This window comes from Miscanthus floridulus, chromosome 3 (assembly GCF_019320115.1).
Source record: "Miscanthus floridulus cultivar M001 chromosome 3, ASM1932011v1, whole genome shotgun sequence".
Lineage (NCBI taxonomy): Eukaryota > Viridiplantae > Streptophyta > Magnoliopsida > Poales > Poaceae > Miscanthus > Miscanthus floridulus.
Genome location: NC_089582.1, coordinates 18,878,677 through 18,950,765, shown reverse-complemented (window position 1 = coordinate 18,950,765; position 72,089 = coordinate 18,878,677). Strand labels below are relative to the sequence as shown.

The 72,089-nt window shown below is 46.8% G+C and overlaps 1 pseudogene; it reads left to right on the top strand.

Moving 5' to 3' along the window:
* The first annotated feature begins 29,611 nt into the window (after nucleotides 1-29,611).
* Nucleotides 29,612-58,620, top strand: LOC136543290 (inosine-5'-monophosphate dehydrogenase-like; annotated as a pseudogene).
* The last annotated feature ends 13,469 nt before the right edge of the window (nucleotides 58,621-72,089 follow it).

The following is a 72,089-nucleotide window of genomic DNA, read 5'->3' as shown; positions in this document are numbered from 1 at the left end:
ACTTTTTTCTACGCTATTGTCGGACCCTTGCCCTACAGCCGTACTTGTCATTAATGGCCTCAGACATTGCTCGCCTTGAACGCGTGAAAAAAATTCAATCGATTCATTTGTAGTGGTCCACGCTGGAACGAAGGGTGGACTACACTAGGACCACTGACTACTCTGCCATTATAAGCTGGGCCTAGCCTAGCCATTGGTACCACCACCTGGTGCACTCCAGCTCGCCTAGCTTTTCCTTTTGAGCAAGCTTTTTGCTCAATCCTTCCTTGCAACCACCCACTAGGGATGGCAGGAGCCTGGGTTAGCAGTTACTACCTGAACACTGAGGGTTTTCCCAAAATCCTTTATGCCACCTTGCAAAAGCTCAGAGTCAAACATCGTCCCGAGTATGAGGGACGTGAGTATGAAAAGCATGGCACTGAGCAGTGTGAAGTTACCATCTATATTGGAAAGAGTAAGGAGTTTTCCGACATCACTGAAGCCTAGAATGTGACCGCAACCAGGTTTCGCTTCGTTGACACCTACCAAGTTGTGGCCTATAAAGCCTTGTGGCATCTTTGCCAGATCTATGAAGAGCCCATTGCTCGTACCCCCATGAGGTTCCTTCCACCTTTGGAAAAGAATCGACGGGTATGGAGGGTTCACATGGAGGCTTTGCAAGGGTGGGATGCGCAAGAAGATAGTCCAACCATGATGCTCTTGACCACGTACCTGCTTGCTCTAGATGAGCAGTATGATTGGCAAGCCTTGGAGCTAAGGAAGTGCCTCCGATGAGCCGAGGAAGCCGAGATCTTCTCCAGGATGCTCCAAGTGTAGCTTGCTGAAGTGCATGCTAGTGTGGTAGCCGTAGAGAGTCGTGAGACTGCCATGTCAAAAGCCCTAAAGGAGGCCGAATATCGACATGCCCATCAGCTGGGAGAGGCCTACCTTATCACCAGGGCTAAGCATAGGATGCTGGCCGCTAAAAGGCAAGATCCCTTGCCCTTGGAAGGAATCCCTGTCCACCCACCGGAAAGAAGGAGAATTGGTGTTGCAGTACCGCCAGCACCCCCACCTTCAAAAGTGTCAGAAGTAGAGCCCTTGCTTCCCCTCACTCAGCCACTACCTAAAGAGGAGGCAAACCCATAGTCAGGGCGGTAAAAGAATCCACCGAGCTCGGGAATGAAGATATGTGGTCCGACCAAGTAGATTAGTTACCTTGGTAAGATATACCCATAGTTAGTGGTGCCTTTCATCGCTGTCCCCCAGTATTGTAATCTTTCCGTTGTATTTCGTCCATAGTTGTTGAGATCATCTAGTCGTAAGGAAGGTGAACGATGTGTCAACAATTGGAGAGTGAATGCTTGTATGTTGTACCAGTATAAGGATGTTGGGAATGTGCATTTTATTTATGTCACTATGTTTATTGCGTCCATCTACCCTTAGGTCTCGTTAGACATGCTTAGGGTTTTCAAGGGCAATCTTAAGTAGGTTACAAGAAAGCCACCATTCAGATGCTAGTAGACTTGCCGTGATTGGGATAACATAGGACATTGTATCAACTAATTATGGATGTCCTAGCGAAACACTCGAATCTCTTTAAATCAAATCTGTTGTGGGATTTGAATTCCTTGTCCCTTGTTGCACATGGAACCCTTGTTGTCTGAATCTTCCCTTGCAATACTCTTCTGATTCTGTGGTCTATGACCCTGCCGCCTTCATTGTGTGTAAGTTGGTAATAGTTGCCTAGTTAATAGCTTATGGTGCCACGACGAGACCGAGGGCCCCTGTGGAACAGCTACCACATGGTGATGCTGCTCGGCACATGCTGGTATTGAGGTTGTTGACCAAGCACCTTTACCAAGTTACACCGCCGTACAGTTTTTGATACAAAATATTCTTCTTGGAAATATTCGGGTGTTCGAATGAGAAATCCACGACGGGTTGATGAAAGAGTGTTCCCCCCAAAGTAAACAATAGAAGATGGTTTTGGAGGAAGCATGTATGTCATGATCCCAATTCATACAAAAGGTTGGCGCATATTCTGAACACAGAAGGGAAGGAAAAGAAGAACAAGGAAAAGTTAGCCCTCGAGTAGTAGTGAGTGATTGGAAAAGCCTAAGTGGATGTCATGTCCCAAGCACTGTGTCCATCTCGCCTGCACTATGCATGCCAAGTCACTATTGTTGCGTGCCCTGTAAACGCCATCAGTGTCATGGTCCACTAGCACCTTGTCCTCACGTAACAACGACATTATGTCGCATCCACCATACTCATGCACTGTGCGTTTCTCCTTTTCCCGGTATTTGGTCAACTCTTGATCCTCACACTCATCCCTTATGTTTCCTCTTTTGGGGACACGTCCACTGCATGCCTCCCTCGTCGAGTGAACCCCCTCTCCTCTCCTTTTTCCTCCCTCCACTCAAACTCGCGTAGGGAGCGCACCATGGCTGACGCTTTCCCCACCTTGTGACTGCTAGTGTTTCTCTTCCACTCCGCTTGCACTTCCCGGTGCACTGCACCACCACCTCTATTCGCCACTATAAGATGTCCTTGGCCTTTGCTCTCATTCTTCATCCCCATCCCCTCGAATCCGAAGTAGAGCTATGAGATCCAGTCGTCATTCAAGGAACTAGGATCGTCAGCTGAGGTGATTGTGTAATCCGAGAAGAAGGGATCTGGTTTTTGTCGAAGAAGTTCAAGACCACCTTTGGTTAGTTGGACTTAGGATTCATGATGTTTGAGTTCTCGGTCTCCTATTTCTAGATCTGTTGGACATACGCGATGTTTTGGATAATCAATTTCTTGTTGTTTCTCCATTGTCCTCATCTATCTCAACTTCTAGATTAAGTCTTGGTTGTACTAGGTTGATCTTAACCATGTATTTCTAAATCCCTATATGGTTTAGTGTTCAACGTAGTGTGATCTTTCGTGTAATTTAGATCTGTGGAGTGTAATCATATTTTCCCCTTCTGATTCTTGTTTCAAATCTCGGCATGAGATTTTGTTTAAGGGGGGTAGAGTTGTAACACCCTCGGTGTTACACCCTGAATCAATTATTAAAACATGTCATGAGCATCATGATTATGTGTTAATGCATGTGATGAAGTTTGTAGATCAATTTCTGTAACTCAAAATGATCAATAAAAATGCTAAACGAAAGTTGATTCGATAGCTCATGTATATCAAGTAGGGTTGAAAACCAATTTTTATCGAGCAAAAACACTATAGAACATGCATGTGACACTTAAATGAAGTTTGAAATATGAATTTTGTTGATGACAATGAAATGCTTGCTGTTGAAAAATAATATTGCTTAGTAATATTTTCAATAGCTTAGAAATGCAATTTGAAATAGAGTTCAACTCAAAAACTTAGAGAAATTTCAAGCTTGTGTATAGGTGGACATTGCTAAGTTTAGCAAATTATTTGAGAGATTGGGTTAGAGGGTGATGTGGTGTTTTAGCTTGGCTGAGCAGCCTCACGTATCAGTTTGATCGTGGTGAAGTCGGTTTCGGTTTAGAGGCAATGATTTAGTGGTAGTCGCTGCTTTAAAAGCCATGCACAACACGTTCTCAGGCTAGTCCTCTGGGCTGGGTGTGGTCACCAGGCCATGGGGGGTGCCATCATGGTGTTGGCGCGCTCTGAGTGTGCATGCACGCTGCCACGCTTGGCTGGCTTGGTCGCCCTAACCTAACCATGAGGAGATGCCGTTGTTGTGACTTGCCGGTGGAGCAGTGCTGTCCCTACCCCATGCGTTGCCATGCCGTCGGCCCACCTCATGTCTTGATGTTGCCGCTGCTGCCGCATCACGTCATGCTCATGCCTACCCGCTACATAGCACTGCGTCACCTACCACTGCACCGCGTTGCGTCGCTGGCCTGCTTTGATGCTGCGCGCACGAGGCCGTGTCACCATCGCCTTACCATTTACGGCACTGCAACGCATGGGTCACGTTAGTAGCAAGCGCATGGCTATCGGCTAGCACTTGGCCATGGGCCGCCCTGGTTGTTTCAATCGTTTCCTACCAAGCACGCACATGTCGAGCCTCTAACCGAGTTCCCCCGCCTCTCGTTCGTTCGCTTCTCCCCTGTCCGCCTCTCTACTGCCGCAACCGCTGCACTGTGCCAGAGCGCCTAGACGCGAGAGGACACCTTCCATTAAATTGATGCACCCACCGCTCTGCCCTCATGTCCCTCTGTCGCCCCCATCCTGCTTTGATTGCGGCTCAGCCAAGCCTCAATTTTGGAGCTTCGCCTCGCCACCACGCCGTTAAGACCCATCACCGCTCGCGCCGTGGCCAGTCCTCCCACTTCATCCTGTGTCAAATTGGCTACACCAATAGCTCCACCTTGAGCCCCTCTATGCCGTGCGCATGCTAGTCGTAGCTCTAGTGCCACTGCTTCGCCGCTGACGTGGTTGTAACAATCATGTTTCGCCATTCACCTTGTAGCACGCACGTGGCCAGCCTCGCTCGGGTCATCTCCGGCTAATTTGGCACCTCAGTTAGGTCACAGATCGCTCACCGTCGAGGAGAGCCTGCTCTGCTTCACCTCCTTCATGCAACCACCGCCCATCGTCGCGCGTCGGCCCATAGGTGAGCATCGGTCCCTGTTTACACAAGAATTTGGAAGAAGGATCTCAGAAGCTCGAGCACTCCCAAGATCATGTCAGCAAGGTATCAATTGCGTATAGATCAAAACCAGCTGATTCGGATGGAGCGCTAGAATCGGCTTTCTTCAGATAGCGTCAGCAGATAACGATAGAGGCTATGATCGGTGCTAGGATGAGGCATGCTGGACTCTACAAAAAAGGAAAGATTAGAGTCCAAGTTATCTTAAATTAGGAATGTTTTCATTATGCCAAAGATTGTATTGAGTCATACTCGAGAATGATTCGTTTTTAGGCTCCGGGTATAAATACCAAACCCCGGCTATTGTAAAAGAGAACAATCAATCAAATACAAAGTTAATTACTTTTTTTTCTCTGGCCACCCCTTAGGAATAGGAGTAGAGTAGATCTTGGGGAGTTCTTCAGTGAGTATGGCTGCATCGATCCGGTCAACCTCCACTGCTTATCTGTAAGTACCGTCATGTTTTATACCTCTGTTCGTATGGCTGCACCGATCCGGTCGACCCCCACTGCAACTTTGGTATATGCTAGTTATTGATTCTTGTCTAATTCAAGTATGGCCTGTGTGATTCTGCCTCACACCACACTGCTTGAATTAGATCAAGGTCAAGTTATTGGCTCTACAATAGTATGGTAGTCTTTGGTAGATTCATTAAGTTACCGATATTGCTTATTGCTTTCATTGTTTATCTAATTACAGCAATATCACTTTGCCCGATTGAGATTGATATGGATCGGCCTTATATCTTGTTTAACTCATCGTTTTCTAATCTAAAAATGATCTAATCTACATCTTAAGCGATGAGTTATGTTTTTTATCGGCTGTTTCACGTCAATCTTAATTATGCATAGTGTGCGGTTAAGGCATGTTCGACCTTAAGTAGATCTATTAGTTAATGAAAATCGTTCCATGACCCGTCATCACGGCCTGTGGGATTCTACCTCTCACCCCACTATTGGCACCGTGGAGTGGGGATCGTTAGTTAGTAGACCTATTCTTGAGAAGGCATGACCTTAACTGTGCGCTATGCCTGAATCGGCTGTTTAGCCGATATCGAATGCTTTCACGAACAGTTCACATTACGAGATCATTGAAATAGAGATAAGTTGAAAGATGTGTTAGCCCCATGATCTTGTTATGGTATTACGACCTGCATGATTCTGCCTCATGCCCCACTGATATTAGTAATGAGTTAGGGTCATCGAGTCTATTGTTGTTTCTACGACCTACATGATTCTGCCTCATGCCCCACTGGTCATGGCGATAGATGAGATCTAACATGTTCATTAGATTTACCTTTATTAAATGGTTAAGAAGTGTTGAGTTGTTTCTTTAAATAAAAGGATTTCGGTTACTTGTAATCATTGGCTCAGTATAAACCAATCATCATTGATATCTTATTGCCATTGATCAATATTTGCTTAAACAACATTTATCCTGAATGATAACCGATCCTTCTTATACAACCCCACGAGTTGTAATCGATTCATTCTTGTGAACATGCTAGGATCAGCTATTTAGTCGATTTCCTCTCATATCAGCTCTCAGAGCCGCACATTCGAGACTGTCTGGCAACACTGGCATATTCCGCCCTTAATTACTGATAAGCTTTCTCTCCTTGTCAATTGTAGGGTCAAATTGACTAGCATGTCTCAGGAGGATTGTGTAGGATCGACCACCCTTGCGCTGAAGCCAGGTGGATCTGCTCCATTGAGCGGACCCTTCTGGCTTGCTGCGTGTGTCCTTGGCACGGAGGCAAAAATTCTGTGTCGACACACGTTTTTGGCATGCTCGGTGGGACACCACAATCGTCATGGTGGCTCACAACAGCGACAACATCCTTATGGTACACTATGAAGACCTACCTGATGAAGATAAGGATACCATCAACAAAGCTACAAAAGAATTTCAAAAGAAGTATTTGTTGTCCTACATCAAAACACGTGATAGCACAATTATTCAGAAACTTCCACTACCAAGAGTTTTACTACACGGGCAGACAGATACAGTCGAAGCTAAAGACAAGCATTTCTTTATGGAAGCCATAGACAAATCTGTTCGTGATGCCATATCAAGCCGCAATAAAGCTTTCATTGACACATTTCACAACGCCATGAAAGAGGCGATTCATGGGATTCTAGTTGGTCAGGTTAGATCGACTTGTTACAACATTCCAGATCCGTCGACTCAAGGGACTAATAAGTTGGTACCAGCTGGTAATGGTGATGTCCAGACACTTCAAGGTTCATCTGAACAAACTCTAGGTAATGCTATGAATCAGGTACAGTACAATCCTGGACCGTCAATACAGCATGTACAATAGCCGATGGGGCAAAGTTAGAACCAGATGATCAATTTTGGCACATCAGGCCACATACCATCGTCGGCTCAAAAAATAGCACCATCAATTCAAAAGATCCGTAGAGATATAGATCCTTATGTCTATAATCAGAGACTTCAAGCAGCAAACCAGCAAAGGACCCAACAGATTGAGATTCCACAAGGCTATCACTATAGCACGGATTATAACACCCTCCACATGATGTCAAATCCAGGATATCAAGGCACGTGAGATTTCAATCCACAGATGGGTCAGCAAGTACCGAGAAATCCAAATCCGCAAGCTGATGAGTTGCTGCTAAAGGTGATTGAGATGATGAAGAATCAGTTCGGTCTGAAGCCGAAAGGGCTAACCTTTTTATACAAATGTCCATATCTAGAATGGTATGATTTGGTCGCTCTTCCTACAAATTATAGGCTCCCAAAGTTTGCCAAGTTCACTGGTCATGATAGTACAAGCACAATAGAATATGTCAGTCGGTATCTTACACAATTGGGTGAAGCATCAGTTGAGGATGCCCATCGGGTTCGTTTCTTCTCCTTATCCCTATCAGGACAGCCTTCACTTGGTTCTCGTCACTACCAGTCAACTCCATTGCCAATTGGGCTGACCTAGAGAAGAAGTGTCATACATATTTTTACACTGGGACTGAAGAAAAGATCACCGATCTGACGACCATGAGACAGAGGACTGATAAATCGGGCACTAAGTTTCTTCATAGATTCCGAGAAACTAGGAATTTGTGCTTCTCATTGAGTTTGGCCGATGATCAGCTAGCTGCTTTAGCTGTCCAAGGAATGCTGTCAATGTGGAAGGAAAAACTGCTAGGACAAGAATTTGACAACTTGGGTCAATTGGCTCAACGAGTAGCAGCGCTCAACAGCCAATTCCAGAGTATGCGTAGAGACACTCGATTCTAGAAGAATATAACCGTAGCCAAAGCTTATGATCCATACTCAGCAGATGATGGCTATGAAGATGAAGAGAAGGAGGTTGCTGTAGCTAAATAGAATTGGAGCAAGAAGACAGTAATGGTGCCAAATCCTTAGGGAAGAAGAGTCGAGGAGAGCTATGACTTTGATGTCACGAAATCAGACAAGCTCTTTGACTTTTTACTTGAGAAGGGCTAGATCAAATTGCCAGACAATCATGTTATGTTGCCCCCTGAACAATTGAAGAATAAGAAGTTCTGCAAGTTCCATAATGCTACTTCTCATTCCACTAATGAGTGTAGAATTTTCCGACAGCATATACAGAGGGCTATTCAGCAAAGGAGGTTCAAGTTTGATACGCCTTGGAAGATGAAAGTTGATGATAATCCTTTCCCAGGAGATCAAAATATGGTTGATGTTGGGATATTCAAAGGAAAAACTAAGGTCCTAACATCGACCAAATCAAGAAAAGATGGAACAGTCGATCCCAAGATGCAGATATTGGCTGATGAATACAGAAAGGTTAAAAAACATCGTGATCAGTAGAAGAGCCGATACAAGCAGAGGGAAACATCAAAGGGTGGAGCGATGAAGCCACGAGTCACATCTCAGATCCTGTTGAATAAGTGGTGGCGGTAGAAGGAAAAAGATTATCAGCAATGGTTAGAGGATCAAGAATACCAGCATCAATTAGAAGAAGAGAGGTATGAAAGGAAGCAAGCCAAATCGCACTAGAATTGTCCTTTCTTCAGATACTACTGGAACGAAGGTTTGAAATTGCCTACCAGACATGAATGTTCGGAATGTAGTAATCAATATTGGAAGTTTAGGCAATCTCAAATCAACCGCCGGTCTATCCATGCTCAGAATGTGTATCATCATAATAACATGGATCGGCGTTTAAAAAATAAAAGTATTCATGATCGGTTGGGAAAGAGAGTTGTTGACCAAGACTGGGTTGATCATGAAGAAGGAAACAACCAGAGGGAACATGTTTGGCAGGAAGGCCAATTATGCCCCGGAGGTTTAACAAGAAGCCAGAAGAGAAGAGTGCAACGCCTAAGGAATATGGAGATGGAACAGGCTTAGCCATCCGATGAAACTCAAGTGTGGCGTACCAAGCAAATAGCTGATAAGAAACAACCATCGGCTAATATCCAAATGGCTTTTCTGTTGCCATCAGAATTCAGAGCTCCAGTGGATCAGGAAGTTTACTCAGACTTCGATGAATCAGAGTATGAATAGATGGTTGCCAAGTTGACGGTTACACACCAAGCGATATTTGATAAGCCAGTCAAACATCAGCACTTGAAGACTTTATACATGAAAGGTTTTGTTGATGGGAAGCTGATGAACAAAATGTTAGTGGACGGAGGTGCTTCTGTCAATCTTATGCCTTACACTACTTTTCGTAAGCTTGGCAAGGGACCAGGTGATTTGCTTGAGACCAACATGATGCTTAGAGACTTTGGAGAGAATACATCTAAGGCCTGAGGGGCAATAAACGTCGAGTTAACAGTCGGGAGTAAAACTCTGCTCACCACGTTCTTTATCATCGATGGAAAAGGCTCATAAAGTTTACTCCTCAGTCGTTACTGGATTCACGCAAACTGTTGTGTGTCATCAACCATGCATCAATGTTTGATTCAATGGCATGGGGATGATGTCGAGGCGGTTCACGTTGATGAGTCTGTGAGCATCGCAACAGCCGATCCAGTGTTTTGGGAATTAGGAGACTTCGAATGCCTTTCTGGCAAAACATGGGAAGGAGGCTTCATCAGGATAACAATGAAGGCCAACAGCCAGTTCAAGCAATCGGCTCTGAAAGTTTGTTTTAATCAGTAATCATGGCGTCGCGTCGGCCATTGAGTTAAGGGAAAATAAACATTGAGTCTTGGAAATGGGTTTAGGCAGACGTATGTGAATGCTGAATTAAAGTGTAAGTGCCATTTAGAGTTAATGGATTTCTTAAGAGAAGTTCTGTTTTGCTTAATAGGATGCTTGACTCAGATTGATCGATCGTTTGATCTTTGGAATGAAAAATGCATGAAGAGATGTTATTCTGACATCTGAATTTGATAGCCGATTCGTTCTTGGCTCCAATAGCCGGTACCAGGAGGGTATCGCCTCTAGTTCAAAGAGTAAAAATCTTCAAAGATAGTAAAAGCCGATACGATATGTATCGCCTATAGAGCAAAAACCAAAAAGAGCAAGAAACATTCGCAATCATATACAAAGGCATTGCATTGAAGCATATCCAAAGAAGAACAGGGGTCTTTGTTCAATGGATTACCCTAAGAACAAACTAATCAAAGACCTTGTTCACTACATCTTGAGCGGATGTGATGTCTACTATGGCCTCCGTGGCCATGGTGAATTCTTCGAGCAGGTCTTCATGCTCCTCAGGGCCATCACCCATTGGGAAACTGTTCTCCATGGTGTAGAGCTTGTACCCAATTTGGACTTGTGCCGCAGTCAGCGCCACCGCCGCACCATGACGAACACCATGGAGGGCGATCTCCCGAACGTGGGCCGGGATGTCTTGGAGACGAGCGTCAATATGGGAACCCCGCACATTGATGACCTCTACGGCTGTATTCGCTGCCAGTTGGAGGGACTCTAACTGCACCATCAGGGCTGATAGTCACAGGAACAAAGGACTATCAAGATAGAGATAATGGAAATCGGAATGAGGTGTTCCTAGAATTTATCTTACCCACAACCGTGGTGTTAGACTCAGCTAGCCACACTTGGATGGCACTGGCCTCCTCCTCAGCTACGTGAAGGGCGGCCTAAGAAACCCCAAGGCGAATTTCTAGTTGGCCATTCTCTCAAGTCGCCTTAGAATAGCGATTCTGAGCCACCCTCCACTCATGAAGGTAGCATCGGGCATCGTCTCCATTGTAGGAGTTAGAAGAATTCGACGATGAGGCCGGAATAGAAGATGCGGCGTCGGAAGGCCCATCGGCCCTAGGAAGAGGACGGAGACCGTCGTTCACAACAAACCTGTAGGCGAGTCAGAACTATTCATCATCACAAACAAGAAATGTCAATCTCACCTCATGCGTCGGAGACGCTAGTTCATCGACATATTCCCCTCCATGATTTCCTCCACTGCGCGCTTGCCTCGGTTGTCTTCATCGGCCATGAGGGACGATTGGATCTATGAAAGAGAAAAGGAAAAACTGCTACAGGACTTCGATAGGCGGAGAAGAACGAGGGAATAGTTGTGAGTGGGGATGTATTCGAGGCCGAAACCACTAGCCGGTATTTGAAGACCTGAAGCGAAGAGGCGGACGCCTCGGGACGTGTAAAAGGCCATGACAATTAATGGAAGGCGAAGCGCCACTTCACTAATGACGATGGGAACATGGCGCCAAGCAACCAAAAGGTAGAAAATCGAAGGGTTCTCTTAATGAAAGCCGTGTTTTCAGACTTGATTGAACTAGAGGCCTGGATCGGCTATGTTAAATTGGCTCTTCAGCCGAAGGAGGAGGCATGAGTAAACAATGGAGAATATGATCGGTTCTACACAAGGTACGCGATGACATACGGATTTCAAGTCTAGAACATCATGGGTCGCTCTCGGTATTTATAGTCAAATGGCATCAGCTCCCGCGAGCTATTGACTTCTTCGGCTGATCTAGAGATGCTCTCGAAGACATACTTATGATGACCAAAAGGCGAAATAGCTGGTATGGTCACCTAATCAGGAGAAACCTTATCGGCTCAGGCGTTGCGCGCTTGGTATGTTTTGAAGACACTAGGAGGAGAAGAAGAATTCGGTAGAGCAATCTAATGGGGAATGTTTGAAGGAATATTACCCTAATGTTTGGATTAGTATTTGATAACCAATTTGCTCAGTTGACAGCTTTAACAACCGATAGTAGAAAGGTATTGTTTCTAATGCGAAGAAAACCCCAGAAGGGTAAAAGCCGGTACAGAGTGTATCGCCCGTAGGAACAAAGCAAACACAGACAAAGTGATACATATATTATACAAGAGAACAAGGAAAATCACTTGAGACAGAGAGATTGTTTGCTATATCACCTATTACAAACTATGGGCTAGAAAACACTTTTGCTATTATACCATCGGCCTGAGAAATAAGAGCTACGGAATCAGCGGCACTGGAAAAATCCTCGATCAAGCCTTCATAATCCCCAGAGTGCGACGTGGCTGGAAAACCATGGGGAAGGAATTGAAGCTCATGGCTAGAGTGGACTTGCGCAGAGACCAACGCCATAGCGGCACCATGGCTAACGCAGTGCAAAGCAACCTCCCTGACACGGTTTGGGATGTCGGGCAGACGAACCACCGGAATGGTGCCTCGGGCGTTGACGAATCTCGTAGCGTATTCTGTAGCCATTCGGAGACTCTCCAATTGAGCAGACAGATCTAAAGGATTCAAAGGGAAGACAATCAGAGTCTCAAAAATGAAATTGAAAAGAAGCGAGAGCTATGACAGGTATCTCACCCACGATTCTAGCTTCGGCCTTGGCCAACCTATCCTCCACCGAATCGGCTGTGGGAGGTGATCGACATCGGACCATGGCCAGGGCCGATTCTACAAGGGAAAGACATTCAGCGAGACTTTGGCCATGCTGATCGATGGAGGCAAGTAGATCATCATTATCAATCCACCTCCTTTGGTGACAAGGGAGCTGGCGGCGAGTTATCGACGAAGAAGGCCCTAAAGGCCGAACGAAGTCGACCCTATCCCCCGAGGCAGTGGGGACATCACAAGATATACCCTCCTGACGACGAAGGCGCTGACACGATGATGTAGATCCGATGAAGACCTTCTCAGGAAACCTCTTGTTGTTCTCCATGATCTCTAACCTACAGAAAAGCGGGAACTATGCTAAGATTGCAGAAGGTTTGAGGCAAAGCAAGTTATTGTTAGATCCACTACCGAGGCCCATTTATATAGCCTAGGAAGGTGAGAAGATAGGCTTCACCAGGGGTGTGGGTTTGGAATCGAAAACAGAAGTGGAACGGTACTCCGGAAGTTCAGGGGATGGATAACGAAAAGATAACGGACTCGAATTTATTACTTCCCTAAATTACAAAATATCGTGGGGTGGATGCATTGACCAGGGATTAACTCACCAGAACTTCTTTGGATTGAAGGGAGTCCAAATTTCCACAAGGCCGAAACTCATTGTGAACCAAGTCGCATCGGCCCATCAATAAAGTTATATCCGAGAGGAAGAAAGGTCGCCTGCCTAACATATGCTCAACAGATTTCTCGATAAATTAAGGAACTATGGGAAAGAAGCCTGAGGCTTTCCCGGTGGGCGTTTGGAGGAATAACAAGGGGAAGGTGATTACACATTCTAGCTCTCGCAAACACTAGGACAGCTTTGCGAGCATGGAGAGAAGACTCAGATGATATCACAAGAATTCTTCTAACTACAGTGACTGGTCTTCTTGCTCAACGAGGCGCTAGGATAAGTAACGCAATCACCCTATGCACAAGAATTCTTCTAGCCACTCAAAGGTCTTCATAACAAAAGGGCAGACCATGGGGGTCTGGCAGAACTAGAGGCACTTGAAGGAGTAGATGGAAACAAAGCATGGTTGAATTGTTGAGTTGCTCTCGCCAGAGTCAGATGGGCATTTTATAGCCAGCACGAGAAAATGAATCCAAGTGCCCGTGAAACAGTGATGCTCTTGTAAGAAGTTTTGAGGCATAGGCTCATGAATGGACGCAAGCGGCAAAAACAGTGGGCCCTAGATCAAAGTTCTCTACCCGTGACTATGGACCAATCAGGGATGCAAACATGATAATTTTGGAATAAAATTACTTTTATCCCAAAATTGGGGGGCATGTGTTTACACCAGAATTTGGAAGAAGGATCTCAGAAGCTCGAGCGCTCCCAAGATCATGTCAGCAAGGGATCAATTGCGTACAGATCGAAACTAGCTGTTTTGGATGCAGCGCTAGAATCAGCTTTCTTCAGATAGCGCCAGCAGATAACGATAGAGGCTGTGATCGATGCTGGGATGAGGCATGCTGGACTCTACAAAAAAGGAAAAGATTAGAGTCCAAGTTATCTTAAATTAGGAATCTTTTCATTATGCCAAAGATTGTATTGAGTCGTACTCGAGCAAGGTTCGTTTTTAGGCTCCGGGTATAAATACCAAACCCCGGTTATTATAAAAGAGAACAATCAATCAAATACAAAGTCAATTACTTTTTTTGGCTTTGGCCACCTCTTAGGAGTAGGAGTAGAGTAGATCTCGACGAGTTCTTCAAAGAGTACGGCTGCATCGATCTGGTCGACCTCCACTGCTTGTCTGTAAGTATCGTCATGGTTTATACCTCTGTTCGTATGGCTGCATCGATCCGGTCGACCCCCACTACGACTCTGGTATAGGCTAGTTATCGATTCTTGTCTAATTCAAGTATGGCCTGTGTGATTCTGCCTCACACCCCACTGCTTGAATTAGATCAAGGTCAAGTTATCGGCTCTTCCTCAGTATGGCAGTCTTTGGTAGATTCATTAAGTTATCGATATTGCTTATTGCTTTCATTGTTTATCTAATTATAGCAATATCACTTTTCCCGATTGAGATTGATATGGATCGGCCTTATATCTTGTTTAACTCATCATTTGCTAATCTAAAACTGATCTAATCTACATCTTAAGCGATGAGTTATGTTTTTTATCAGCTGTTTCGCGTCAATCTTAATCATGCATAGTGTGCGGTTAAGGCATGTCTGATCTTGAGTAGATCTATTAGTTAATGAAAACCGTTCCATGGCCCGTCATCATGGCCAGTGGGATTCTGCCTCTCACCCTACTGTTGGCACCGTGGAGTGGGGATCGTTAGTTAGTAGACCTGTTCCTGAGAAGGCATGACCTTAACTGTGCGCTATGCCTGAATCGGCTGTTTAGCCGATATCGAATGCTTTCACGAACAGTTCACATTATGAGATCATTGAAGTAGAGATAAGTTGAAAGATGCGTTAGCCCCATGATCTTGTTATAGTATTATGGCCTGCATGATTCTGTCTCATGCCCCACTAATATTAGTAATGAGTTAGGGTTGTCGAGTCTATTGTTGTTTCTATGGCCTGCATGATTCTACCTCATGCCCCACTGGTCATGGCGATAGATGAGATCTAACATGTTCATTAGATTTACCTTTATTAAATGGTTAAGAAGTGTTGAGTTGTTTCTTTAAATAAAAGGAGTTCGGTTACTTGTAGTCATTGGCTCAGTATAAACCAATCATCATTGATATCTTATTGCCAGTCATTGGCTCAGTATAAACCAATTATCATTGATATCTTATTGCCATTGATCAATATTTGCTTAAACAATATTTATCCTGAATGATAACCGATCCTTCTTATACAACCCCATGAGCTTTAATCAACTCATTCTTGTGAACATGCTGGGATCGGCTATTTAGTCGATTTCCTCTCATATCGGCTCTCAGAGTCGCACATTCGGGACTGTTTGGCAACACCGACACGTTCCGCCCTTAATTACTGATAAGCTTTCTCTCCTTGTCAATTACAAAGTCAAATTGACTGGCACGTCTTGAGAGGATTGCGTAGGATTGACCACCCTTGCGCTAAAGCTAGGCGGATCTGCTCCATTGAGCGGACCCTTCTGGTTTGTTGTGTGTATCCTCGGCACGGAGGCAAAAATTCTATGTCGACAGACCCATAGCTAGATCTGCAAGGGTCCCAGTTGGCCGGCGTAATGGGCCATACCGGTCCACGCCACGCCGACGAGCGCGGGGGTCGCGGGGACCTCCTCGATGCGAAGACAGCTTCTCTCGGGGTCTTTCGTGCATAAGTGCTGACTAAGTAAATAGGACAAATAGTGGCTGCGAGAATAGTAGGAAGCTCGGGGGTGTTTTCGCTAAAATGCCACGCACGCGAAGGCTCCCCACCATGGGCCGCCTCTGTGCGTGGGCCGCGTCCTGTGTGGGCCGCGTTGGGCTAGTTTGTTTAGTCTTTTTGAGTAAAGAATTAGAAATGATTTTGTATTTTTATTTAAGAACCAGTTTTGTGTAATTAATCTAAAATCATGTACATGTCCAAAAATTGTGAAACAAATTTTCTTAGGTTCCTAAAATTGGTATCTATCTGCTAGTATATTTTATTCACATAGTTTTGTAATATTTCCAGGAGTTATCTAATTAATTTAAAATGCTTAATATTATAAGATATAAACTTGTCGAAATTTTTGTGATGAATTGGTGATAGTGTTGGCTCTGAAACTTTTACAGTAAATCCCTAATATTATTAGGTGCTCACTATAATTTTTGTATCTCCATAATAATTAGTTTGCTAAGGTAGCTAAATGAGCCCTAGTTCAAAAATATATATTTAATCAATAAAATGCCAAAGCACCTTGGGATTTTAAAACTAGAATATTTTTTTAGAGACAAAGCCTTACTTGAAGACATGGATACCACTTGCATATATATATCCTTATCCTATGAGTCCTACTAGTATGTCAGGATTGTGTAGATTATTATGCTATAGGATCTGGTAGAAGTCGAGTGATTACCTATCACTCATGAGAGATAGGAAAGATATTATTATTGTTATTATATTACTGTCACATGGAATATATATGAATGATAATTGGAGACCGGATAGAATGGTACTTTGGATCTGGACTTGGTTAGGCATTCGAGCGAGACTCGGATTACACTTTGGATCTGCCTGTGTCGATTGAGGACCATCTGTTGTTGTGGATGGTAGTCAGGTCACAGACTTATTATCCTGAGCACATACTTGCTTATAGGAGTGGAAAGGCTCATTGCTCTCTTGTCGCGGGTTCCGGTTCTTTTAGGACCGATTGATTGGAGGCGGGGATGGTGGAGGTCTAAGCACCACACTGAGTCCGAGACTCAGGAGTGGGGGCTTGGAGTCCAAGTTTGGATGGGGACCTAGACCCCATGATAGGAGAGTGGTGGATTGGTCTTGCTTGCGCCTAGGGTACAAGCGGGACATGTGTTTCGGGGTACCCAGTTGGGATACATTGGTTCATGAATCATCGTATGATACAGTATAACTTGGCTATGGTCTAGCACCATAGTAAGAACTAGAACTTGAAAGGTGATAAAGTGGTTCTGATTGCTTACCACCTGCTTGAAAGTAACATAGGTGATTACATAGACTAGTTAGTTAATGAACTAATGATGACTGCTAATCAAAGTGAATATAAGGACACACGTTTAGTAACGCTTCCACAGATGCAATAACCCACATGACAAATAGCCTTGCATATCCTTAGAGTCTTCTATTTTTCCTCCTTTTGGGTAAGTCTTGCTGAGTACAATCGAGTACTCAGGGTTTTGTTCCCTCTATTGTAGGTGAACGAGGAATGGTAGACAACTTTTGTGTGTGGAAACCTCCTAGTGGGCTCAGCAAGGATTTCCTTACATTGCTGACGTAGAGTTTATTCAAAATTTTCACAAAATGTTTTTGCAAAGGAAAAGACTTATAGCCAGTTCTCATTCTATGTATATAAATGTTTCTCATGTTAGCGTTTAAACTTGTTGTTAAATACATTTCCGCTGAAAACTCTGACAATATTGTTATATTCTGCTTTTATAATCAATTTGGGTAATATTCTGCTACTGTAATAAAGTGATGTAACAAATGGCTTAAGAATATTGTAAGCTTTATTCTCTCATTTATGATCCTACTAGAAAAATGTGGAATTTTGAGTTCTCCCTTGGGGTGTGCTCGATGGAACTACATAGTTTAGTGTCCTCTCTTGGGTACTTAGTGTCTAATGGAAGACAAATACTCCTGTGAGACAATAGATTAGGCGGTTCTACCACAGGGGAGAGGGGTGCGGCTGCAGTGGCGGTGTGGTGGAGGTGCCCACAGCGGCGTTGTGGAATGAGGAAGTGTGGGGGGTATGACCCCGGATACCCACGGCAGACTACATGGGTTGTGCTCCTAGGGGCGGTCTAGCCCATAAGACGAGACCTACAGTGCACGTCACTACTCGGTGTGCACCGCAAGGCAACAAGGGCGATATCCTAAAGATACTACGAGATCTGTTAGGATACGTTCGATCCCATGATTCCTATAATCTGTTACTACTTACTGGTTATCTCCTAGATCTAACCAACTTGTAATCCTACCCCTAGACTATATAAGGCGGGCAAGGACCCCCTAAAAACACACGCAATATCATACGATCACCAATATAAACCAACAAAACATAGGAGTAGGGTATTACATCGTGCTTACAGCCCAAACCTATCTAACTCTTGTGTCTCTATTGCCTTCTTGTTCTTGATTATGTGCACCTCTATCAATCAATCTACCTTCGTGGGATATCCCTTGGAGGACTGCCGAGTATCTTTTGTTGATAGTTGGCATGCCAGGTAGGGCCATGAGTGCTGTTTCTATGATGAACAAGATGGTGTGTTTTATAGGCTCTTCGTCCTCCCCAAAGCCCGGCTAGATCTTTATAGTCGGATTGATCTCCTGGGTCATGAATGCTGATGGAGACGGAGAGATGATTGATCCAGTGTAGATCGATTCTACGCCGACCACACCAACACCTACAATAGTAGATCTAGTCTTAGAACCGCCTCTGATGTTGTCTTCGTCAACAAGTCGCCGCCTGCTCCCCCGCTATGTAAGGAAGCAAATCAACAATGATGATCTGGTCGCATCCATCGATCCGATTGGCTAGAAGCTCGCCGACTGCCTCTCCATCGTAGAATCGGCTCTAACCACTCTGGTTCAGCGCCGACCACCCTCCGATTCTGATCCATCGGAGGCTGATCAGGAAACTCCAGGGATTATGGCCCCACCCTTTGGGCTCACTAGCATCACCACCTCCTACAAAGATGTCATCAGGGGCAAATTCGCTGACCAGGTGGGAGACATCTATCCTCTCGCTGATCAGATCGTCGGCCAGCTCTCGCCAACCGTCAATATGCTACAAATTAGCCAATGTCCCGAAGCATCCCTCCAAACCATCCTAGAAGAAAACCTAGACTCAGAGTCCTAGGGCTCTATGGAGACTAACGCCGAAACCACAGCCATTCAACCTCCTTTCCCACCCTTTCAAGGAGGCAGGATTTTCAATGTTAGCATCAACAGCCCCCCATGGGATGGGGAAATCGACAAGGACTGCACCGCTTGTGTCAACAGAAATGCCAACCGTGCGTAGCACCGAGCAAATGAGGCCACCATTGTGCTAGCCAAGGCTACCTGCAACAAAGAATAGCTCGACTCGCAAGGGAGGCCACGCCCACTCCACTGCAACCTCAATGATGAATTCATCCATGTTGACGACCACAATGTCTACAAGACTCCAAGTGCCAACTTGGTAGTGGCTGCTAATGAGCTTGCTCGGCTCGAGCAAAGGCTAGAAAGTCACCAAGGTCGCCGCCATGCTTAAAGTGGCGCAGTGCCAGGTCAATGAGATCTACTAGGATTAGAGACCTTCCTACTCAACAAGCTCAATTCGCCAATCCACCATGCCAAGATCCAATCACCGCCCCAGCCAAAGCCATTTCGCTGACCAACAGTGTGATGATGGACAACCCCTCTAGGGGGGAGCTAGGGGAAACCGCATCGACTACCCTCACCAACACAACCAAGAAGTCAACTAGGATGTCTGAGCGCACATCAACAATCTCTAGGACGCACGACATCATATCGATGGGCACCATTGCTCTTGCCATGAAGAAGAAGTACACTGGCATCAAGAATACGAGCAAGAATTCGGCAATCTGGACGCTGCACTCCAGCCACTTAACACCGACAATACCACTGATCATGATGGTGATGATCTCAAAGGGTCCCGAGCATTCACGAGGGCACTCCAAACACTCCAGTGGCCCTGTGGTTTCAAAAACACCGGGGTCGAGCCATACGAGGGGTGGATGAACCCCACACAGTGGCTTCAAGCTTATGGCACGGCTGTGCGTGCCATCGGGTGAGATACCTATGTCATGGTGAACTATCTTCCCATGATGCTCACACCAACCATGATGAACTAGCTCATGAGCCTCACCCTGGATTCCATCGGATCTTGGGAATAGCTGAAGAAGGTCTTCACCGACAACTACATGGCTATGTGTACTCAGCCGGGCACCAAGCATGATCTGAATCACATCAATTAGAAACCGTCTAAGCTCCTCCAAAGCTACAATAGGTGATTTTCTGAGTTGAGGAATTCTATTCTCAACATCACAGAAGTAGAAGTCATCACCGCCTTTGTCCGAGGACTCCATCACTGCGACCTTCACTCCAAATTCAATCGCAAGCCTCCAAAGGGGATTGGCAAGATGATCACGACCGCCGATCAGTACGCCAATGACGAAGAGGCTGAAGTTCGCTTCAACTAGGATGTAGGCACTCACCGCCTAGCTCACCGTAGTGATGAGCACCCCGATGAACGATGCCACAATCACAACCGCTATGATGACCGCGGCCACCATCATGATAGTGGACGTGATTGGTCGAAAGGGTCCAAAGCTAGTCAATATCACCGTCGCTGATCAGACCATGTCATCGCCACCGTTGACGAACCTCATGCCAAGCACAACTACGACGAGCAGTACAAGAAGATCCTCGAAGGCCCATGCCACCTCCACAAGAATAGCAAGCACAAGATGAAGGACTACCTTGCCTTGGCTAAGGAGTTCTAGGCCAAAAAGAAGGACGACAACAATGACGATGAAGCCAGAGTTCACTGACCACCTAGGGACAACAACAACGCCTTCTAGGATCACGACAAGATGGTCGCCACTATCTTTAGGGCCTCGCCACTATCGAGAGCAGAAGAGATCGAAAGCTCATCGCCCGCCGGGTGCTCGCCGTCAACACAGAAGATGCCATCACCAACCCTAGCGATCGCCCCTAGTCTGAGGTCCCCATCACCTTCAGCAGGGCTGACCAGTGAATGAACATCCCTTACATAGGGTGTTTCCCCCTCATCCTCAATGCCACCGTCAAGAAAGTACACTTCAGGAAAGTACTCGTCGACGGTGGAAGCGCTCTGAACCTCCTCTTCACCGGAGCCCTGAAGGAGCTAGGCCTCCGAATAGAAGACCTCACTTGCTCTAACTTCTCCTTCTAGGGTGTGGTACCTGGTAGGGCATCTAAACCACTGGTAGAGATCACCCTCCTAGTACAGTTCGCCACGGCAAGCAACTTTCGAGTCAAGCACATCAACTTCTATGTCGCCAACTTCAACACCGCCTACCATGCCATACTTGGTTGGCCAGCTCTGGCCAAGTTCATGGCCATACCGCACTATGCCTATCTAGTACTAAAGATGCCTTCACCTATTGGAGTTCTGGCTCTATGGGCCAACCTCTCCATTGCCAATGCCTAAGAAATAGAGAGTCTCGCCCTCATCGAAGCCACCGACCTCTCCATCCAGATGGCTAGCATGGTCACTGACACCAAGACAGTGCCCACCGATGACCTAGAGATCCAAGCTCTAGAGCCTCGACAACCCCACCAAGACCATCAAGATTGGGGCTCATCTCGACCCCAAATAGGAAAGCACGCTCATCTCCTTCCTACATCCTAATGCCGACATGTTTGCTTGGAAACCTATAGACATGCCAGGGGTACCATGGGAGAAGATCGAGCACTCCTTGAATGTCTCGCCGACCACCAAACCGATCAAGCAGAAACTCCGATGATTCACACTAGACAAGAAGGAGGCTATTAGGGTAGAAATAAAATGGCTCCTAGCTGCTAGATTTATTAAAGAAGTGTATCATCCTGAGTGGTTAGCAAATCTAGTTCTTGTTCAAAAAAAGAATAAAGAATGGAGAATGTGCGTTGATTACACTGATCTCAACAAACACTGCCCTAAAGACCCCTTTGGTCTGCCTCGGATAGACGAGGTTGTAGACTCCACCATCGGCTGCGAACTCCTCTCCTTCCTCGACTGTTAGTCTGGCTATTACCAGATATCTCTCAAAGAGGACGACCAGATCAAAACTTTGTTCATCATGCCTTTCAGTGCATATTGCTAGACCACCATGTCCTTCGGACTCAAAAATGCCAGGGCGACCTACCAAAGGGACATCCAGATGTGCCTTGACCAACAGATAGGCCACAATGTCGAAGCTTATATCGACAATGTGGTCATCAAGTCCAAAACCACCGACAATCTCATCGCCAACCTCGAAGAAACATTTGCCGTCCTAAAAAGATACGGATGGAAGTTGAACCCTTCAAAGTGCATCTTTAGAGTTCCATCCGGTATACTCTTAGGCTACATCATCAGCGCCCGTGCTATCGAACCCAATCCAACAAGGTCTTCACCATTACCAATATGAAATGACCAACCTACGTAAAGGATATATAGAAGCTCATAGGGTGCATGGTTGCTCTCAGCCGCTTCATATCATATCTCAGCAAAAAGGGACTACCATTCTTCAAACTACTCAAGGCCTCCGAGTGCTTCTCCTGGTCGAATGAGGCTGACATAGCCTTCAAGCAGCTCAAGTCATTTTTAATGAAGTCCCCCAATCATGATGGTGCCTCAACTAGACAAAACCCTATTGATCTACATCGCCACCACTTCTTGTGTCATTAGCACAGTTATCGTCGTCAAGCGCGAGGAAGCCAGGCACGCCTATGAGGTTCTTAATGAGTCCAAAACTCGTTACCCTTAGGTTCAGAAGCTATCATACGCCATTCTGGTCACGTCGCACAAGCTCCACCATTACTTCGAGTACTACAAGATCACCGTGGTCACCGAGTTCCCTCTAGGGGACATTCTCCGTAATAAAGAGGCCAATGGCCGCATCATCAAGTGGGTAGTCAAGCTCGGCACTTACTCCATAGAATTCAGAAGTAGACCTACCATCAAGTCATAGGCAGTGGCTGACTTCATCGCTGAGTGGGCTGAGATCTAAGAGCCCATCCCCGCTGCCTACCCTAAGCACTAGGTGATGTACTTCGATGGCATCCTCAACATCAATGGTGCTGGTGCTATCATTTTATTCATTACTCCAACTAAGGACAAGCTCCGTTACGTTCTCCGAATTCATTTTCCAGCCTCCAACAATGCCATGGAGTATGAAGCATGTCTCCATGGACTTCGTATAGCCGTCAAGCTCGGTGTCAAATGCCTCATGGTATACGGGGACTCCACGCTGGTCATCAACCAAGTCAACAAAGATTGGTCATGTTCTAGTGAGAAGATAGATGCATTCTTCGCTGAGATTAGGAAACTCGAAGGAAAGTTCTACGGTATCGAGTACCACCATGTGGTATGAGATCAAAATTAGCTCGCCGACCACCTATCTAAGATAGGCTCTTCTCACATCGCGATTCCCCCTGGGGTTTTCGTTCAAGACCTCTTTACGCTGTGTATCAAGGAAGAGAAGGATGTTCAAGAGACCCCCCCACCGAGTAGCTAGTACTTGCAGTACCTTCGCCGGTTGTGGATTGGAGGGAACAATTCATCAAGTACCTCACCAGTGCCGACGTACACACCGATAAGACCAAAACTAAATGCCTCATCCATCGCAGCAAGCATTACATGCTGGTACACAGGAACTTCATGAGGAAAAGTGCTAAGGAAGGGATACTACAGAAATGCATCACCCAAGAAGAGGGAGTGAAACTACTTGAAATTCACTCTGGCTCCTATGGCAATCATGTGGCCTCGAGAAACCTGGTCGGCAAAGCTTTTTGAGCTAGTTTTTACTGGCCCACGGCCATCACCAACGCAAAAGACCTTGTTCAACATTGTGAACGATGTCAATTTTTCACCAAGCAAATACATGTGCCGACACAGGAATTTCAGACCATCCTAGCTTCTTAGCCTTTTGCATGCTGGGGACTGGACATGATCGGGCCTTTGAAGCCCATGCCAAGCGGTTTTGGTATGTGTATGTCGCCATTGACAAGTTCTCCAAGTGGATTGAGTACAAGCCGCTTGTTTCAGCCACTACAAAGAAGGCAGTCAAGCTCTTCGAAGATATCATCCACAGATTCGGTCTCTCGAACAGCATTATCATCAACCTCAGAACTACATTCACTGGTCACCATTTTTGGGACTTCTATGAAGACCGATGCATCATCATCAAATATGTCTCTGTTGCCCATCCCAAAGCCAACGGCCAGGTCGAACGGGCGAACGGCATGATCCTCGATGCTCTCAAAAAGAGATTATACCAAAAAGAGGAAAAGCATATGGGTAGATGGCTCAAAGAGCTCCCAACTATGGTCTAGGGACTACGCACTCAAGCTGGTCACAACACCGGTGTGTCTCCATATTTTTTGGTCTATGGCTCAGAGGTCGTACTTCCCACAGACATTGCCTTTTGAGCACCTAGGGTGGAACATTATAATGATGAGCAAGCCATAGTTGTTTGGACAAAGGATGTCAACAGGGCCAAAGAAGAATGCCTGATCACTTGCATCCGCATGGCCAAATACCTAGAAGGCATGTGAAGATACTACAATCGCAATATAAAAGGTCGTTCATTTGTGGTCGGCGACCTCGTTCTCCATAGAAAGCAAAAAACCAAAGGGATACACAAGCTTTCCTCCCCCTAGGAAGGGCCTTACATAGTCAAAGAGGTTACCCAACCAGGGTCTTACCGGCTAAGTGACATGGACAGAACCGATATCCCCAACTCGTGGCACATCGAGCAACTTATACATTTCTATCCTTGAAACGCTCTAGATATGTACTCTCCACTCTGTAATGAATGAAGTCTTTATCGCCATAATTTGTCTCTATTATTTCTCCACTCTAGTTTAATCTCCATTTACGATTACTAGCTCTGAGCTGCTCCTTAACAAACGTCTACAATTATATGTGATCTCCATAAATGCTCCGTCCTGTTTCTCTATACTAAAATATTTCTAAGATATTCTACCAACCATCGAGCAGCACATGTTCTACTCTATGTTCTTTGGAGAAAACCCTATCTCTAATCTCTCCCTACATGTGCTACGGGCTCTGCGCTCTATGTTATGGGTGGTCGGCTATGGTTCCTTGTTCATGTCTATTCCTCCTACACGTGCATGGGTTCCAGCGCTCGACGTTATGGAATATGGGCTAGCCAAGGCCAAGAGTGTAGTAATGAACTAAATGCTCACATGCTACTTATACCATGTATAAACGCATTAGGGTTAACAACATCTTTTTCACAGCCAGCCACCTGAACATGCACATGTCATTTACATACAACAATTATACAAATACATAAATGTTTACTTATGCCCTTATGCATCTAACTGTCCTCTCCAGATGTTCCATACATGTTTCTCTCCACTTAGGTTTGGCCCTCACCTCTGCCTTGTCGAACAGATCGACTTTGCCGGCCAGCCTCTTCGCCGCGTCCTCCACCTCATCCTTCAGCTGCTCCTGCTTTGTCACACTCGTCCCTCTAGCGAATCTGGCCCCTATCGCTCAAAGATTGATGGTAGGATAGTGAGACTGGACTACCGCTAGGGCATGGGTAATGACAGAGACAGTGGCATCTTGGTTGAAGCTCTTGAAGTTCTCCCATGTCACCTTATACCTGACGATGATGGCATCCGGACGGGGCGGCCTATCATCGGGCTGAGGAGCTACTTACATGTTGATACAGTTGAGCACCGGCCTCACCCTAGCCACCACGGCATCAAGTTTTACCCTCTGGGTTTACGCCTCCAGCTCCAACATGTTGAACTATGCCCTGGTCCTTCGATGGTATTCTGTAGACACCAAAGGGATTCATCAAATAAAGCAACCATATCAGCAACAACTTCAACCATGAACTACTCACCTTCTAGATCCTTGGCTAGTTTCTCCGCTCGCCTAGATGCCTTCTCCTTCTCCTCTTAGAGTTGACTGATGACTTGGCGCAACTGGCCGAGCTCTACATCTTGCTCTACAAATGTGACGATCGTCAGCAACATCAAGACTGTTCGGCAATGCAAAATAAACTCACCAACCCACAATACCTTTCTTCTAGTCGGAGACGCTCTTCAGCTGCTCGGAGGTGCGCCCCAGCAGTCCGATCGCCACCAAGCGAGATGCCGGCCGGCTTGTGGGGAGCTACATCTGTTGTTCTCCTCTTCTTTCACCGCCCTTTTCCCCTAGAAATTCTCTAATACTAGGGGGGAGACTCTCCTTCTGACCAGCACCTTTGCCTTCGGATTCAGACGAGGCGCTGACGGCACCTTCCTCCGGCTGAGTAGTCAGCATGGCATCCACCACCTATGGCCAATCGCTCCTCGGCACGCTAGATAAGTATGCCGCCCGTTCCTGCAAATGGATCCTTCCATAAGCAAATCAGTTCACTGCTCAGCACTGGCACAGGATAAAGAGGACTAGGAACAACAGTCAAGATTTTTACCTGAAGAGGTGGGCACGCTGAATGGCACGTTTGGAGCAAATAGTTTAGTGGCTCGGTGTAGCACAGCCTCCTTCATCAGTCTCTCCGTCTTCTCTCTGGTGCCGTCAGTGTCTCCCTTGAAGTCAAAGCCCAGATGAGCCCTCTCCTTGTAGGGCTAGACGCGGTGCACTATGAAGGTCATCACCACCACCACTCCATTCATCTTCATGCCCTTTATCAGCTCAAGGAGCTCCCTCACCTAATCCATATCAGCACTAGTCGGCTTCTCTAACTAGCTCTTCTGGTTCTCCAGAATTTGATCGATGTCGCATCGGATGGTAGGATGACTCTGCTTCATGTAGAACCACCTGGCATTCCACCCCTTCAACGAGGTATTCAGCGGCACAGTAATGTACTCGTTTGCCATCCCATCATGGAGCTGTAGATACACACCACCGACCACCTTGGAACCACTCCCGCCCTTCTTCTTTAGCCAGAACAGGTGTCGGAAAAGATTGAAGTGGGGAAGAATGCCAAGATACGCCTCGTAGAAATAGATAAACACAACAATGTGCAAGATCGTGTTCAGATGCAGATTAAATAGCCTCACTCCCCAATACTCCAATAGATCACGCAAGAAAGGATGCACCGGAAGTCCTAATCCACGCTAGAAATATTCTTCAAATACTATGACTTTGTCGGTGTGTGGCATCGGATAGGGCTCACCATCGGCCAGACACCATTCGGCGGTGACTCGGTCAGGAAGAACGCCTGCCTCCACCATCTCGTTGAGCTCCATCTCGCCCATGAGTGACGATGCCCATTCCTTGTCATGGTTCATACCGGCAGCCGCCTTCTTCGGGTTACCACCTCCCCTCTTCGGCGCCATCCCTCAGATCTGGATCAGAACTGTTTCCTTTGTGCAAGCTTTCTAGCCCTAGCGACACATCATGGGTGAGTGCGAATCGGGAAGCGCGAGGGCTGAGGAGGAAGACAAAGTGGCGGAGTGGCAAAGGTGGGAGCGCGGAGTGCGGCGACATAGTTATAAAGGCACCCTCTCCACTTTTCGCATTCAAGGGTTTTTGGGAAACCACACCATGATTTGTGCCCTTCTGAATTCCCTAAAGCAGTGTGCTGGGCCATTATCTAGGCTTCCGCGCAACTGCAGCCCATATCGCCTATTCTCCGACGCAACTTGGAACTACACACCGAATATTCACCGACTTCTCCGCAATACCATCAAAGCTCGGTAATTTCTACTGTACAACCATTAATCCAGTTTTTTCTCCATGATTTGATTTCTCTGAGATTTCCACTTGTGTCTCGGGGACTACGTCATCATTATGATTTGGTTTCTCACCATATTGGGGACTTCCTTCGGGTTACTGTTGTTTCTAACCCTGGCACCACGTGACTACATCACCTATTGTCAAGCTCGGGCACTAAGTGGGCACACTTCACCTTGCGGTGAATGTGTGCTTTTCATTTTAGGACTCTGCCCGTGGACTGGTTGCCAGCTCGGTCAGTCTTCTGTCTTTCTTCTACTTTCTGGACCTTGACACCACGAGACTATGCCACCTACTGTTAGACTTGGGGACTAAGTGGGCAACCTTCACCTTGCGGTGAGTGTGTATTCTCTAATCTAGAAAACTCCATGCCTCCTAAAGTTGAAGATGATTACCTTCCTTTCCCATGGTCAGACTCTAAGTGGGCACACTTGGTTCATAGCGAGAAAATTTTCAATTTTGAACTTGAGCTCCTTACATACTTATGGTAAGCCTTACATGAGATACTCTGCTTGGTGATGGTTCACAACTGCTCGACGACTCATTGTGGTGGTCGGACTATGAGTCTGACTGCTCGGCTTTGTTCACACCTGCTCGAACAAGCTCAAGACGTCGTTGCATAGCGGATACAAGGCGCTCGGGGACTAGCTATGGGGGGTACGACCCCGGATACCTACGGCAGACTACATGAGCTACGCTCCCAGGGATGGTCCAACCCACAAGACGAAGACCTACGGTGCACGGCACTGCTCGACGTGCACCGCAAAGCATCATGGGCAATATCCTGAAGATACTATGAGATCTGTGAGGATACGTTCGATCCCATGATTCCTGTAATTTGTTATTACTTACCGGTTATCTTCTAGATCTAACCGACTTGTAACCCTACCCCAGACTATATAAGGTGGGCAGGGACCCCCTCAAAATACACGTAATATCATACGATCGCCAATACAAACCAACAGACCATAGGAGTAGGGTATTACATCGTGCTGACGACCTGAACCTGTCTAACTCTTGTATCTCTGTTGCCTTCTTGTTCTTGATTACGCACACCACTGCCGATCAATCAACCTTTGTGGGATACCCCTTGGAGGACTGCCGAGCATCTTTTGTCGACAGGAAGCATCGCTCTATCGATTTTATTTCATTTTTGTTTGGCGGGCCAGGAGCAAGCTATGGGCCAGTCCCGCATGCTAGGGTTTTAAATCTCCGGCTAAGCCTCTTAGCTATTGCCCTCCACAACAACTAAGTGTAGCTCTATAGCCAGAGATAGCTGTAGCTAAACCATTTAGTTGATTTTTAAAAAAATAGAAAAAAAACACAGCACAAGCAATAGATCCAGTGACAAGTGTCATAGTTGCAGCGATAGATCCTATAATAAGAGCATCTCCAAGAGTACCCAATATTTCTTCCCAAAAAATCATGTAGTTTTACAACTCCTAAAAAATATTGAAAGGAATAAAGAAGGTCATTTTCAAGAGTTTCTAATAATCTCCTGCTAAAATATAGAGGACAATTTTACATCAGGAATCATATACTATTTCTAAATTATCCTAACCACTTTTATATATTTTTTATACATTTGCATCAGGAAGCTTTTCCTATTCTTTATTCTTTTCATGTCCTTCTAACTTTAGATTGGCTGATAAACACACGTGGGGAGTGAAGATACGGACGACTCGGAAGCGCATAACTTTACGCGAACCAAGGTGACGTTTCCCAAGTTCTAAAAGATTAACCAAGGGTCAAACTAATTGACTAGTTGAACAAGGAAATCATGGGGAAGAGCAACCGGTAGCTGCCTACTCGAAGCTACCACGGCTGGAAGCCACGGCCGTCAGAAGCAGCCTCTGGAAGCCCCGCGAAGGCGTCGCCGTCACCGCCATAGGCCACCTCCGCTCTAAGGAGTTGTCACCGTCGGCAGCGGCAGCGGAATCTCTTTGAAGCCACCGCTTGGGGAAGAGGAGTGGGACGCCGCGCCACAGTCTCCACCGGAAGCAGCAGCAGTAGCCACCGTGCGCCACCATCTCTGGAAGCAGCAGCCGCAAGGGACGTACGAGACAGACAAGAACGTGCGAGAATGATGAAGAGATGCTAGGGTTACATGGTTTTACTGGGCTGGATGTATAGGCAAGGTGATGGGCCGGTGGCACACTTTTTACTAGGCCACACAGTCGATTTTCTGGGCCTGACAACATTTTAGCGGCCGCTAAAGTATAGGCATTTAGCGGCAATCTCTAGCTATCTCTGGTAATTAGCGTTTTAGTTTTCTTAGCGCAAAAAGTGAGATATCTTAGCTGTGAGCTTGGCCAGCCGCTATAGCTGGCTATTTAAAACCTTAACCACAGGCCAGTTAGCCACGTTCGACATGGGACAAATGTCGTACAGTACCATTATCGTTTCATAATTCATAGGTAGAACGGTAAGAGACTTTACACATGGGAGGATTTCGGTATTTCCTATTGCAATTGCTAGTCCATAAATAAGCGTCGCCGCGCTGCCAGTTCCTACTCGTTCCGACTCTACCGCCGGCGGTCACCGCTCTTTCCGTCACCTGCGCCCCACACGCCGCCACCGTTAAACATTAAACCCCCCGCAAAGGCAAAACCCCTCTCACCACCATGCCCGACGATGGCTTCTCCACGGCGCGGCTGTTCTCCGCTGGCCGTCCCCTGTGTCGTCTCGCCGATGGACACCGTCTCCGAGGCTGCCATGGCCTCCCTCAGCGCGGCCGCCATTGTCCACAGCAACACCGACGCCGAGACCCAGGCCTCCATCCTCCGTGCCGCCAAGTCGCGCTGCGTCCCCTGGGTCTCCTCCACCAGGTTCTTCGCCCCGACCTCCGCCCCCTCGGCCGCCGACTTCGCCGGCTGGGCATATGCCGTCATTACCTAGCGCGGGGACGTGCTCTCCAGGCTCGTCGGCGTCGCCGCCGCCACCGACCACAGGCCCGGCGTCTCCGTGTCGGAGTACATGATCCCTTCGCCCCGCACGGCGTCTGCAGCCTTCGATTTCGAGCAAGCCGCCGCCTTTCTCGCCGACGAGGGCCTGGACTTCGCGCCCCTCATCTCCGACGGCGCCGGCGAGGTCGTCGTCGACCTCATCACCACCCAGGACATCGAGCGCATCCGTAGCTACCCGAAGCTGGGCAGGCCGTCGCTCGGGGCGGATGGGAGGTTTGTCGTCGCGGCGGCAATCGGGACGCGGGAGTACGACAAGCGCAGGCTCGAGATGCTGGTGAAGGAAGGGGCGAACGCCATTGTGATCGATAGCTCATAGGGGAACTCTGTTTACCAGCTCGACATGATCAAGTACGCCAAGAAGATGTACCCTGAGGTGGATCTGATCGGTGGAAATGTGGTCACCGTTGCGCAGGCACAGAATTTGATCGCCGCCGGGGTGGATGGGTTGCGGGTTGGGATGGGCTCTGGATCGATTTGCACCACGCAGGAGGTTTGTGCTGTAGGCAGAGGACAGGTATGCATGCTGATTTCTCTTTCTCTGTATGATATTTAATTTTCCTATTAGCAGTATGATATTTAATATTATTGTTATTGATTGAGTTGATTTTGTTTGCTGTTTTCATTGAGTTGATCGAGCACAACAAAGCCTTGAGTAATGTAATTTATTTGAGCTGAAATTAGGAAGGTAACTTGACTTAAGTAATTCATTTTAGTTGAATAATTAGGCGGGTTTCATTCAAAAAGTTAAATTAGGAGGGTAGGGTATCTGAAATTTTGGTGGTATATTTGTGACTGGCATGATAAAGTTATGATTGATGTTTGGTGGCTGCATTTTACAAAATGAGATGTGCACACAAGTAGTCATTGTGCTCTAATAATGATGCCCAAGCCGTGATAAAGTTGTGATTGGCATGATAAAGTTGTCATGGAATGGAGGAAGTAACTTCTTGGAAACCACCTTGCTATCTAGTTGCATAATTTATGTTCCAGTATCAGCAAAAGCTAAATTCAGGATATTGGTTACAACAATGCTTTGTGACATGCTTTCTTATCTTTTCTGAAAAGGAGCAACATGCATGCTTCATCAACAATCTCACACCCTTAATAATTAATATCATAACACAAGTGCTTGCAAAGTATCATGGTGCTCTAATTATGGATGATTTTTTATAACCTACAGGGTTCCTTGAGCATTTGGTGTATTTCAAAATTATTACAAATCTATAGTGATGGGACCTTATATGATCTGTCCTCATATATATACTTTTCTGCCTTTACTTCAAAGATTTGGAGCTTTGAGTCCTCGTTGTAAGGAAAATGGACCCTTGGCCCATTTACTTTGGATTTTGGTGTTTGATGACCAACACAACCAAATTGGACTAATGAATTTGCAAGTGTTTGTTTGGTAGTTCAATAGGGTGCAAGACGTGACTTGGACGAAGGCGACGTGATGATCCGATGATCAACACCTCAAGCAAGACCTTAGGAGCACAAGAGAAGACCCAAGAGATCAAGCAAAGTCCAAGCATGAAGATTGGAACCAAGCCGTATACAAGATCGCGAAGAAATGAGCTCACTGTGGTGACCGGATGCAGGACCGGACGCTGGACAAGCGACCGGACACTACGACTGGACGCTGGGCAAGTGGCTCGGCAGACAGGCAACCGGACGCTAGCGGCAATCTACCGGACGTAGGACAGCAGTGTCCGATCGATTACAGTAAGGTTCCAGAACGGCAAATCTGCGACCGGACGCTGGCCAGTGTCCGATCAGTATATTGCCGGCTCAACGGTCGGGACGACCGGACGCGTCCGGTCAGTAGCAGTTTCGTGGGAATTCGACTCCAACGGCTACTTTCTCAGTGGGGCTTATAAATACAACCCCCAACCGGCCATTTGAGCAAAGTAGAGCTAAGGAAACATACCAAGGGTGTTGATACACCATTTTAGTGATCTCCACATGCATAGTGCTTAGTGTTTTATTAGGTGATTAGCATAAGTGTTTTGCGAAGTGCTTAGGTTGATTAGACCACCACTTATGCGCTTGCTCTAGGTTTATGCCTAGTGTTTAGTGAGGTTTGCATACCTCTTGCCACCCCGTGCTTGCGAGCACAAGTGTTGTACATCGGAGGGGCTTGAAGTCTTGCGAGATCACACCAACCGCGTTTGTGGTGTGGCCGCCACCGTGTACCAGAGGGAACAAGGCCCGCGATGTTTCGGCCGGAAGCTTGATAGTGAAGACGGCGGGGAGCATCTGGGAGAGGCTTGCTAAGAGGCACATCGGAGACCCACTTGCGCGTGGGGAGGGCCCGAGGCTATCCACGGAGTCACCCGACCAGGAGCTTGGCCCTTGCGAGGGGCTCCAACGAGGACTAGGGGGAAGCTTGCGCGCTTCTCGATACCTCGATAAAAATACCAGAGTCGTCGATGGGAGTTTGCATATCTCTACCTTGCTCTTTAGCTTCCGCATTTACATTGTTTACATTACTTGTTTTGTGGTAGAGATAGCAACTCACTAGGAAAACCGTAGTTACACATCTAGGTAGTTTATATATTGCATAGGTTTTGCTAGAGTTAGAAAAAGAGGCCATAGTTTTAGAAGCTAGATTTTTAAGTTGCCTAATTCACCCCCCCCCCCCTCTTAGGCGTCATGGTCCCTTTAATTGGTATCAGAGCCGGTTGGCTCATATTTGGACCCTTGGCTTAACCGCCATTGAGCCGACGCGATTGTAGAGTGGTTGGGATGGATACCGCTAGGCCTCCTCAATTTGACGGCACTAACTTCCCTTACTATAAAGCTAGAATGGCTTGCCACCTTGAGGCGGTTGATTTGGGTGTATGGAGAGTCACTCGTGACGGGATGAAACCCATCAAGAATCCCGAAAAACCCACAAAGAGTGATGAAAAAGAAATGCACTTCAATGCTAGAGCTAAAAATTGCTTGTTTGAATCACTTAGTATGGATGTTTTTAACCAAGTATTCACTTTAAATACGGCACATGAAATTTGGTTAAAACTCCAAGAGCTCCATGACGGCACAAGCAATGTCCGTGAGCAAAAACATTGTCTAGCAAAGCAAAACTATGATTCCTTTACTATGAATGATGATGAGCTTGTTCGTGATATGTATTCTTGTTTGAATCTAATTATCAATGAGCTCCATTCTATAGGATTATTAAAGCTAGATGATGCGGATATCGTGAGGAAGATCATCTCCGTGCTACCACAAAAGAAATATGCAAGCATCATCACCATCCTTCACAACATGGAGGACTTGAGCAATTTGACCCCGGGCATAGCCATTGGCAAGTTAGTGGCATTTGAAATGTCACGTAAGATGGGGGCAAGAAGAAGCTTCTTCATCAAGCAAAGGCAAAGCTCTCGCTTGTAGCGAGAAGAAAAAGATGAAGGGCAAGAAAGTTGAGTCAAGCTCAAGCTCAAGCTCCTCAAGTGAAGAAGAAGAAGATGAGGATGATGATGATGAACAAGAATCAAGTAATGATGATCAATCTTCCTCCTCCACCTCCGACCTTGATGAAGAATCAATCAAACTTATCAAAAAGGTGGAGAAGATGATCGTAAGGCTCAATGTCAAGGGTGTGCCCATCCAAATTCAAGACCTCATTTTCACTAATCAAAGAGACGAGCAAAGAAAGAAAGGATGCTATGAATGCGGCGAGTTGGGGCACTTTGTGGAAGTTTGTCCAAACAAGCCCACACCCAAGGCAAAAAAGAAGGCGTGCAAGAATAAAGCCCTCACATCAATAAGGTCATGGGATGATTCCTCAAGTGAAGAAGATCATCACAAGAGGTGAGGGCACAAGCACTCATCATCAAGCTCTTCTCGTATGTGCCTTATGGCACGAGGTAATGAAAGCTCATCCTCTAGTGAGAGCGATAGTGATGATGATTTGCCTTCTTATAATACAATTGTGCAACAAAATCTTAAATATGCTAAAGTTTGCACTAGTCAACAAAAGAAGTTCAAAAATTTAAAAGAAGAGCTAGGTAGTTCACAAGAAGCATACAAAAATTTGCTTGAACAATATGAAAACTTTGCAAATCTCAATGTTGAACTATCTACCAAAATGGAGCAACTTGAGGCTAGTGCAACAACAAATGCATGCACAATCAATGATGAGCAACTTTTAAAGAAAAATGAAAAATTAAAAGAAAAGTTAGCTAGCTCACAAGAAGCATATAATAGTTTGCTTGCTAAAATGAAACCATGTGCAAACATTGTGATGAGCTAACTAATAAAGTTGGTAATCTTGAAGCCATTAGCACAAACCCCACCAAGGCATCTAAAAAGAAAAGTTCTATCTTTAACATGTCTAAAAAGGATGCCTCTACTTCTTGTAATGATTTATGTTTAGACTCACCTTTGTGCAACCCAGTTTGTGTTGAGAAAGTTATTGTAGATACATGCACACAAAAGGTTGCAAAGGAGAATGAGCAACTCAAGCAAGAAGTAGCTCGTCTCACCAAGGACTTGACTCAAGTGAAAGGCAAGGCGAAGCAAACCCAACTTCATCAAGATAACACCGTCAAGGGAGTGAAGAAGCTTGATGAAGGACAAACCGTGGTTTGTTACGTGTGCCACAAGGAAGGTCACAAGTCCTATGAGTGCAAGGTGAAGAATGGGGGAGGAGCAAAGAAGAAGGAGAAAAAGCAAACAAGCAAGCTCTCCAACACAAGAAGGCCTCCACACCTTATCTCTTGAAGAAGAAGAAAAATGACAAGGTGGTGGCCATCAAGGTGAACAAGCAAGCCAACAATGGGGTCAAACACTTTTGGATGCCAAAGGAAATCATTTCCAACATGAAGAGAACCAAGAAGGTTTGGATTCCGAAAGGGAAGTGAGAAGTCCGTCGGACAGCAGAGAATTTGGAGACTTGGCAAAGTTTGGGTGCATTTCATGGGGTGCATCATGATGAATAAAGTCATTGCCAAGTAGGTTAGTTAATACTATGGACCCAAATTCCCCTACCCATGTTAGGTAACTAGTTGTCATTACTTTCAATTAGTATTCATTTCAATTGGTATTGTTTTTCAATTGATATACTCTTAAAGCATCTAGTTATCTTTCATGCCTATGTTTGCATTTACATGCTTAAATCTTTTGTCTTGCATTCAATAGGTATAACATATGGTAGCCTTGCTCGGTTTCATTATCAACCCTTGGAGCAAACCTACATGGTTTAAAATTGTTTAGAAGCACGGCACATAGCTTGTTTTAAAATTAATTATCTAATATGTGCCAAAGTCCAAATTGTAGATAATCTCTCCCAAATATCATCTTTCAAGTGGTATTTTGATACTTAAATCAATGTGCACAAGTTTTACAAGTATTCAACACCTGTGTGCACATATTTAGGGGGAGTAATTCTACAACTTGGATGCTTTGAGACTAACACTTGTTCAAATGATATCATTTTTTAAAACCTATCACATGTGTAGTAGTCTCATTGTAAGGAAATTGGAATCCCTGGAGTTAAGCATCATTCTTCAATTGGAATCATCATGTTGATTTCATTTCATATTTATATGCTTTCTCCATGCATTATATAGATTAAACTCTCTTATAAAATAAATTGCTAATTATGCATATGCTTTGCTTTCTACCATATGTATGCATATATTTAGGGGGAGCTTAGTCTATATAATGAGAGAGTCAAATCTTGTGATCCATTTCACTTTATACACAAAGGATCATGAAATTTGACCCTCCCTTGTGCTACTAATGTCTTTCTTTTCGGTGTTTGATGCCAAAGGGAGAGAATTTGAAGGTCCAAAGACAAGCATTTAGTTACAAAAAGTAATGGTCCGAGAAAGGGAGGAAAGTGGATTATGGATTAGTCTAAGTAATGGGAGACTTTTTTTTAGAAAGCTAGGCTTTAATCCATAATATCATATGGGGACATTTGCAAGGGCAAGACAAGCTTTTAAGTAAAGTTTCAATTGGTATCTATCTATTAGTATCATATAACCTTGCCCTTTGCATTGCATCCTAGCAAGTAGGTAGTTTTTATCTTCCAAATTCTTATTATTTGCTTGCTTTGGTCGTGTTGACATCAATCACCAAAAAGGGGGAGATTGTAAGGAAAATGGACCCTTGGCCCATTTACTTTGGATTTTGGTGTTTGATGACCAATACAACCAAATTGGACTAATGAATTTGCAAGTGTTTGTTTTGTAGTTCAATAGGGTGCAAGACGTGACTTGGACGAAGGCGACGTAATGATCCGATGATCAACACCTCAAGCAAGACCTTAGGAGCACAAGACCCAAGAGATCAAGCAAAGTCCAAGCATGAAGATTGGAACCAAGCCATATGCAAGATCGTGAAGAAATGAGCTCACTATGGTGACTGGATGCAGGACCGGACGCTGGGCAAGTGGCTCGGCAGACAGGCGACCGGACGCTGGCGGCAACCGACCGGATGCAGGACAGCAGCGTCCGATCGATTACAGTAAGGTTTCAGAACAGCAAATCTGCGACCGGACGCGTCCGGTGGCAGGCGACCGGACGCTGGCCAGCGTCCGATCAGTATATTGCCGGCTCAACGGTTGGGACGACCGGACGCGTCCGGTCAGGACGATTCAGCGTCCGGTCAGTAGCAGTTTCGCGGGAATTCGACCCCAACGGCTACTTTCTCAATGGGGCTTATAAATACAACCCCCAACCGGTCATTTGAGCAAAGTGGAGCTAAGGAAACATACCAAGGGTGTTGATACACCATTTTAGTGATCTCCACATGCATAGTGCTTAGTGTTTTATTAGGTGATTAGCATAAGTGCTTTGCGAAGTGCTTAGGTTGATTAGACCACCGCTTATGCGCTTGCTCTAGGTTTATGCCTAGTGTTTAGTGAGGTTTGCATACCTCTTGCCACTCCGTGCTTGCGAGCACAAGTGTTGTACATCGGAGGGGCTTGAAGTCTTACGAGATCACACCAACCGCGTTTGTGGTGTGGCGGCCACCGTGTACTGGAGGGAACAAGGCCCGCGGCGTTTTGGCCGGAAGCTTGATAGTGAAGACGGCGGGGAGCATCCGGGAGAGGCTTGCCGAGAGGCACATCGGAGACCCACTTGTGCGTGGGGAAGGCCCGAGGCTATCCACGGAGTCACCCGACCGGGAGCTTGGCCCTTGCGAGAGGCTCCAACGAGGACTAGGGGGAAGCTTGCACGCTTCTCGATACCTCGGTAAAAATACCGGAGTCGTCGATTGGAGTTTGCATATCTCTACCTTGCTCTTTAGCTTCCGCATTTACATTGTTTACATTACTTGTTTTGCGGTAGAGATAGCAACTCACTAGCAAAACCGTAGGTGCACATCTAGATAGTTTATCTATTGCATAGGTTTTGCTAGAGTTAGAAAAAGAGGCCATAGTTTTAGAAGCTAGATTTTTAAGTTGCCTAATTCACACCCCCCCTCTTAGGCGTCACGGTCCCTTCACCTGTATGCTAATGCCATTTCCTTTTCTCTGTTCTTTGTTATAAGGCTACTGCAGTTTACAAGGTCGCGCAATATGCCAAGGATCATGATGTGCCTGTTATTGCTGACGGTGGAATCTCAAACTCTGGGCATATTGTGAAGGCTCTGAATCTAGGGGCATCTACTGTTATGATGGGTAGTTTCCTGGCTGGCAGTCTTGAAGCTCCCGGTGTTTATGAGTACAAGGTGTGGGATTATGACCTTTTTCTATTATTTCTTTTATATTTATTTCCTGAAGTTCACTAAGCACACATTATTTGAGTTGACAATATGAAATGGTGATGCATCATGCTTGTCTAATTGTATCTACAAACATAACCGCTACCACTTTAATTTTTAGGACAATATCCTATTGCTCATCCCATCCCACTCATGGGTAGTGCGTTAAAAGAGATCCCTCGGTACATTATTGCTAGCTGTTTCATCAAATTAAGGACAGGTCATAAAGCTAACCGGAAAAGCCTTCTAAAAGCTCGCTGAAAATATAAATGTTTACACTTGCTTATTTCCCGACTGTCTGCTTTGTATGTTAACTTTAGCGATTATAAAGATCATAGTGCAACGTATTACGTCGAACTGCAGTGGATAAGCTACTTAAAAATGCTGTGGTGATGGGTGAGATGATAACCAATCTGTTTACATCAAAATGTGAGAGAAGAAAGTGGAAATTTGAAGGCTTACAAGATTATGTCAATCAAGGAATCGATTGCATAAGGATCAATATCAGCTGATTCAGATATGACTCTGGAATTGGATCTCTTTGGATGACGTCAGCAGATAACGATGATGAGCTGCGGTTGGCGTCAGGAAACTGCATATCGGTTTCTACAAAAAGAAAAGATTAGGGTCCAAGTTATCTTAACTTAGGAATGTTTTCTTCTATACCGAAGATTGTAATGAGTCGTGTTAGAGTAGGATTCATGTTTAGGCTCCGGGTATAAATATTGGACCCCGGCTATTGTAAGAGGACACACAATCAATAAAATACAAGTTACTTACTTTTTCGGCTCCGGCCACCCCTTAGGAGTAGAAGTAGAGTAGATCTCGGCGGGTTCTTCTGCAAGCAGGGCTGCATCGGTCCGGCCAACCTCCGGCTTGTCTGTAAGTACCGTCATGGCTTATACTTCTGTTCGTACGGCTATATCGATCTGGTCGACCTCCACTGCGACTCTGGTATAAGCTAGTTATTGACTCTTGTTTAGTTCAAGTAAGGCTACATCGATCCAGTCGACCTCCACTGCTCTAACTAAATTAAGGTCAAATTATCGGCTCTATCTAAGGGTGACGTCCTTTGGATAGATTCATTAAGTTACCGATATTGCTTATTGCTTTCATTATTTATTGAATTACAACAATATCACTTCGCGCCGATTGGGATTGATCTAGATCGGCCATATATCCTGTTTAACCCATCGTTTATTAATCTAAACTGATCTAATCCATACCTTAAACGATGAGTTAAGTTTTATCGACTGTTTTATGTTAATCTTGATCATGCATAGTGTGCGGTTAAGGCATGTCTAGTCTTGAATAGATCTATTAGTTACCGAAAATTGTTCCATGGCCCATTATCACGGCCTGTGTGATTCTGTCTCACACCCCAATGTTAGCACCATGGAGTGGGAATCGTTATTTGGTAGATCTGTTCCTGATAAGGCATGACCTTAATTGTGCGCTATGCCTTAATCGGCTGTTTTAGCCGATATCGAGTGTTTTCACATATGCAGTTCACGTCACGAGACCGTTGAAGTAAAGATAGGTTAAAAGATATGTTAGCCCCATAATCTTATTATTGTATTACAGCCTGCATGATTCTGCCTCATGCCACACTGATATTAGTAATAAGTTAGGGTCATCGAATTTATTGTTGTTTCTACGGCCTACATGATTCTGCCTCATGCCCCACTGGTAATAGCGATAGATGAGATCTAATATGTTCATAGATTTATCTCTATTAAATGGTTAAATGATGATGGACTAAATTTGTATATAAAAAGGGATTCTGTTACTTGCAGTCATTGGCTTAGCATAAACTGATTAGTGTTGACATCCTATTGTCATTGACTAATATTATCTAAATAACGATATTCATCCTGAATGATAACCGATTTTTCTTCCATAACTCCATGAGCTTTAACTAATTTATTCTTATGAGTATGCTGGAATCGGCTATTTAGTCGATCTCCTTCCATATCGACTCTCAGAGCCACACATTTGGGACTGTTTGGTAACACCGGCATGTTCGCCTTAAATTACTGATTAGCTTTCTCTCCTTGTCAATTGTAGGGTCAAATTGACTGGCACGTCTCGGGAGGAGTGCGCAGGATCGATAATCCCTACGTTGAAGCTAGGCGAATCTCCAGCTCCATCGAGCGGACCCTTCCAGCTTGCTCGTGTGCCCCGGCACGGGACGAAATTTTTGTGCCAACACAATCTAGGTTTGGGATTTCTTTTACTCAAATACTCAGGAGGGCGTGTTGTGTATTTTTGTATTACGAAGGAGAATTGAGTCTGTTTATAACACAACGCATGCCCAAACTTGGACATACTTGTTGTAGTCACAGCCACAACCGATAAAACAAGTACACTATGATCTTACATATCATTGCAAACAACAACATGACACCAGAAATGAGCTAATAGACTACTCACGACGGAGACAACCTAATTTAGCCTCCCCTGCTATGATCCATAGCTTGGTTTTTGCTTTGGTTTGCTGCACCAACGCGCTTGGCTGTGTTTTTTAAGGAAATCTACTGCTCTCCCCTGTACGCGCGGTAGGAGTAGGCGCCGAAAGGGCTCCCCTGCAGCTGCACTATAGCCACGTCAAGGGCAGACGACAAAAGGCTCCCCTGTCGCACTGTAGCCATAGAGGGGCAGGCGCCAAAGTCAAACCTACTGTCACATCTAGTCACTGTAGCAGCATGACGGCCTGGCATTTCTGTGTACTAGGATTAGATGGATAGAGTTGTATATATAGTTTCTCACTGCAACTCAGTAAAGAGAGCGAGTTCAGTTTTACCATCTCCTCTGCAGAGCTCCAGCCAACGCTGGTGCTTGTGCTGTGTGTGTGTGCGTACTGTTCTCCCTTCCTTCTTCTACCTCTTGCCATAGTGTGTGGTCGGCAACGATGGTGAGCGGTCAGCTCACCTGTGTGGGAGATCTTAGGGGACAACAAGTGGTATCAGAACTGTACAAGCGCCGTCACCGGACTAACTGCTAGCGATGACGGACGGTTTGGAGATGGGCAACAGCAGCGACGCTGCTGTGGCTGCCCAGGCATGATAGGAGGTTGTCATGCATACTGTGCGGGAGGTTAGCGGCACCAGTTGGCTAACACTGACTCGCACCAACTATGGCGAGTGGGCAGTGACCATGAAGGTCAAGCTCAGAGCCTGATGGCTCCGGAATGCCATTGACAAAGGCACCGACAACGAAGAAGATGACATATCAGCATTAGAGGCTATCCTCGTTGTTGTGCCAGCGGAGTATAGGGAGCTATTGGGGGCGAAGAACTCTGCTAAGGAGGCATGGGAGGCCATTGCAGCAATGCGCATCGGCTCTGATCGTGCAAAGAAGGTGATGACACAGCTGCTGAAGCAGGAGTACGCCAACCTCAAGTTCAAGGATGGTGAGTCTATGGAGGACTTCTCCCTCCACCTGCAGTCGCTCATCAGCAAGCTGAGGAGCCATGACATCACCATCGACGAAGAAGAAGCGGTCTCCAAGTACCTCCACTCCATGCCGGTGAAGTACATCCAGATCGCTCTCTCCATAGAGACGATGCTGGACTTGTCCACCCTCACCATTGACGATGTGATAGGCCATCTACGAGCGGTGGACGAGCGCATAGAGCAGGCCATAGCAATGACGAATAGTGGCAAGTTGCTCCTAACAGAGGAGGAGTGGGCTGCCCGGATGAAGAAGTTCGAGGAAGCCTCCTCCAGCCACGGTGGCGATGGCAAGCATCATGGCAAGACTTCTTCAAAGAACAGGAAGAAGGTCGACCCCAACGCCTGCCAGTGCTACGGGAAGACTGGCCATTGGGCAAAGAAGTTCCCAAATCACAAGCAGGAGAAGAAGGATGAGGCTCATTTAGCATAGGCTGATGAGGATGATGAGGCCACTCTCCTGATGGCGACATTCTGTGCACTGCACAACGTTGAGGCCAAGGAGAAGGGAGAGGTGATGGCGGTGGAAGGGCACGGCAAGGCTTTAAAGGCTATCAACCTCAACAAACCACGCATCCAAGTCCACCTCGGATGTGTGGGCGGCGAGCAGGAGCAATAGTGGTACTTGGACTTCGGCGCTAGCAACCACATAACAGGCTCCAAGGAAGCCTTTTTCAAGCTTGGCGGCAATGTGACCAGCACAGTGAAGTTCGGTGATGGTTGAAGGGTGGTGATCTGAGGGCGTGGCACCATCATCTTTAGGTGCTAGAACGGCGAGCATCGCACGCTAACTGATGTATATTACATCCCATAGCTGCGTTCAAGCATCATCATCATTGGCCAGCTAGATGAGCGCGATAGCGAGGTACTGATCAAGGACGGCGTCCTTAGGATTAGGGACCGGGAGCAACAACTTCTTGCCATGGTGAAGAGGTCCTAGAACTAGTTGTACCTACTCGACTTGAAGGTAGAGCAGCCGGTGTGCCTGACAGCATGGCACACCGAGGAGCCATGGCTGTGGCATGCCCGATTCGGCCATCTCAGCTTTGACACGCTCGGTTGGCTAGAGAAGATGGTCCAAGGGCTACCCACATCAAGGACGCAGGCGAGCTGTGTGACAGCTGCCTAGCCAGGAAGCAGAGGAGGCAGTCGTTCCCAAAGGTGGCCAAGTATCGTGCAACGAATGCTCTCGAGCTTGTCCACGGTGATCTCTGTGGGCCAATCACGCTAGACACAAACGGTGGTCGATGGTACTTCCTCTTGCTTGTGGATGATTGCAGTCGCTATATGTGGCTACAACTCCTGACGAGCAAGGACAAGGCGGCGGAGGTGATCAAGAAGTTCAAGGCGCGTGCAGAGGCGGAGTGCGGCAAGAAACTATGTATGTTGCGGACTGATCGCGGTGACGAATTCACTTCGGTGGAGTTTGTTGCATACGACGCAGATCAAGGTGTGGTGCGACACCACACCGCGCGGTACTCGCCATAGTAGAATGGCATGGTGGAGCGGTAGAACCAGATGGTGGTCGGCATGTCTCAATCCATGATCAAGTCCAAGAGCATGCCAACAAGGTTCTAGGGTGAGGCGGTGACCATGGCAGTGTTCATCCTCAACCGCGCACCCATAAAGGCCCTAAAGGGCATGATGCTGTTCAAAGCTTGGTATGGGCACAAGACGAGCATGTCCTTCCTCCAGACATTCGGCTTCATCGGCTATGTCAGGAAGATGAAGCCTGTCCTCACCAAGCTAGAGGATAGGAGCACACCGATGTTGCTCCTAGGCTACGAGGAAGGTACCAAGGCGTACTGGCTCTACAACACATGGAGGCAAGGTGGTTGTCTCATGCGACGTCGTGTTCGACGAGAAGGCGGCCTAGGACTAGGATAGTTCGGGCATAGGGGAAGTTGGCGGCTTCACCAACACCTTCGTCGTCGAGCACTTGGTCATCCATGATGGTTGAGACGCTAGAGAGGAGGTGCCGACCACTCTAGCAATAGAGACGAGCAATCCTAGGGCAGTGTTGAGCACTCTGGGAGGGGTGCCGACCACTCCAGGAGTAGTGCCGAGTAGTCCTACAGTGGTGCTGACCACTCTAGGATGGGTGCCGAACGCTCTTGTAGTGGAGCCGAGAGGTCTTTCACTGCGTATTGTGTGGATCAAGGTGTGGTGCGACACCACACAGCACCATACTCACCATAGCAGAATGGCGTGGTGGAGTGGCAGAACCAGATGGTGGTCAGCATGGCTCGATCCATGATGAAGGCCAATAGCATGCCGACAAGTTCTAGGGTGAGGCGGTGACCACGACGGTGTTCATCCTCAACCACGCACCCACAAAGGCCATCCGATCGGTTTGAAGTGGGTGTACAAGGTCAAGCGGGACGATCGCAGCACCATTGTCAAGCACAAGGCATGCCTTATCGCCCGAGGTTTTGTCCAGCATGATGTCATCGACTTCGAGGAAGTCTTTGCACTGGTAGCGCGCATGGAGTCTATCCGACTGCTACTGCTTTGGCAGTAGCAAAGGACTGGCGCGTCCATCACATGGATGTAAAATCAGCCTTCTTTAATGGTGAGCTGGCAGAGACGGTCTTTGTCAGGCAACCTCCGGGTTTTCGCCGTCAAGGGAGCGGAGCATAGGATGCTCCGATTGCGTAAGATGCTCTATGGGCTATGGCAGGCCCTGTGAGCATGGAACCCCAAGCTTGATGCCACGCTGGGTGAGCTTGGGTTCATGTGGTGCGCAATCAAGCACGTGCTCTACACGTGGTGATGGGGGAAGGAGGAGCTCGTCGTCGGCATGTATGTGGATGACTTGATTGTCACTGGCGTGCGTGCGGAGGACATCGACAACTTCAAGAGCGAGATGGTGACTCATTTTTGAATGAGCGATCTCGATGCGCTCTCCTACTACCTCGGCTTCAAGGTGAGATAGGGGAAGGAGGTGCTCATGCTCGGTCAAAGCGCGTATGCCTTGAAGCTATTGGAGTGGAGCGACATGGCTGAGTGCAAGACATGCGTAACTCTGATGGAGGAGCGACTGAAGCTGATGAAGGCCAATACCGAAGTGAAGGTAGATGCAACACTCTACCAGAGCATCATCAGTGGTCTACGCTACCTAGTCCACATGAGGCCAGACATTGCGTTCGTCGTGGACTATTTCAGACGCTTCATGGAGGATCCCTGAGAGGATCACTGGGCGGCGGTGAAGCAGCTGTTGCGCTACATCAAGGGGATGGTGGATTAGGTGATCATCTTCCCCAAGGCCGGTGGGAGTAGGTTGTAGCTCATTATGTTTAGCGATGCAGATATGGCGGGGGACATTGACGGACGGTGGAGCACCTCTGGCGTGCTCGTCTTCCTCGGGTTGGCTCCAATCTCATGGTTGTCGCTAAAACAGAAGGTGGTGGCACTGTCCATGTGTGAGGTAGAGTACATGGCATTGGCCATAGTGGCGTGCCAAGCTATGTGGCTGCCCCGGCTACTGGGTGAGCTGACATGTATGGAAGCTCACCCACCAGCACTGATGGTGGACAACCAGCCCACCATCGCCTGCGCGAAGAATTCGGTTCTCCATGACTAGAACAAGCACATCGACGTCAAGTTCCACATCCTCAGGGACTGTGTCGATGGAGGGCAGATCGTCATCGAATTTGTTGAAACTGGTCAGCAACTCACGGACGTCATCACCAAGCCGCTCGTTCGTGTTCGGTTCACAAAGCTAAAGAAGATGATTGGCATGGTGGAGGTTCTAGGGTTAGCAGTAGGATTAGGGGAAGAATTGTAAAGTAATCTACTGCTCTCTCCTGTACGTGTGGCAGGGGCAGGCATCGAAAGGGCTCCCCTGCTACTACACTATAGAAGCGGTAGGGGCAGGTGTCAAAAGGTTCCCCTGTCGCACTATAGCCACAGCAGGGGTAGGCGCCAAAGTTAGCCCTGCTGTCACATCTAGTCACTATAGTAGCATGACAATCTGACATGTCTGTGTACTAAGATTAGATGGGTAGAGTTATATATATAGCTTCCCAATGCAACTAAGTAAAGAGAGCGAGTTTAGTTTTGCCATCTCCTCTGTAGAGCTTCGGCCAACGCTGGTGCTTGTGCTGTGTGTGTGCACGCATTGTTCTCCCTCCCTCCTTCTACCTCAACATGTAGTGTGTGGTCAGTAACGACGATGAGCGGTCATCTCACCCGTGTGGGAGATCTTAGGGGCCAACAGTTTTTGCTCCCCGAGAGACGTGGTTGTTGTTCCTCTTCTTCTAGATTCGCCAGGTTGTAAGTGCAAACAGAGTGTCAACACCCTTGCGCTGACTAGCCGCGAACACATGTTTGATGGAGGGAGGATCTCAGGGCCTATTTGGTAGAGTTCCACTCCTTAATTCTTAGCTCCAGCTCCTTGATTCTTTGATGGAATGATTATAGCTGATTTTGGTGAATGAGTGGAGTGGTTTGTAGGTGAGAATTGATTCTAGAGTGATTATAGTGGGAGGTTGAATATGGACTAGTGAAGATTAGGTTTTTTAGCTCTCAACTTCCAGTATATATAAGCGTAGATGTGATCCTGTCTTGGAATAATTCTCACGGAGAAGTTATACCAAGGAGCGCTGCCAAACAGCCCCTCAGCCTTCACCCAATCGAGAAACCCCCTGAACCCGGGTGTAGACCCAATTTTTGGGTTGGGTTGCCAACGAAGGGGATTTTTTATACTCAACCCTAAAATTTTTCCTCATGGGGGTTTGAACTGAGCCGTAGGTGCTACCGAGGAGCGCCAACAACTAGGCTAGACTCCCATTTGCAAGCGTCGTCCCTGTCATTTTTAGGTTTGGAATGCCAAGCCTCCCATGTTTGTTGGACAGGTAGATGTAGGCCAAGCCACTGCACACTTGCAGTAATTGACCCATCCTTTCCCACCCAAAGTAATTTTCAACATAAAAACATCAATCTCCTTCGCCACCCTGGGTTTGGGAGTCTTGTTTTCTGTAGACTAACATGAATAAGTGCAAACATGGTTTTCTTAGTATCATACTTTATTTTTATATTGGGTTAGGTATGTTTGTGATGCAATTGCAAAAAATTATCAGTTGTCACTTAATAATAGTCACAAACTTCTACATCTCCTCTTCGAATTGTGTTAGATATCTTAGGAATTCAAAAAAATTAAGTGTCAAGTGAATGCAATTGTACTGTATGGCTATATCCTTTGCTGTCATATTGTCGAAGTAGAAAGTGACCAACAAGTAAATATTTGTAGTTTTGCCGTATGTTGTGATCAGAGGTGGCCTAGCACTCAATGACATAGGGTTTATACTGGTTCAGGCAACGTGCCCTATGTCTAGTTTGAGTCAGTCGATGACTTTATTCCTGAGCCTAGGTGCTCGAAGTTTGCAGTGGGGTTACAAACGAGAAGGAGAAAGATGGGGGGTACAAGAGGTCCGGTTGGACTTCGGTCGAAAGGGCAGCCCTGCTATGAGCTAAGTGTTCAAGTGTGTGCTTGTGGTTTGAACCAGGCGGTTCTGTGGTTGTGTACTAGTGGACTTGATCGATCTCGTGAATCTGGATCAACTTGAATGAATCTGAATGTTGGGAGAGAGCACATCCCCTTTTATAGATGAAGGGGATGGCCTTATAAGTGAGAGGGAGAGAGTACGCATGCTTCTAAGCCTTGTTGCCCACGCCAGCAGGTATAGGATGATGGTAAGTGCCCACAACATTGTTGGATGTCAGATGCACGTAGAAGGTTGTGTCGTCTTGTTCGCGTATGGCAAATGTCGGTACCTGCTATACTGTTGATGCCCAGAGGCACGTGAGGAGTTTCACCATGTTCACTCGATACGGTAAATGCGGACGCCCACAACACTGTTGATGCCCACAGGCATGTGGGGAGCCTTACCGTATGGGAGTGAACAACGCCCACAATACTATATGGAAAAGGTCGGCGCCTACAATACTATTTGGGCTCTGTCGTGCCAGGGAGGTTGTAGAGTACTATTTCTGCAGGTGTATAGGGTACGGTCCCTGGTATCGTGGTTTGACTTGTGCGCCCTACCTTGCTTTCTCTGTTCGTTCCCTGGTCCTTTTCGAACAGGTGTCCTCGGTCGATTGGTCCCAGTCGGTTCTGATCGTGCCAGTCGGAGAAGAGCCGTGACTAGGGGTTTGGCACATCCCCAGTCAGAGACGTGGGTCAGAGTCAAAAGTAATGCCTTGGAGAGCCTTCCAATCAGAGAGGCCGTCCGAAGGCGGGCTGGAGACCAAAGTGAGCACTCCGGTCATAGAGGTGGGCTAGAGTCAGAAAACGGGCATCGCTCCTCCTCAGCCAGACCTTCCAATCGGTGATTAGATCGCCCTTCTAGCTTGTTGTTTAGATACTTGGGCTGGCCCATGAGTTGTGCGTTGTCTGCTTGGGCTGAGCCTTTTATTGGGAAGCCAGTCCATGAGGTACCCTAGGTTTATGAACCCGACAGGAGCCCTCGAGTCCCCGGGCTGTTCGGGCAGAATCATCTGGGGGATTTTTGTCTTGACGACGGGTGCGCGTGAGCGCACCCATGGGTGTAGCCCCTGAGCCCCCAGGCGATTTGGCTAGAATCGTCTGGAGGGTTTTTCATGTTGCCAGCGGGGGTGGTTTTTGTTTTGTCAGTGGGTGCGCGCGAGCGCACCCGCGGGTGTAGCCCCCGAGCCCCCGGGCGATTCAGGCAGAATCATCTAGGGGTGTTTGTTAGCGGGTGTGCATGCATGCTTTTTAGTCAAGATGGAGTCGTCAACCAAGGCATTGTTGTGCAGCTAAGGCGGTTTAGTTTTAGGGATCGAGTGAGATGGAGCTCATGGGTCCTGGCATCGGTGCGCGTCGTGGGATCAGGTGAGGTAGTTAGTTTGTAGGGATTGGACAAGACGGAGCTCGCGGATCCTGGTGTCAGTGCGCATCGGAGTCATGGATCCTGGCCTTGGTGTAGCCTATGTAGCCAAGATAGTTAGTTAGTTAGTTTAGGGATCAGGCCAGCTGGAGTTCACAGATCCTGATGGGGCGAGTTCGGGGTCATAGACCTTGGTGTTTGGTGTAGTCGAAGCGTAGCCGATGGATGGGGTAATTTTGGGGTCGTAGACCTAGGCGTTTGGTGTGCAGTCGAAGCATAGACAAGTGGATGGGGCGAGTTTGGGGTCGCAGACCCAGGCGTTTGGTGTGCAGTCGAAGCGTAGCCGAGTGGATGGGGTGAGTTCGGGGTCGTAGACTTAGGTTTTTGGTGTGCCTTGAGCCCCCGAGCCCTGTTGGGCTTTTGGTAGGGGTCAGTTTGAGTCATGTGCATTACCCCATCCTCGGTTTCTCACAACCGAAGGGGCTGAGTTTTGTCCCTTGCCCTGATCACTCGGGCTCGAGTGACGCGCTCGGTGAGTTCGCTAACGGGTATGATCGAGTGGAATCTGGGTCCGTCGTTCGTGATGGGGTCGGCATAGCCCTCTTGTGACATTCCACTACTCCTTTACCTACAACCCGGTAGATGCCTAGGTCATTCCAGAGACTGACCTAGGTGGCTTAACGGCCTCCCCTCGATGGAGATTCTATGGGCTTGGTAGACCTTTAGGATCGAACGAGAAGGTTGAAATGACCCTGTCTGCTTTGGGGAAGACTAGGTGAGGGCCACACGGGGCTCATCTATGTTTTCTCCCTTGGCTGTATTTTATGTGGGGTGGCCTCGAGCCCTTCATGGGCTGGCCTTCAAACCCCGGCCGGTCATTGCTCATGTTTAATGAGGCAACTGTCGCTCCGTGACGCAACATGGAGCGTTGTGATGCATTTCGCTGCACGTGTGATGGCTTAGTTCCTGAGCCCCCGGGTGGTTCAGGGCCCGAATTGTCCGAGGGGCATGGGCGTATGGAATGAATGCATGTATGATTGTATGAAATGATTATAAAGAAATAGCGAGGGTCGGTAGTGTTACCTTGATGACTCGAGTGACGGAGTTTGAAGAGCTCCAATCAGAAATGTCCGACCAGGACCCATGCTCGTCATTCGTGACGGAGTCAGCATGGCCTACATAGGGCATCCCATCACTCCTTACCTATCTCTTGGTGTTATCCTAAGTCGTTCGATTGACTTAGGAAGCCCGATGGTCTCCCCTGGCGGAGATCCCATTTTGGATTTTTCCAAGTCTCGCCTAGGGATGCGGAGAGCTACCCATGTGCGATGGTGCTTTGGTTCTTGTGCATGACGTGCGGTAGTGGTTGGTGTGTGGTAGTGGTGGGCCATGCCCAGGCCATGTTCCATTGGGCAGGGCGTGTCTCATTGGTCAGGGTGTGTCCCATCTGCATTAAATGGGAAAGAGAGGGTTTTTTGCTCCGCCGTTTCGATTTTCCTGATCAGCGCGCCTTCCCCAATAGTTGCGCCCTTTTCCTTAAGTAGGAGAAGGGAGAAGGTTTTCACCCCATTCTTTCACCTATTCTCCATCTGCCACCTCCTCTCATTTTCTTTCTTGCCGAGAGCGTCTTTGAGGGCTGCGGTGGTTCCTAGAAAAGAAAAGGGAGGGAGCGAGGGAGAGAAAAAAACTCACAAATGCTTTCACAAACCCGGAGCGAGATGTCAGACTAGAGGTCATCCACTATGAGGGAGTCAGTGTTGAAGGCCTTCACTATGAAGGGGTTTCTGCCGCTGAAGGAGGTGGCGCACTGGAGGGCTCCCGGAAGGGAGGAGTTTCTGCAACATCGGCCCGGCGAGGTGGTTTCCTTTCTCACCTTCCATGAGCATGGGTTAGGATACCTTGCACACTGGTTCCTATGCAGAGTCCTCAATGAGTGGGGTCTAGAGCTGCAGCACCTCAATCCGATGGGGGTGCTGCACATCACCTGCTTCGTTACCGTCTGTGAGGCCTTCCTCGGGATGGAGCCGCACGTGGACTTCTTCTGGCGGTTGTTCTCTGGGCGAGCTTTGTCGATGGGGAATCCTCCCGAGATCACGCCCATGGGGGGTTTCACCCTATAGAGGAAACCGAGCACGGGAGGCTTGTATCCCGCTTACATCCCCTACGACTCCAACTAAGGGTGGCATGGGGAGTGGTTTTATATCAGCAATCCGACGGAGGCGCCGTTCCTGGCGTTCATCGGCGGGAGGCCAGAGAAGCAGGATAGTTGGTCATGGGGCTGTTCTCATCGGGAGAAGAAGAAGGTGGAGATCATCGAGGAGGAGCTCCGGAAGGTCGTGCGGCATGGCCTTGATGGGATGCAGGTGTTTCAACCCTCTACCGCCGTCTGGTTGCTCCATTGGCGGAGAAGGTTGCAGCCGATGTGGAGGTACGATGGCTCGTCGGACCCTGATCATGCGTCGCCGGAGGAGCTACCGGATAACGAGGTCTAGAGTCACCTCGATCGGGTGCTGCAGCTGAATCCTAGAGAGAAGGTTGATGGAAAGCCCATACCTCTCAATGCCTCGGTGATGTCCAAACTGGTATGCTCCTCTTTCTTTACTTTGTGTTCTTTTCCCCTTTGCTCTCCTGCTTTTTTTTATTTCTGAGTTGCCTGTTTCGTAGGGACTTGATGCTTACAGGTCCTGGCCCCACCTTCTGAAGAGGCCAGAGGGCGCGGCTCGGTAGCCACCTAGAAAGAGGCGATGGATGCCAGGAAGAAAAAGAAAGCCGAGGTGGCTCAGCAGAAGTATAAGAAGGAGAAGGAGATTGCCCGGTGCGTGAAGGCCGAGGAAATAAGAGCGATGTCGAGTCCGAGCTCGAGTCGAAGGATCCCACAGATGTGGATGACATGGTTTTGTCTGAGGAGGAGGAAAGTCCAGAGGTCGTTTTGACATCGGTGGAGCATCACGACCCTACGGTGATGTCCGCTGGTGATGAGCAGGAGGTGGAGAGGCGCATCAAGGTTCTCGTGCCGAGGAAGCGTGTGGTGAGCGCAGATGCCACCGGCGAACAGGAGGTGAAGCGGGCGTGGTCACCGCGTGCCTCGATGGCATCGCCGGTCTCATCCCCACCTACCACGGGTGTGACCGAGCAAGCTAGGCTGTCAGAGGAGCGGGCTTGCACCCGTGCATCACTAGGACCGGTGCCAACGCATGACTAGCAGCAAGAGGATGCCTCGCCTGCTGCTCCGATCGGCGCATCCTAAGCCAAAGGTAGTGGTGACCTGTAGGCCAGGCAAGAGCCGGTCGGGATGACTCCGCTCCCGACTGAAGTGAGGGGGCGTGAGTCACAGCCTAGGTGCAGTCCTCGCCCTATGGGGCAATCGATGCCGAGTCTTGGTTTTAGAGTCATGCCGCTTACCTCCCGGTATGTTTTTCTTTGTTTCTTTTCGATCTTGTTGTTGAGTCTTTTTTGGAGTATGACTGACCCGTACTCTTTGTTAGTGGCCGAGCAATGATGGGATTGAGTATCACCCCAACTCCTGTGCAGGAGGTTTGGAACAGGGTGGTGGCGGCAAACCCTTCCCTTCTAGGGGTGGTGCTCCCTGGGTTGGTTGCTGGTACGGCAGAAGCGACTGTGACGGTACTGGTGGCAATCCCGATGGTAACCACGGAGGCTTCGCCAGTGGTTTCCCTTGCAGCCCCTCCTTCACCAGCTACGGCAGAAGAGGAGAAGGAGACCGAGTCCCCTACCTTGCCAGGCGGAGGGCTGCACGGCTCACCCTCGCGGTCGGAGCTGAAAATGCTCGGGGGAGACGTGGCCGGGACGGAGTCGAAACGCCCGTTGGTGGCCCGTGCAACCGATGTGGTGGAGATCCCATCCAATGACGAATCGGATGATGCGGCGGAGCTGTCGGTGCCATCACAGGAGCTGGCTATGGTTCGGTTGGAGGCTGGGCCCTCCGATAGGCTGCCAGAGGGTGCGCTGGAGTGGCCCTACCCCGAGGACCCGTCAAAGGTGCAGTTCATCCTTCAGGATTCCTAGGAGTGTTAACTCTAGGACATCCTTAGGGGGGAAGGACTTGCCATGGAGTCCAAACTTGCCAACCTATCAGTGAAGATCGAGGACGCCCAGGAGCGGGTTAAGTCCGCCCAGCAGTTAGTTAAGGTCAACCTGCAGCTCACCGTGGAGGTGAGTTTCCCATATTTGGCCATGACCTCTGAGTCTCTTGTTGGTTGCCTCAGCATGATTGCTTTTCGTTTTCATAGGGTCTAAAGGAGATGTCATCCTGCAAGTCTGGCATCCTCCGGATGGAGCATGTCTGGGTGGCTGAGCTTGAGAGTTAGCTAGAGTCCACCCATCGTGAGTCCTAGGACTAGGTGGCTAAAGTGACCGCGGTGCAGGTGGAGGAGCAGCGTGCAGCAGAGCGAGCGACCATCGCCGAGTGGGGGCTTGAGGCTGCGAAGGCCTGCCAGGCAAAGACTGAGGCGGGGTTGTGGAAATCCCTGGCGAACACTGAGGCGGCGCTCCAAAAATCCCTAGAGACCCTTAAGTCAGAGCGGAGCGCCTTGGTGTCGGAGCAGAACACCCTGGAGTCGGCGCGAAAGGCCCTGGAGTCAGAGCGGAAGGCCCGGTCGGAGGCAGACCAGAAAGTGCTCATGCTTTGGGGTTGGGTGATGGGGACGGAGGAGGCGAGCGCCCGGCTACGCAGGCAGGTGGCCCGGCAGGCGGAGGAATTCTCCACCCTTGAGAACTTCCGCCTTGGTATGTACCTTTTTTGTTTTTTTCATCGCGTTGGTTTCTTCCTTCAGCCTATTTTCTGAGCTTGTCGCCCTTCTTCCAAAGCTAGGCAGAAAGGTGAAGTCATTGGAGCGAGACCTAGAGACGGTCAAGGCGACTTTTGGCCAGAATGCAGAGGAGCTGGCCAAGTCCCTTAAAGAGCGACGTGCTCTCGAGGGGGAACTTGACCAGATCCGCAATGTTGCCCAACTTGTCATCTCGGAGGTCTTCAGGTCGGCGCCAAGCACTAGCGTGCCCACCATCCAGCTGGCGGAGGTTCCAGATGAGGTCCTAGCCCTTATCACAAGCTGGCTGTTCTATGGAGCATCGAGGGTGTTGACTTTGGTGGTGACGTACCACCTGAACCTGGACTTTGCCACTATCTACAATGGGTATGCCGACGGCTTGAGCACGGAGGACATCCAATCGCTCGAGGAGAGCTTGCTGCCGCACGCAATGCGGGTGGTAGAGCAAGTCTCTGCGTAGTGGGTGATGGATGTCCGCCGTGAAGACATGGCCGAAAGCCTGCGTCGGGAGGACATCGCCCAGCCTACGGATGGCATGGAGCCTGGGTCGGAAGTGGACGTCGTCCCGCCTTCAGCCGAGCCAAATGTGGTCCCGCCAGGGACTGAGTAGCCCGCGCCTTCACCGGTCGTACCGACAATGGATGCCGCCGAGCCGCCCCAATAGCTTTGTAAAGTATAAGTAGTTTAGTAGATGAAAAAAGTTTAAGTTCGTGGGGGAGCCCCCGTGTAAACATTCTTGTGTGTTTTAATGACTACAATTGGTTTCGTTTTTTGTGATGGAGTCACTCCGTTCGGGAAAACTTGTCCCTTTCGTTTCTTAGTTTTACCTTAGCATAATTTTGTTTTTTATTCTTTCTCATACTTGCCCATTCGTCCCGTAGGCTGCAACCTTAGGAGCCCGAGGCATGGCCCGCGAGGCTCAACTACTCGTAACCATAGGTAGAGGCGGGGTGCGATCGGTCGGAATATTTTAAAGCAAAGCTACATAAGGCAAATTAAAGGAACAAACTACCCTTTTGTTTAGGTAGAAAGGAGTTTCACCATAATATAATAAACGAAAAAGAGAGGTAGTACTGCACCCTCGTGGAGCCCCCGAGCGACCCGGGCCAAAAAGTGTTTAGCTCGGGGTGCTCTTATAGGAGCAAACACTAAGTAAGCAATGGTAAGACTGAATTTTAGGGGAAGAAAATGACATAGCTGTTCCAAGCATTAGGTGAGAATGTCGTCGTTGTCATCCTTCAGTCGATAGACGTTTGGTCAGATCACTTCAGCCTTCAGTCGTCTGGATCCTTGTCCGCTACGCCCCCTTTCTTGGTCGCTGCTTCTGCGCCTTTTTCTTCCTTTGGCCCGTCAGCCTATTGTAGATGGCGCTTGAGGAGCTCGCAGTCCTTATAGAGGTGTTTGACGGGGTAGGCGTGGTTGGTGCACGGGCTCTCCAAGAGCTCGTGGAAGTGGCCCAGAGGGTCCTGCTAGGGCTGCTTGCCCGTGTGATCAGCCGTGGCGACCAACGTCGAGTTAGCCAGTTGGCGGCGATCTTTTTTGTTCTTTTCCCCTTCTGCGTGGAGGGGCCCTCGTCCTGATCCTGGCGCTTGGCATTGCCTTTGCCTCGGCCTCCGTTGGAGCACGGCGGGAGCAGCGCTCGCCGGAGGCATTGGACAAAGGTCCGTGGTCCCAGGCCATCTGGGCTAGGACTCCGGTCACTACTGCGTGCATCTCGGTTTAGCTTGAGCCGCTCGGTGCAGGCGGTCGGTGCAGAGCGATCGTCAAGTCAAGACGAGGCGCAGGTGCGGCCTCTTGTGCCATGCTTAGCGGTTGTAGCAGTGAGCGGGTGGAGTGACTCATCTGTTGCATCCCCATTCCCCAAGTGGGGAGAGAGGCCACAAGTCAGTGTCGCGATACGGAGCTCTCCACCTGTTGGACGGTGGCGGTCTCCACTAGTTCCCGGAGGTTTTGATGGATCGCCTGTTCCTGAGGGTTGTTCAGTTTGGGAAGGCCGTGTAGAAGCATTGCTGCAGCGGCGATGTTCTGATTGGCCCAAGCGAACTATGTGGGATCGTTCCCCCTATCCATGGTGTTGCGCTGGACCCGACGAGCGTGACCCCAGGCTCCGCTCGCCGGTTTATGCACACAGGGCGCAGTGTGGTGAGCCGAGCGCACTGGCACAGTCGGTGGCTGGTGCAGCCACTGTTGTCGTAGTTCCTCGCCGTGCTCCCATGTGAGCTCGGGGGTCTCCGCATGAGGGTCCGGAGGGGCATGAGTCTGCAAGGACTCCGTTACCACCGGTGGCTGCCCCGGAGCATCCGCCATAGCGCACTCCCAGGATGGACGGTGGCTAGGCGCCACATCGCCGATGCTGGAGCCATCACTCTCAACATCGTCATCCATGAGGTCGAGGAAATAGGTGGGAGCATAGCTCGCCATTCCCATGAATTTGGACATGAGAGGGGGCGGCGCCGGCATCCTTCGGAGCCCCTGGGCATACGCGTCCGCAGGAGATGTGAGGCCATAGGGGAACCGGTCGTATGGCGGTCGCGACGGGGACAACGGGGTCCCTCTAGATAATTGGCGGAAAATAGAGAATAGTAACTAGATAACAGTATGTACATTACTTACAACGGGGTTTGAGCAGAGAGTTTGCTCGGAATGAAGCGCATCTGCCTCGTTGTTGAAGTCGTTGTGCGTCCCGGAGCCGATGGAGGATGCCCCTCCAACGGGCGCGCGGAACGAGTGCCTCCTCTCGGAGGTGTAGTACGCCGAGCCAGTCGGCGATGAAGTCCAGGCTTCTGAAGAGGAAGGCCTGGGATGGCTTGGAGACGGGTGGAACCCACATCCCAATAGGTGGGAGTGCGGAAAACTCTAGTGAGCCGAAGCGAGTCGTATCGCCTGAGTCCGCCATGGCAAAGGTGGCGGAAAAGTGGGCCATCCGATGACCAAAAAGTGTTGAACGTACAACGTCTTCCCCACGGATGGCGCCAACTGTCGGTGCAGAAAGTGACCAACAAGTAAATATTTGTAGTTTTGTCGTACGTTGTGATCGGAGGTGGCCTAGCACTCAATAACATAGGGTTTATACTAGTTCAAGCAACGTGCCTTACGTCCAGTTTGAGTCAGTTGGTGACTTTATTACTGAGCCCAGGTGCTCGAAGTTTGCAGTGGGGTTACAAATGAGAAGGAGAAAGATGGGGGGTACAAGAAGTCCGGTCGGAAGGGCAGCCCTGCTATGAGCTAAGTGTTCAAACGTGTGCTTGTGGTTCAAACCAGGCGGTTCTGTGATTGTGTACTAGTGGACTTGATCGATCTCGTGAATCTTGATCAACTTGAATGAATCTGAATGTTGGGAGAGAGCGCATCCCCTTTTATAGATGAAGGGGATGGCCTTACAAGTGAGAAAGAGAGAGTATGTATGCTTCTAAGCCTTGTTGCCCACGCCGGCGGGTATAGGATGATGGTAGGTGCCCACAACACTATTGGATGTCAGATGCACGTGGGAGGTTGCGTCGTCTTGTTTGGGTATGGCAGATGTCGGTACCTGCTATACTGTTGATGTCCAGAGGCATGTGAGGAGTTTCACCATGTTCACTCGGTATGGTAAATGTCGGCGCCCACAACACTGTCGATGCCCAGAGGCATGTGGGGGGAGCCTTACCATATGGGAGTGAACGGCAACCACAATACTGTAGGGAAAAGGTCGGCGCCTACAATACTGTTTGGGCTCTGTCGTGCCAGGGAGGTTGCAGAGTACTGTTTCTGCAGGTGTACAGGGTACGGTCCCTGGTATTGTGGTTTGACTTGTGCGCGCTGCCTTGCTTTCTCCGTTCATTCCCTGGTCCTTTCCGAGCGGGCGTCCCCGGTCGGTTGGTCCCAATCGGCTCTGATCGTGCCAGTCGGAGAAGAGCCGTGAGCAGGGGTTTGGCACATCTCCGGTCAGAGACGCGGGTCGGAGTCGGAAGTAGTGCCTTGGCTAGGCCTTCCGGTCGGAGAGGCCGTCCGGAGGCGGGCTGGAGACCGAAGTGAGCGCTTCGGTCGGAGAGGTGGGCCGGAGTCGGAAAACGGGCGCTGCTCCTCCTCGGCCAGACCTTCCGGTCGGTGATTGGATCGTCATTCTGGCCTGTTGTTTAGATACTTGGGCCGGCCCATGAGTTGCGCGTTGTCTGCTTGGGCCGAGCCTTTTGTTGGGAAGCCGGTCCGCGAGAGACTCTGGGTTTATGAACCCGACACATATATTTAGCTCTTTAGGTACTTATTTTGCTTCTAACTATTTCTTTGATTCAAGGATGGCCATCGTGTCAAAAAAATATAGAGGCATGGGTTCTCTTCAATCCATGACAAAGGGCAGTGATGCGAGATACCTTGGAGACACGCTTAAGCTTAAGGTTGCTCAAGGAGTTGTTGGAGCACTTGCTGACAAGTGCTCGGTATTGAGGTTCATTCCTTATACGATGCAAGCTGTCAAACAAGGATTCCAGGACTTGGGTGCATCCTCCTTGCAGTCAGCCCATGACCTTTTACGATCAGAATCTCTTCGACTAGAGGTATGTACGACATCAGTCATTAGATGCAATTGCAAGTGAAAAGCAAATTTTAATCTATCATGCATTCAGAGTTTGCTCTTAAAGGTTAAGGATTTTATTCTGAATTTGTGAACTGATTGTATGAGAAGGTCAAAATCTTTTGTTGATATAACTAGCATTGGTAGGCAAAAGAATACACCTTAATTATCATAATTGAAATAAAAAAAGTACACCTCCTTTTCTAAAAAAACCATAGTGTCATTTCTATTTCGTTGTGTTTGTGGTCTAAATAGGGAACTCGGAGCTTTGGTTCACCTTTAACAGCATTTAATTAGTAACACTGCACTTCTTCCTGTATATATGCCACTCAAGTACAAATTCTGATAAATCATATTGTGGGGCCATCTAAGGTATTTTTATACATGTAACAGTGTAGAACTCCATGTACTAGAGTGATTCATGGGCGTCTGTGTTAACTTTCTAAATAGATCCTTCTAGTTTAACGAATGGTTTAGTTGGAGCTGCCCTGTCCTCTCAGCCCAGCTAGCTCTATAAGTTAAAAAGGGAAAACCATTGGCAACACTTTTTTATCCCCCGGTTTCTCAGTAAAATCCATGATGCTATTTTCTTGCCCACATAGTTCAGACTGATATAGCTGGCGCACATCCAAGCTCTGTGAACATATATCTCTCTCTCTCAATTGAGATAACCATGCACATTGCCCAATGCTGACTGTATTTCATCTCTGACCTCTTCTACTTATCGACAAACTGCCATGAATTCAGGTAAGAACCGGTGCTGCCCAAGTCGAAGGAGGGATCCATGGTCTTGTTTCATATGAGAAGAAGGCATTCTAACTTCTGAGGCAGATCGAGTGAGGCTATATTGACCATGGACCAGGGTGGATGGCTGAAACAGACCAGCTTTCCGATTCAATTATGGTCTTCTCTGGAGTCCGCTGTAGCTCGTCTGAAACTCTGAATCCCTGTGTGTACAGTTTCTGGTGATTCTGCTTTGCCTGCATGCAAGGCGCCAAGCAGGCCACCATTGTAACTTGCATTATGGTTTTATTTCACAGACTAAGTTCAGCATTCCAAACTAATTAACAATTGATGTGTCGGCGTGTGAAATAAATTGAGATGAATCTATTGATGGATGCTCATGCTCTGCCTCTCCATGTTTTGTGCTACGGCATATAAACTCATGGCCTTGTTGTAGCTGTGAATTATTATGCTCTCGTGTCTCCGTCTCTCGTCATTAGCATTCTGCGGAGATGAGGTTATTGTGCCTGCGTGTCCAATGCTGTAATCCGTTGTGATGGGTGACAACATGGGAACCGCCCCTGCCACTGCTACATAAACGGATTTTTGCTGGTTTTTTTTTTCACAGACGGCTCATAAAGAGCAGGTGCCAATAAAAACAGATATGTGGGCCTATGATTATGAACTGCCAGTTTAGATACAACTACGCCAACGGTGGTGTTAAGTGAACCACCACAACACAGGCGGCTTACTTAACCCTTGTGCCAATGTAAATTGATTCTACACTAGTTGTTGCCTTAAGTTACCGCCAGTGTAAATCTAGTATTTTTTTTACACTGGCGATTTTCTTAAGTGCACCGGCAGTGTAAACCGATTTACATAGATGCTACCGTTATGCCAACAACCAGTGTAAATAGGTTTACACTAGCCGATTGACGGTTCTCAAGTTTACGCCAATGGAATGTTACACTTCCACTAACCTTCACACTAACAATTTGCAAAACCACCTGTAAAGATGGAAAACCTACCGTCAGTAAAAACTTTTCCCACACTAGTGTGCCATGTAACAATATTTTGTCTCAATTGACAATCCTATATTCATATCCACCACCGCATGAACAGAACATTGACACATAAAGTTATTTAAGTGCTTCTTTTTTTCAAAATATATGGTGTTTAATGAGTTTGGTTCTAATTTAAATACTTTTAACTTAATTTGGTTAAGCTCTCAAAAATTACACCAACATCTACAACATCAAATTAGTTCTATTATTGATTCCACAGTGAAACATATTTTTAATAATAGTGCATTTATTTAGTATACAAATACAAAGTACTGTAGTTGTAAATATATTTTTAACAACTTAGCTAATTACCCGTCTGTCTCAAGATAGAAGGCACGATTTGACTTGGTGCTCTTCAAAATCATACTTGAACCGTTAATTTATACTATTATATATAATTTATAGCAACAACAAAAGTATCATTAGACAGTATTTGTAAACACAAATCTAATATTACCACGAAAGGAAGACATTCTCTGCGCCCCCTTTTCGTCCTCTCATTTGAAAGTTCATCATCAACTAGTGTCTTTTCGTCCTCTCTTTTAAAAGCTCATCATCAGCTAGTGTTTCATATTGTTGCAGCACAGGAGTACTACCTAAAATCAGGCAGGCAACAAATTCTGTATGATAAGGCCATGCCCAACGCTCCTACATGTCTTGTGGCTTCAAATCTACCCGTCGGGCACATTTGTCCAGCTCAACTCGATTGTATGCCTGCAGGTGCAATATATACAGCAGTGCCTCATGCACCAGAAATATCGACCTCTCTTTCCTTTTTTTCATAGAGTTTTGCTAACTCAAAATCTTATCTTCGGGCGCAAGTTCTGGTCTAACAAGATATTTTGTGGTTTAATATCAAAATGGACAATCTATGTTCTGCAGCCGGTATACAGATAGTCGATACCTCGTGCTATTCCAACAATGATCTCATACAACTTGAGCAAATGAAGTTGTTTTATCTCAACAAAATCAACGATGCTCCCAAATTTGTACAAATCTAAAGAGCCATTCTGCATCTACTCATATACCAGTAACAGTTGTGCGAAAGTATACTTCACCGGCCATCGAGGCTTGGAGCTACCCTGTTTTTTCACGGACCATGGAATCCTCCAGCCCTATTGTACTCAGGGGCAGAACTAGCATAAAATTTGAGTGAGCTACACGAAACAAGGTATATTGTAACACCCTAAAATTTGTAAGATTTTAAAATAGAAGAAAATAATTTAATTATGCATTTTGTGAGCATTTAAATTTAGGAAAATGATAACTTTGTTAAAAATAAAATCAAATATAAGGTTTACATACATGTATGTGCATACATGCTGCTGCATAATTTATTTGTGATGCTTTGGTTTGATCAAAATTTAAAAAAGGATTTAAATTTGAATTTAAATTAGATTTAAAATTATGTTGAGAAAATTAGAAAAGGAATTTTATTTTCTCTCTTCTCCCTCTCTTGGATCTGGCCCAGCTCAGCCTGGTTCTCCCGCGTGGCCCAGTCGCCCACGCGGTCCAGTTTTCTCCCGCTTCCCTACTACAGCCCAAGTCTCCGCAGGCGGCCCATTCCCTCCACAGCAGGCTGGCCCAACAGCATCACCCGCGCCACGCCGTTCTCTTCCCCACGCGTCAGTGGTGCACTGTTCATCTTCCTCGCGCGTGACCGAGCCGGATTCTCCGCCGCCGCCGACTTCGACTCCGCCGGTGCCACGCCTCGCTTTGTCGTGCCACCCAAGACTCCTCGGCCTTAAATAGCAGCAGACCCCGGCACCTCTCTATTCCGTCTTAGAACTAGCAGCAACCCTCTTCGAATCGCCAAGACGCGGCACTGCCAAACCCTAGCCACCGACGAGCCGCCCGCTGCGCCGTGCACTGCACCGCCCTCCGTCGCTCCGCGCCTTGGTAAGCTACCTAGCCGAGCTCTCCGTTCCTTCTTCTATCTTCCGGTGCCTTTGGTTTGTCTCGCCATAGTTCGTAGGCTAAGTTCCGTGCGCACCACCGTGCCCGGCCATGGCGCCGTCGCCGCTTTGCTCGCCGTCGCCGACCATCCCCTCCCGATCTGTTTTGGGCCGTCCGATCTTAATTCAACGGTCCAGATTTCATGATACCGATTCCATCGGCAAAATTACAAAAGAACCCCCGCAAGATTCTAAGTTCAAACCCACGGTCCTTAACGTATTCCCCAGAATACGTTTTCTATTTTTGAATAAGTTTTTTCTTTCAGATTAGATTCAAAATACACTTTCTTCTTCTGAAAACGTAGTTTTATCGGTTAGATCTAAAATATGTTTTCGTCCAATTACAGTTTTGCCACTAATATCGTTTTAGCCCTAAAATCTTCGTTTTAACTCCGATTTGATCCGTTCAAGTTGCGTTAGGTTCATAATTACGTAATCTATATGTTCATAATACTGTTATGTATGTTCTCAATTTTTAGAATTTAAGGTTAGATTTAATCTATTATTTTAATAAAGGAAATCTTGTTTAATTCATAACTTCTTCGTTTTAACTCCGATTTTCGCGATCTTCGCATCTGTGTGTTCGTAGCAAGACGTAGATTTGTTTTACAAACTTATCATCTTGATTTTATGATGATTGGTGTACTATTCTAATATATAGCCTTTGTTTGCTATGCATGATTGTTTCTGGATGCTTGTATGTTGCTGTGATTATCGAGTATAGACGGTAAGCAATTCGTGGGTGATCAAGAGTACTACTTTGACGAGCAGGATCAGCAAGAATACTTTGTTCAAGGCAAGTATAGCATGGGATCATCCTTGTTTCCTATTAACTTTAATACATTTAATTCATATTACATGTGTCACCTTGATAGGGATTCCGTAGAATTGAACTTATACCTTGTCTCCTATGGGATATGCATTGGGTCGCTTTGCTAGTGCTCAACTAAACCATGATCTTGTAACTTAACTAATGGTATATACAATAAACATTAAAATATGACTTTTTAGCAACTTGGAAACAGAGGGCTGAAGTGTTTAGCCACTTTCTAAATGCTTCAGATTCCTCTCCCTAAGGACTTATCTATAAGTGAATATCCGGGACTTACAGTACAACTATGAGGGCTACATGGCTCTAGCTTTAGCTCAGTATGAGGACCTTTTCTAGCTTGTTAGAGGTTACCTTTATAGCGTAAGAATGGCTTGCCAAATCGGGTATAGGACAACCTCTACTCTTATGTGTATAGCCATGATGGAATTATGCCATTCGACAGGGGAGTTCCTATATCTGTTTGCCGAGTGAACCTAATGGCCCTAACTTATTAGACGAACCCTTGAAAGGCTTCATAGTGAACCCTGCCTGCTCACCTTAGAAGTGTTTTGGGAGTTATAAACCTAGGCATATGGTTATCACGACTCACAGTAAAAGTGTACACCTCTACAGAGTGTAAAACTAGTATATCAGCCGTGCTCACGGTCACGAGCGGCCATGGAACCCTTATGGAATAGATGATCACTATTAAGTAATTGTTTTTGCTATATATTACTCATGTTTACATTGATCATGTGTTTTACTTTGGGATTAAAACAACTTGTTGCTACTCTTATGCTAAAATTATGACAACTAAAACTTAAATGTTGTTAAACCTGTGTCAAGCCTTTAAGCCTCATGAACCCCATGTTACACTTGTTGAGTACGAGATGTAGGTAATGATGTCTTTCCTGAGCATTACCAAACTTGTGGTCAACCAGTTGACGTCCCTATGCTATGGAGCTTCCGTGAGAGAATTATCTTTATACTTCCGTTGTATTTATGTGAAGACTATGTCTTATAATTAGTGACATAATAAACACTTGTGATGATACTATCTATAATTTGTCGGCTTATGTGTGTGACTGATCTTTGGGCGTACATAAGATTATGCATCCCATTTTATCCTTAAAATTGGGTGTGACAAATTGGTATCGAAGCCGTATTGACTGTAGGATGCAAGCCTAGTTAGCAATGGTCATTTTAGCCTCTTTTGCTTCACTAATTTCGTGCTTCCTATCTCACTCTTGTTATTTGCTAAATTTTATGCTTTTTTTGCCTCACTCTGTTATAAAAATTATTGCTACTAACCTAACTAAATCTAATTCTATAGATACCTCATGCCAATAAGATTGCTCGCATCAGCACCGGAGGCTACTACCCGCCTCATGACTTGTATGAGCCCATGGAGCCACGTGAGGAGGAGGAACCTCAGGAGCAGGAAGTCAACTCGCCAGCACTTGCACCTATGCCTAAGCCACTCTAGGAAGAGCCCGAAGAAGAAGAACCCGAAGAAGTGGAGGTCGTTGTATTATCTGATGACAATGAGGAGGAGGATGCTGTTTAAGAAGATCAGCCTACCCCTACCATAGGATGGACTACAAAGATCTGGTACAAGCCAGGGTATGAATCCTCCGTTTTGCACCACCGACGTATGGGGATTCTTCAGACCTACTATGCTGATTGGGACGCAGCTATGGAGTATATCTACGAAGAATATATGCACCCTCTGGAGGACACTTATTGGAAGACTAAGGCGTGCATCTCCATCAGGGATGAAGAGAAGGAAGCATACTAGCTGGACGTGAGCTATTCACATCATGCTCGTCGTGCCACCATGGAAGATGGCATAGAAGATGCAGCCGCTGAAGCCTGCATGGGTCTCCATGGCTGCCATTTTGAGGATATGAAGGACGACCAATATCGATTCCTCCCTCACCAACACCCTAAATTGGAGTGGGCAATGATGGACCCTTAGGGCATGGATCCAACTAATCAAGTGATGGTACACTTTGGCTGTGAGTTAGTAGGGAAGATTCGGTGACTGGAAGATCAGTTAAAGGCACAGTAGGAGACTCTTAAGAGATATCAACAGGTGATAGATGACCAAAGGGTGAGCCTCAACCTGCTAAGGATTTATGAGAAGTTTTCCCATAAACCTCGCCCATAGGTGTTGGAATTCCCTTCCATGTAATAAGACGTTAGTAGCACGGATCAAGTTGAGTCAAGTTCAGTCTAGTAGTGTGGTGTAAACTTTGGTGTGCCTAGTTGATTTATTATTATGTTTATGTGTGAGTTGAATTTTTGTAATGAGTGCTGGAACTTTATGGGCATGTCTGCCAGTTCCATAGTTAAGAATATTAGGTTTAAGTTTAATGAATAAATAGTTGGGTTTGGTATATCTTGATCTTCGGATCTATTTTTCGGAGCAGTCTGCCCTTATCTCAATGCCCATCCAAATATAATTGACCAAAAATTATGGAATTTTTATAGAAATAACTAGACTTAAGTATCTTTCTAATGCCTCTAGAATCACCCCTATATCTGATCTGGTTTGAGAGATATAGCTGTTTCAATTTGAAGTTTTTGGGCAGTCTAAAATCTAGAATAGTTTCGGTTGTGTCCTATTTTTTATTAACCTAACGACAGAATTTGGGCATGTGATCTGAATAGAAGTTGTATATAATTTCTTAAGCTTTCCAACCATGTAAATCATGCCTATTTTGGATATCTGAAACTCGAGATATTACTATTTTACCGAGCCACTGATGTTGGAACTCGTCCAGAAAATTTTCTGAATGTATTCTATATCTCTATAAGTGTCTATAACTTGAAAATCTCTAAATTTTGAATATTTATGTTGGATGTCAGATGTCTGAAAGAGGAAGAGGCTGAGGTCGTGGAGGTTTTCCCCCACATCCACCACCACCACCGACACCGACTATTGAGCAACTTTTGGTAGTATAGACACAGCTTATGCAAGCTCTGGTGCAGAATCAGCAGAATCAACCAATTGTTGGAGCACCACGTGATAAGCGTGGTGAATTCTTGAAGGGCCGCAGTAGATGATCCACTAGAAGCAGATGATTGACTTCGTGTAGTAGAAAAGCAACTTAACAAAGCGCAGTGCGACGACCAACAGAAGGTGTTGTACGCGTCAGGACAACTCTAGGGAGAAGCTCAAGACTGGTGGGAGGCATTTGAGTATAAATGTCACACTAATGCTCCTCCTGTCAACTGGCAGGAATTTAGAGAGAATTTCATATCCTACCACATACCCAAAGAATTAATAGAGCTAAAGTAGGAGGAATTCAGAGCATTGAAGCAGGGATCTATGTCTATGGCTGAGTATCATGACAAATTCGCTCAGTTGTCACATTACGCTCCGAATGAGATGGCTGATGATGCTGATAAGCAACGTCGCTTCCTCAAGGGTCTGTATGATGGTCTGCAACTCTAGCTTATGTCCAATACATACCCTAATTTCCAGACGATGGTGAATCGCGCTATTGGTATGATGGTCTGCAACTCCAGCTTATGTCCAATACATACCCCAATTTCTAGACGATGGTGAATCACGCTATTGTTATTGACAATAAGCGCAAAGAGATGGAGGATGTTTACACCAAAAATTGGGGAGAAGAGCGTGGGAACTCAAAGCTCCTAAGATCGTGTCATCAAGGAATCGATTGCATAAGGGTCGATATCAGCTGATTCAAAAGCAGCACTGGAATCAGCTCTCTTCAGATAATGCCAACAGATAACGACAATAAGCTACGGTTGGCGTCGGGAAAGACATGTCGGACTCTACAAAAAGGAAAAGATTAGGGTCCAAATTATCTTAAATTAGGAATGTTTTTTCTTATGCCAAAGATTGTAATGAGTCGTAACTAAGTAGGATTCATACTTAGGTTCCGGGTATAAATATTGGACCCTGGCTATTGTAAAAAGATCATCTAATCAATCAATACAAATTACTTTTTTTGGCTCCTGCCAACCCTTAGGAGTAAGAGTAGTGTAGATCTCGGTGAATTCTTCAACAAGCAGGGCTGCATTAGTCTGGCCGACCTTCGGCTTGTCTGTAAGTACCGTCATGGCTTATACTTTGGTTTGTAAGGCCACATCGGTTAAGTTCGACCTCCACTGCGAGCTCTAGTATAAGCTAGTTATCGATCTTTATCTAGTTCAAGTATGGCTACATCGGTTAAGTTTGACCTCCACTGCTTGAATTAGATTAAGGTCAAGTTATCGGCTCTACCTAAGGGTGGCGTCCTTCGGGTAGATTCATTAAGTTACCGATCTTGCTGATGTTTTTACTATCAATAGTTTTTCAGCAATATCAACCTACCTGATCAAGATCGAACTAGATCGGCCTCATATCCTTTTAGTCCATCATTTGCTTTGTGACAATACGATATTTCTTACTTTGAGCGATGGGTTACATTTTATTGGCTATTCTACCTCAATCTTGATCATGCATAGTATGCAGTTAAGGCATGTATGATCTTGAAGAAGTTTCCTGGCTAGTTAAATCTGGTCTATACTTCACTATTATGGCTGCAACGATTCGGTCAATCCCCACTTATGGCACTTTAGATTGGAGGATGCTAGTTGGTAGATTTGTTCCTGATCAGGCATGACCTTAGCTGTTTGCTATGCCTGCATCGGCTAAATAGTCGATCGCCTGCACTTTAATGCTCATAGTATGTCTTTATGATCCTATTAAATATGAGTAGATCCGTTTTCTTTAAAGATTTAATCTGTTATCTTTATTATGGCTACCATCGATCCGGTCGAACCCCACTGTTAAAGATGATAGGTTAGGTTTGAGGAGTTGATAGGTCTGCTCGTATTGAATAGTCGATTGTTCACATGTTGTGACCCTTTTTCTATTGAAATCGGCTCTTTTTGCCGATTCGCCTGTGCCTTCACAGATATAGCATGTCTTTCAGAAACCTATCAAGGTATGGATGGTTTTGTGAATTCTTTGGCTTTAGTTTGTTGTTACCATCATAGCTGCATCGATCCGATCGAACCTCACTATTGATGATAGCGGATTAGATTCAGAGCATTTGTAGAACTATTTGTATTAGACAGTCGATTTGTTTGCATGTTATATCCTTTCTCGTTAGACTCATCGACTCAATGCTTCATACTGGTTATATTTTGTCGAGCTGATGATTTTACTTACATTTGTGTGCACCATATTCGTCATCTTAAAAATAATCACAACCTACGAGTGTTACAGTCCTTAACAGCCGATTCTCTTCTCGTGTCGGCTATTCGATCGATTTTTCCCGTCTAGTTGTTGGCCCACTAGATCACCATTGTTGTCGACCACTCACCAGCGCTGCCGACCACGACTAACGTTGTTCGACCACACACTATGACTAGAGGGAGGGCAACAATAGTTTGTGGTTGGCATCACTAGTGCGTGCTCGGCAACATTAGTGAGTGGCCGGACATCTCCGTGCTGAAGATCCAGTGGACTAACACTGGCTGCTCCCGAAGCAGCACACTTGGAACTGTTTAGGCAAGACCGGCATGTTCCACCTTAAATTACTAATAAACTTTCTCTTCTTATCAATTGTAGGTCAAATTGACTAGCATGCCCTCGGGAGGAATTCATAGGGTCGACTGGTCCTGCGTTGAAGCCAAGCGGATCTCTAGCCTTGCTAACCATTGTCCTAGGAAGCAGAATCAGCTAACACCCCAAGGTTAGTACAGTAATCATAAAGGAATGCCTCAGAAGCCAGCACCCAATGCGGGAAAGGTGAATCATTTGTCTATAGAGATGGCGCTTGTAGAACCAGAAGTCATGCTCGGTACGTTTGATGTCAATTCCACTCCTGCCACTATTCTTTTTTATTCTGGAGCTTCACATTCTTTCATACCACAAGCATTTGTTAGAACGCATAGCATACCCTTATGTGCCATGAAAGATCCCATATTAGTAAACTCACTAGGAGGTAGTATGCAAGTTTCTTATCGTTGTCTTCTAACTAGTCTATCCTTAAGGGGGGTAGAGTTCAAAGTGAGCCCCATTGGGTTGAGAACATCTAGCATTGATGTGATTCTAGGTATGGATTGGATGAAGCAAAACCAGGCAGTAATTTAGTGTTAGGAGAAGGTAGTTGTTGTGACCACACCGAATGGGGATAGAATCAATGTTGATGTTGTAGTACAAGCACAGCTGACAGCCACAGTGAACTAGCTTGATGATCGTGTCAACAAGGAGGACCCAGTAGTGGATGAGTTTCTGGATGTGTTCTCCAATGACTTGCCAGGTATGCCACCTGACCGTGACATTGAGTTTATTATTGAATTATTATCTAGAACTGCACCTATAGCTAAGCGTCCATATAGAATGGGGGTTAATGAACTAGAGGAACTTAAGAAATAAATAAAGGAGTTATAGGAGAAAGGTTTCATTTGTCATAGTTCGTCACCTTGGGGAGCACTGGTTATATTTGTTGACAAGAAGGATGGTACCCAGAGGATGTGTTGATTATCGATCACTAAATGAGGTTACTATCAAGAACAAGTACCCGCTACCTAGAATTGATGACTTGTTTGACCAGTTAAGAGGTGCTTGCGTTTTCTCTAAGATTGATCTTCATTCTGGTTATCATCAATTGAAGATTCATGCCACCAACATACCCAAGACAGCCTTTACTACGAGGTATGGTTTGTATGAGCACACCGTTATGTCCTTTGGTTTGACCAATGCACCTGCATATTTTATGTACTTGATGAATAAGGTGTTCATGGAGTTTTTGGATAAGTTTGTGGTGGTATTTATCGATGATATTGTAGTGGACCATGACGCCTAAGAGGGGGGGTGAATTAGGCAACTTAAAACTCTAACTCTAAACTATGGCCTCTTTTTCTATTCTTAGCAAAACCTATGCAAAAGATAAAATATCTAAATGTGGAACTACGGTTTTGGTAGTGTGTTGTTATCTCTACCACAAAAGGAGTTATGCAAACAATGTAAATGCGGAAGCTAAAGAGTAAAGTAGAGATATACAAACTCCCATCGATGACTCTGGTATTTTTACCGAGGTATCGAGAAGCGCGTAAGCTTCTCCCTAGTCCTCGTTGGAGCCCCTCGCAAGGAATCCCTCGCAAGGGCCAAGCTCCCCGTCGGGTAACTTTGTGGATAGCCCTAGGCCTTCCCACGCGCAAGTGGGTCTCCGGTGTGCCTTTTGGCAACCTCTCCAAGACTGCTCCTCGCCGTATTCACTATCAAGCTTCTGGCCGAACTGTCGTGGGCCTTGTTCTCTTCGGTACACGGTGGCGGCCACACAACAAACGTGGTTGGTGTGATCTCGCAAGACTACAAGCCCCTCCGATGTACAACAATGGTGTGCGTAAGCACCGAGTGGTAAGAGGTATGTAAACCTCACAAAACACTAGGCCTAAACCTAGAGCAAGCGCATAAGCGGTGGTCTAATCAACCTAAGCACTTCGCAAAGCACCTACGCTAATCACCTAATAAATCACTAAGCACTATAAAAGTGGAGATCACTAAAATAGAGTATCAACACCCTTGGTATGTTTCCTTAGCTTCACACTTCTCAAATGGCCGGTTGGGGGGTCTATTTATAAGCCCCACTGAGAAAGTAGCCATTGGGAACGAAATCCCGCTTTTCTGCTACTCACTAGACACGTCCGGTCGTCTTGACCATTAAAGCGCACGATCAACTGATCGGACACTGATGGCGTCCGGTCACATGCCACCGAACGCGTCCGGTTGCAACTTCACCACTCTGGAACCTCTGTACTCGATCGGATGCTACAGTTCCTGCGTCCGATCAATTAGCCGCCAGCGTCCGGTTAGTGTTGAGTGTGTTGGCGGGATGATGAAGAGTGCCATTGGTGCGTCCGGTCACTTTTAGTCCCCAGCGTCTGGTCACTGCTGCTGACACCTACTGTTGCCGAGCCTCTTGATCGGAGCGTCCGATCGCTATGCCGCCAACGTTCGGTGTTGCGTCCGATCACCTCCGTGAGCTCGTTTCTTTGTGATCTTGCATCCAGCTTAGTTCTTATCTTCGTGCTTGGACATTTCTTGATATCTTGGGTCTTTCTTTGTGCTTCTAGGGTCTTGCTTATGGTGTTGATCTTGGGATCACCACGTCACCTTTGTCCAAGTCATGTCTTGCATCATATTAAACTACAAAACAATCACTTGCAAATTCATTAGTCCAATTTGGTTGTGTTGGTCATCAAACACTAAAATCCAAAGTAAATGGGCCTAGGGTCCATTTTCCTTACAGATATATTGGTATTCTCCAAAACGGAAGAAGAGCACGCTGAACATCTAAGGTTGGTCTTACAAAAGCTCAGGGAAAACAAGTTGTATGCAAAGCGAAGCAAGGGTGAGTTTTGGTTAAAGGAAGTTTCTTTTCTAGGCCATGTTGTCTCTAATGGTGGAATAGCAGTAGATCCAAGTAAGGTGAGAGATGAGTTGAACTGGAAGCCACCGATCGATGTGGGAGAGATTCATAGTTTCTTGGTATTGGTTGGATACTACAGAAGGTTCACAGAAGGCACTTCTAAACTTGCCAAGCCTATGAAAGCTCTGTTGGAGAAGAATGCTAGGTTTGTGTGGTCTGAGAAGTGCCAGGCTAACTTTGAGGAATTGAAGAAGAGGTGGACTATAGCCCTAGTATTGGTTTTGCTAGATTTGAGCAAGAACTTTTCTATCTATTGTGATGCATCTCGTCAAGGTCTCAGATGTGTTCTTATGCAAGAAGGAAGAGTAGTGGCCTATGCATCCTGACAGTTGAGAAAGCATGAGCTAAACTATCCTACTCATGATTTGGAATTAACAGCAGTGGTTCATGCTTTGAAAATATAGAGGCATTATCTTATCGGACATAAGAGTGATATCTATACTGATCACAAGAGTTTGAAGTACATTTTCACTTAGACAGATCTGAACTTGAGATAGTGTCGATGGTTGGAGTTGATTAAGGATTATGATATAGAAGTACACTATCATCCTAGAAAGGCGAACACTATTGTCGATGCTCTTAGCAGGAAGAGTTATGGCAATAAGGTGCAAGTGGCACCTATGTCAAGTAAGTTGTGTGCCGAACTTAAGCAACTAAACTTGGGTTTCGTAACTAATGCAGTAGAGTTGGTGATAGAGCCTACATTGGAGCTAGAGATACGCAAGGGTCAGTTATAGGATAAGAGGTTAAAGGAAATCATGGAGAACATAGTGATTGGTAAGGCACCAGGTTTTCGTATGCATGATAATGGAACTCTGTGGTTTGGGAAAAGACTATGTGTGCCTAAGAATAAGACTGTATAAGACGCCATTCTTCGTGAGGCACATGAGTCTGCTTACTCTATTCATCCTGGGAGTACCAAGATGTATTTGGATCTGAAAGAGAAGTATTGGTGGTATGGACTTAAGAGGGATGTGGCTGAATATGTTGCTATATGTGATACATGTCAGAGAGTTAAAGCGGAACATTAAAGACCTGCAGGATTATTGCAACAAATGAAGATACCAGAATGGAAGTGTGAAGAAGTTGGTATAGATTTTATTATTGGGTTACCACGCACTCAGAGAGGTTATGATTCAATATGAGTGATAGTGGATCGGCAGTGTTCGCCTAAACGGCCATAATAGCCGATTAAACGGCCAGTAAACGATAAACACTGGTAAACTATTTTATTTAGGGGGTAAATAGAAATTAAACAGTTGACCATTTAAACAGT